The following is a 61,026-nucleotide window of genomic DNA, read 5'->3' as shown; positions in this document are numbered from 1 at the left end:
CGGGGCTAAGTGTGGTTCGGAAGGAGCCCGAGCTGAGCTGTGGAAGAGGCACCGGAGCGGGGTGTTGCCGAGGCGCACCGAGCGCCCCGCCCCGGCTAAGGCCCCTTCTCCCCGGCCGCGAGCCCCCTGCCCTCACCCCGCGGCGGTAGAACCGCGACACGAGGATTCCATCTCCCACCCCCCCACTTGTCAGCTTACCGGTGCCAGGCTGAGCCCTCTATCCCATTATTAGGGTCTCTGATGCCTTTTCCACCGAAGGTGCCGACTTCCCACTTTTTTTGGCGTTTCCCTGCTTGCATCCCCAAGGATTGCGTTTCCTGCATTATCCTATCGCTCTGTAACCAGCCCTTTGCGACCACTCCCAAGCCCTTTCCCTGACTAGTTGGTTTAAGACACAGGAGGATTGGAGTGCATCTCCATTCAAGCACTAGGGAGAAAGGCAGACTAATTTCATACATTGAGACAAACTTCCAGCTTTCCTCACCAATGTCACGTGCAACTGTTTGCTTTGGTGCCGCTACAGCATACTCGGATGCCATGTTATCTGTAACCTGAATCCCGTGCACACAAAAATCCTCAAAACCCTCACTTTGGGGCATTTTTAACTCTCATTCACTTCTCGCGCATAGCCTGTGCCACTCAACAGGTCAGGGCACTGGCATACAAACACCAACGGATTTGGTAGGAAGCCATGTATGAGAGTCATAGAATCACAGAATGGTTTGGGCTGGAAGGGACCTTAAAGATCACCTAGTTCCAACCCCCCTGCCATGGGCAGGGACACCTTCCACTAGACCAGGTTGCTCAAAGCCACATCCAGCCTGGCCTTGAAGACACCCAGGGATGGGGCATCCACAACATCTCTGGGCAACCTGTCCTTCACCCTGGTGCTGCCCAGTTCCTTGGATAGGTCCTATCACCCTTTTGAAGGGTGCAGATGGGAGTGGACTCGCATCTCCCCATCACGTTCTCAGCCTGGGCTGCTCCTTGGACATCTTTACATGCCATTTCCACAACAAGATGCTAACCTATAGCCCAGTGAGGAGATGGGAACCGGTCTGCAGCTAGAGGCCATACATCGGAACATACATACCACCACTCGGTCACGTTCTTGTACGGCACAGCGTCTCTCAGTCACATTAGTTCAAGTAACCTGCGTCTGCTGCGAAGTTTGCTTAATTTAGCCCAAAAATTTGATCATGAGAACTAAAGTGTATAGTAAAAAAACCCGCAGCTCTCCAATACTTCTGCATTTAAAGTGACTTGAGATCCAGTTCACTTTCAGAGCAGGTAAGTGAGGACACAAATAGCACCTGAAAACAGGCCCCTAGAAGTTTCTTTGATTTTTCACTTGCACTTTTTCCACTCTGTGGTGATGGGAGTACATCTGCACCAACAAGAGGTGGAACTCCACATACTGGATCTCATTCCTGCAGAGTACAGCTATCACACACAGGTCCTTGTTCCCATATCCCTACTAAGCAAGAGAGCCATAACACTACCAGTACCCTAAATGCTGTGAAAAGAGGTTCAAAGGGGGAAAAAAGCGCAAGTTTTTGTAGGGAAGGGTGATACAGCTTTGAGTTACTTTTCATGCAATAGCACACTGTCTAGTTTGCAATTTTTTGTTTTTCTTTTTAATTAAAGCAAGCACAGATGTTGTATGCTTTCTGGAACTGTTACAGCTGAAAATAAAATGGTTTTGTTTGCTGGAAACACTTCTCCAATTTTGCCATTGTTCATGAAAACTTTAAGTGGCTGACTTTCACCATTTCAGTCCAAATACTACCTAAACATTTACCTTGGGTTTTTGTTGTCGTTTTTTTATTTTTAGCATCCTCAGGATGACTCAGTGGTATCAGCTACAGCAACTTGATTCCAAGTTTTTGGAGCAAGTTCACCAGCTGTACGATGACAGCTTTCCTATGGAAATCAGGCAGTACCTGGCACAGTGGCTGGAAAACCAGGATTGGTAAGCATAGAAACTTACCTTCAGGTTGCGTGCTAAGTGGTGTTCTCATACAGACAGCAGAAAAATACTGGGGAAGCAAGCTGCTAGGTGAACCTTTGCTGGTAGGATGCTTCAGTAGCCCTGTGGGTGCTATAGCCTGTGTTCCTGCCCCTCAGGGTCTTCTGAGTGGGGGGCTGATCCCTAGAGTAACAAGTGTGCTACCTCATATCTCCCTCAGTTGGACTGTAACAAAAGCGGCTGGTTTAAAACAGATCAGTTCCTACCTTGGCAGCTCAGTCTCTTGCTGTTCGCAGACTGAATTTTTGCCAGGATTTCTATGGAGTGCCATCTTTTAGAAGAGTGGTACACAGCATGCACGTGCATTGGGTTCATGTCTAGCTTCTTGGTGCGTGTGGAATGAGTAGATGAAGTTGCACAGTGTGGCAAGAACGATACAGAGAAAAACAAACGTTTCTGTATCAAGTAAAGTCAAAGTTGAGAGAATGAAACTGGCTTATGTTTGAAGGTAATTCCTACTGCTTGCATATACTACATCTGGAGTTGGGGATTAAAGATAAACTAATCCTGTATATGTTTGTTGAATGCTGTATTGAAAGTGCATTTAACACAAGCATGCCTTAAATTATTCTAGGGAACATGCAGCCAACAACGTATCTTTTGCTACCGTGTTGTTCCATGACCTGCTGTCACAGCTCGATGATCAGTTTAGTAGATTCTTGATAGAAAACAACTTTTTGCTGCAACACAACATAAGGAAAAGCAAGCGTAATCTTCAGGTACGCCTGGGGTATATGCCTGTACATTTGCTTGAATTGCTTCAGTAGTGCAGTGGGGTGCTGCTAAGCAAACCACCCTGCAGTCAGGGATTTACACGGAGAATGTGTGAAAATCCTAATTTGAAAGTTGGAATTCCACGTTACACCTGTTTTGTTTTAATTGGCTACAGTTAGAAAGTTACAGTTTCACTGCCAGTACAGATTCAAGTTCTGAGAACTCTAGAAAGGAGTAAAGTTGAAGTTCTTATGGTATTTACTATTTGGAACACTTACTCGAAAGTAGTTTCATTTACCCCACCCCTTCCCCAGCCAGTTTCCTCAGTGTCCTGCTAAGTTTCTGGTGCAGAAGAAACACAGGGAAAGAAATCACAGTTAATAGCAAAGAATTTGTCCTTAGACAGCACGTCTGTGCCTCACATCGTGCTGTCAGAGAAAAGGACCAAAGCAGTTGGTAGTGAGTGGCAGTGCAGAACTTACCCTTAGGGGACCTCACGATTTCTGTTAGCCAGTCCTCCCCTCCTCCCTGCAGCGCTCTATGCCAGAGGATCTCCCATAGGATCACCTTCCCCACAGTCTATTTACCACACGCCTAGCTTCTCCTCACCACAGGTCGGTGACTGAGGGAGCGATTTCTGAGGAGGGAGAACATGCCCAGGCTGTGCTTACCCGGTACTAGCGATAGGGTCAGCAGTGAAAGGTCAGTCGAGAAGGCTGGGACAGCTCAGTGACCCCCTGGGGCAGCACCATCCTGGGCAGAGCGGGCCATACTCAACCCAGAGCACATTTCAACTGCATATGCATGTAAAACAATAAGGCTGAATTTATACCCAGCCTTGTCTGCGTGTTGGTAAAGGGCAGCTAACATCTCCTTTACATCACCAAGAAGAGCTGTACCTATCAAACTGGAACAGCCACCCTTCACAACCAGCAGCTATACTTCAAAGGGTGAGAGAGGATGAGCTCTCTAAGACTGTAGTATCTCACTTCTCCCAGTAAAGTCTCTGGCCCTTCCCTGCTGTTTTCTGCGAGTCCCATCTCTTCATACACTAATGAACTAAAACAGAAGCTCAACTCCTTGGAGGTGCTTGCAGCTGTCACCCTATGGCAAATGCTCACACACAGTCAGCACTGATCTCTTTGCCAATCAGTTTACTGAAGAACAATACATTATGGGTATGAACTTTAACAACAGACCATTTCTAATGGCAGGATAACTTCCAAGAAGACCCAATACACATGGCAATGATCATCTACAACTGTCTGAAAGAGGAGAGGAAGATACTGAACAGTGCCCAGTTATTAAATCAGGTAACTTAGTCTTTGAATATCTGCTGCAGTTGTATCTGCTCTTTTCTGTTACTTGGGATAGAAAGAGTGGAAGAAGACTGAAAGAGGAATTGGGCTGTGCTCTCTCTGCCCAACAACGGGTTTCTTAAAGACAGAAGAGTGAACACTGATACAGACCATCTGGACAGCGTGTCTTGTTTGTGCCATGCAAAGCATTTGGAGGCGAAATGGCCAGGAAGTAATTTTTATTCCTTGAGTGATGTAAAAGCTACACTTCTTTTAATGTTTCTGTAGCATAGCCTGATGTGCTCATCAGATTTTATTATAATTTAATAACTAGTGCCTGCCTTATTTCTTCAACAAGATTTTATCTTTATTCTGCATTTTACTCCTGAATTTACTCTGTATTAAGCAGCTGAGCCATGGTGCTTATTTGGACTTGTCTCTCTGGGAAAATGCTGCATTATTCTCCTTCCCAGGCACACCTAAATATTTCTTAAAAAAAAAAAGCGCCCATTTCTTTCCTCTGAACCGTAGGTAAAGCTATATTCTTCTCCTTTCTCATTTGTTCTCTGACTTTTCATCTTTTTTGCGTGGGTTTTTTCCCCCCCCCCCTGCAAGGAGAACTGTTGTGCAATAAAAAGAAATCCACAGTTAGAAAAAAATCTGCTATATGCAAACTATGCAGCTAGATGTAATCTACTTATGTAGTAATAAAGTGGTGACTGACCAAGCACTTCGAGTTTGGTACTTAAGTACTTCCCTTTAGGGCAGGTTTTTCAATGAGTGTTGGTAGAGTGGGAAGAGCACTCGGACACAGGCTTTCAACAGGGACCTAATGCAACCATGTCCAAAACAACTCCTCTGGAAATGTGACTCTGACAGAGCCCTTGTAGCTGCAGTGCAGCTGTTCAGTTTCTGTTCTGGCTTATGACAAAGCACTCACAACTGCCTTTCCAGCATGCAATATATTTGGGTCATCAAAGAGGGAAATAAGTCCTCCTATATTTCCTGTGGGCACTGAGTACAACAGCATGCCCTACCTCTGCTTTCTGATGAACCTTCTCGTCTCCCAGAGCTGAGAAAATGAAACACAAAGCATGCACAAGCATCGTAAAAACCAAAGGAGAATCCTGGGTGTTAGAGTATGCTCAGATTGTCTTAATGTTCTGGCTCAAGTCTGTAATGGGGGACCTTTGGCAGGTTACCAAAATAAACACTTTAGACGACCTTGCCTTAAGTCAAGGCATTAATCAGAGCAACAGTGCATACCTGACTGTCCCACATTGGAAGACCAGCAACTTTCTAACACCAGCACTGCTGTTAACGTGGAACAAGAAGCCTGTCTTCCCTCAGGGAAAGCTGCAGTGATTTGGATGTCATGCAGTAAGCTTTCTGCATGAAACTGAGGTCAGCTCTCAGAGAAACTGCACAGAGATCTAAAACTTGCTTGAATGCCTTGTAGGAAAGAAGTTGTGTACGAGGTTACCCCGACTGCCCGTACACAGACCTGTCTTGGTTCTTGCTCTTAGCCCGTTTCTCCCCAAGTCCTGCGTGAATGAATCTAATACTTGCTGTAGATGTCATCCAGCCTTCAACATTGTTGTTTTCTTGAAATACATTTAGAAGATATGTGAAGATAAGCAAACAGAAGAATGGAGTTGTGCAGAGAGAAAACAATATGTTTATAGCCTTATATTGCTATGATGAAAAAAATGCAGCATCCCCACAAAACAGGCTTTTTTAATCCTCCCTTGTTTCTCACAAATTTATCTGAACTCAGCTTTATATTCTAAAACCTTACTATGATTTGTCAGAACAAGCCATGCTTTACCAGACCATTTGCCAACTAAAGCCAGTAACTTACACAAATGAAAAAAAGTATTTGCTGTTATGGGTCACTGACTTCCGTTGTTGTTCTGCTTGCCTCCCTCAGATGGAAGTGGGGAGCATACAGAACACTGTGATTGGGATGCTGGACAAACAGAAGGAGTTTGATGCAAAAGTTAAGGCTGTAAAAAACAGTGTTATAGTAAGTATAGTATAACTATTTAACTTGGTGTTTGTTGAGTCACACATGTTGAAAGGCTTTCGGTACATAAAATAAGATTTTCTAAAAAATCACAAATGAAAATAAGGAAATGGCTTGGTTTTCAACTCTATCACCAGTGACTATTTGAAAATAGAAAGTAATTATATGTCAATAGGACCATGATACAGATCTGAGTTTTCTAAATCAGTCAAATGCCAGTTTCTTGTGCTTAAATTTTAGCAAAACACTTCACCCATCTGAAGTGCTAGCAATTGAGGAAAAACTTAAGAAGTCATATACTGACCATTTTGTTGTTAACTACCAGATAGATTTTTCAGCTACCATATAGATGTTTGTTGTCTTAGATACTGTCACGACAGAAAGCTTTTCTCCAAGCAACACCTAAGAATTTGAAAGTTTGTTTAAAATGCTGCATGCTGTTCCAGGTTTTCACACTGTAGCCTAGGTCCTCCTAAATTCTGTGGACTTATATGGCTAGCCAATGAGAGCTTTTCCATATTTCATGTTTGCTGCATTCTAGTTAGCGGAGAAGATGGAGGGAGGGTGGACACAAGGTGGTTTAGTCATATTTCCTGTGAGGGAGTTCCAGGAAAAGGCATTGCTGTAAAACTGGACTTCATCTCTGTAGATGGCTGGTGCCAGGCAGTTCCTAATCAGAAGTCCTGCATTACATGAAAGTATTGAATACTTGTGGCCACTTTTATTTGTGTTTTATAGGACGTGGAGCAAGACATCAAGACATTAGAGGATATGCAAGATGAATACGACTTTAAATGTAAAACCTTGCAGAACAGAGGTGAGCAGTTTATAAACTATATGCAATAGGGTATGTCCTTGATGAGAGTAAACTCTGCTGTCTTATGTCAAGAAGCAAAACCTAATGATTTGTAGTCAAACTTTCTGATAACATCCCTCCTTTATTAATTCTGCTTTATGCTGAAACAAGTTCCTGAAAATGCATTCTCTGCATAGTCTGTTCTTACAGGAAGCAAGAGTGTCTTTCTTAGCACAGTGTTCCTTTGTCCCGTTCAGCCATATATCTAAATAGTTAATTTTATGCTTCTCTGCCACCTTGTATTCCACGAATGCCTTCACTTTTTCAAGCTTTTCAGGCCCTCGTGTACCAAGGGAAGCACATGCACACTGGTTTCATTATGTAGAACAGTCTCTCCTTTTGACTGCTTTGTTCTAGAAAAAGCTTAAAAGCTCCATTTTCCAACACAAATTGGCAGTTGACTGTCCCTCATAAGAAGGAGATGTTCAGAAGATACTAAGGGGAGCTCTGAGCCACTGTCTTGCTCTTTGTACCTGGGGGAGGTAGCGCTGCTGTGAGGCAGATGGGAAGCTCTAACTTAAGGTCAGTAGGCAGCAGAGGTAGTAGCTAGGGTGACTAGGTAGGATCTGTCTGCCTGGGCTACCCTCAGGAGGCTGTAAACATCCTCCCTTGAAATAACTTAACCTGGCAACAGAAGTTAACTGTAATAAGAGTGATTCGTGTCTGAAGTCAGCATGAGAACCATTTGCTCTGTGTGTATCTTTACACAGTATAATCACCACTTTAAATCAGGTAAAAAGCAAGCAAACTTATGTCTCAGTTACTTCACTGGGGTAGTGGCTCTTTCTTGGATCAGTGCTTTAAGTGTAGACTTCCCTTTCAGAACAGGGAAAGGAGAAATCACAGAAAGAGTCTAGGAGGCAGTAAATGTTTCCTCCCTTAAGCTTTAAGGATGCACTTCACTTGACATTAGCCAGGCAGGTCCCCTTTTGCCCCAGCATTCCCAACCCTCCCTCCCCCCGGGTACTTCCCTGTTCTCACAAGAGCACGACCTGTTGCACTCCTTCAGCCTCACCTTCCCAATTTGGATTCTTTTACAGAGCACGAGTCCAACGGTGTGTCACAGGAGGAGTACAAGAAAGAACAGATGAATCTCAAGAAGATGTTTTTATCGCTTGACCTCAAGAGAAAGGTAGCACTCTAGTTTTCTTTCAGAAGGCAACAGCACTTCATTTTGAACACTTTTTTTTTTAATGTCAACCCAATGAAAATTACATTAAAAAAAAAAAAAACCCAAAACTTTTCTACTGTCAGTTGAACTGAGATTTCATTCTTCCCATCCTGGCTGAAAATCTAGAATCTCTGTAAGCATTTCTCTTCTAGCAACCTTGATTGAATTCTGTCAGTACAAGTTAAAAGAACAGTAAGAGGGGAAAAAGTATCATATCAATAATCATGTTCTTGAGGAAAAACTGATTAAAAAGTTGGCAGCAATGTTATATTTGAATGTGCTCACTCTCGTTGCAGTGCTCAAGTCTCAAGCAAGCACTGGGCGATCCCAGGTACACACCTGGGACATGTGAACGTGAGACACTAGCTCTTCAGAATTCAGCAATACCAAATAGGCTTTGTTTCTCCACTGAATTTAGCAAATACTCCAGCTAAAAAGAAGCAGGTGTTTTAGGAAACATCCTCTGTTGACACACTATTACTTTGATGTGCTTGCCAAGTTTTGCAAGACAGATAGTGCTGTTCTAGCAAATACTTAGTTTTCCTGTATATAGTATTTTTAATAAACTGTAATTTAATATTCTGTGTAGGAAGTGGTGAACAAGATAGTACAGCTGCTGAACACCACTGAGCACACACAGAGTGGTCTTATTAACGAGGAGCTGGTGGAGTGGAAACACAGACAACAGACTGCATGTATTGGTGGCCCACCCAATGCCTGTCTTGACCAGCTACAGAACTGGTAAGTCTCCAGTCAAGGACTGCATTGGCCAGGAACTTGATTTGTGTTATAAAGGAACACCAGATCTGTGAAAAGTACTGATTGTTTATATTAACACATTTTCAGTCTGTCACAGCATAACTACATTTCATTGATCGTATTATCTCACCACATTTCTAGTTAGCAAGAAGTGATCTCTCTGCACTGCCTAGTCTGTAGGGACAGTCACCTGGCTGGTGTCTCAGTACTATTGCAATACAAAAAACATGCTAAAAGTAATAAGACTCTGTAATTGTAGGTTCACCATTGTTGCTGAAAGTCTACAGCAAGTTCGTCAGCAGCTCAAAAAGCTTGAGGAACTTGAACAGAAGTTTACCTACGACCCTGATCCCATCACAAAAAATAAACAAGTTCTGCAGGACCGAACATACAGTCTCTTCAAACAACTCATCCAGAGGTAACAGACAAGAAGGGTCTTCTCGTGTTTACATGAAATGGACAGAGAGCACCTTTCCTTCCATTTCATCAATATTTCCTACATGCTAGCTTTGCATTTTCTGAGGTTTTCTTAAGTTTGTCACTAACATTAAACACACAAATGACCATTTTTGAGATTTAGCCTATTTAGGGTTTCCACAGGTTTAGGCCCACAGAAAGGGTTTGTGGTCAGTCATCGTTTAAGTTAGCAGGAGCTACACTGCAATATGCCTGGGTTACAGAATCAAACTCAGTCTGTTAGTCCATTGCTTGCTTTAAGCTTCCACCCTGCAAAGCTCAGGTAAATGGAGAGAAAACATCCACACCAAGTTATGCCCAAAATACAAACTAGATTTCTCAATGCTTTGTCTCTGGATGCATCCTCTTTGTCTCCAGGACAGAGAGGCCAACCGTATCACTATACCATCCCTATGATGCGAGTGACTGTAACTGGTAGTTGCCCCACATAGGATCAGTGTCCCAGTTTGTAGATGTACAGTAGACAAGAATTCATGCTGCAGAAGACTTGAAACAAGCAGATCTGAGGAGGGGCTTAAATACAGTAGATAATACCCTGTTATGGGGGCTAGAACCCAGCTTTCCAGATCCCTTTCAGGTGCTTTGACCACTGATCTTCAATTGGAAAACACAGGTACTGCTTTTCAATGAAGTGAAGGCAATGAGGAAGACCTGTAGAAGTCTAGCTGCTGTTCAGTTATCTTCCTGGGAGTATAGCGGAAGGAAAAGTCTCCGCAGTTCTAAGACTTGAGAACAGTAGAAACACTTTAGAAGTATTCAGGGGTTTGCTAGCCCTCATCAAATCCCTAGCTAGCTTATCTGGCTCTTGGGCACGTGTTGTTACATGGCACTGCCTCACAGCGCCGTGAGAATTCAGCAAGCACTGGGAAGTGGCAAACAGAGCAACACTCCTCGCTCAGGTTACGCTAGTTACATCAGTGTTTACATGCCATTTGGTTGCAGGGAGGTTTGAGGGAGCACTCTCCCTCCTCCAGCCAGCAGTGTATTTAGGAAAAGCCAACCCTTACTAAGTGACTTTATACTTGCAATGTTTCTAGCACTGTTGGTGCACGTGAAAAAAACCCAGACACAGACCTCTGTGTAGACTGAGCCTGAATGAATAAAATGTGTAGTACTACTGGTAAATCACCATTCTTTTAAAAGTTTATTTTTTACGTCATTCCTAATTCCTTGAGGACAACACCGATTTAATCACACTGCCTTTAATCTGTTCTTTCCATAGCTCCTTTGTGGTAGAGAGGCAGCCGTGCATGCCAACACATCCTCAGAGGCCGTTAGTTCTGAAGACGGGAGTGCAGTTTACTGTAAAGCTGAGGTATGTTTTCCCCTTCCCCGTCTTGGTTTATGTAAGCGTTTCCTGCCCTTGGCTTCCTACAGCAGAGCTGATGGCATGTCTTGCATTGTAACCTCGGCGCTAGGTTCGGGAGGAGGGAAGTGCCGTGTGACAGCAGGATGTCTTCCACCAACGCTTAATTTGCATTTAGCATTGACCCTCTGCCAGAAAACGGGGGTACCGAGTGTAGAAGAAACACAACGAAACAGCAGAACAGACACATGCAGACCGCTTTGTCATGCAGAAGAATAACTCATTTGCCCATCTAGTCTCCTCTCTAAATCAGGGCCTGAGATGAGTGCCTAGAGACCTTGCTACTTTATCCTGTCACTGCAAACAGGATATCATGTATGGGGCAAGCTTGGAGCCTGTATGTGGCCCCGAGTTGTGCAGCTGAAATATAAAAAGACAACCTGTCTTTAACAATTGCAGTCATTACAAAATAATTTCTTTTTCCAGATTGCTGGTGAAATTGCAGGAACTGAACTACAACTTGAAAGTGAAAGTTTTATTTGATAAGTACGTTGCATTTTTCTCATCCTTCTGTACATTAATGGTAAGCAGTCCCCCTGTTCAGAAATCCAAAAGGCAGTTGTATTTTAAGTGTCAAGTTGGCCAGGAGCAGGTGGGTTCTCCATGGCAGCAGGTACATCCTCCCTTTTTCTTACCCACGCCCTCACTCTAGATCTCCCTCTGCCATGAGAGACACGTCACAAGGTACGGAAGGCCTCAGCACTGGCTTTAAGGGCAGGGAAAGAAATGTAACAGGCTCTCCAAGATAACAGCAGTGCCTGTAAGGTCATGAAAGAGGGCTGTGCTTTTAAGAAAGCAGGTGGGTTATCAGGTGGGTTATCATCTTCACATTCAAGTCTGCAAGGGCCATCCTGTTCTTTTGAAACCGGTCTGGGGTCCAGAAACCTGCACGAAAGGTGGTGAAAGGAAAAGAAATCCTTATGTGGATGTGGGAGCTGATGTTTTGAGAAATGCACCAGAGACAATGGAGCTCAGTAGAATCCTGAGTGGTGGGAAAACCAGTTCAATGAGATGTAAGCTTTGAAAGCAGATTTAGAATGACAGTACTATAGAACTTTTTTCCTCAGAGCAAGAGTTAAAGCCTGTGTAGTAAAAGAAAGGACTTGCAGTGATTATAAAGCCCCCACAACAAAACTTAAGTGTCAGTAAAAGATAGCCTACTTGGCACAATATTTCTTTTGACTGCTTGAGCCAATCCTCTACACCCTGCACACAACATTTCACAGAAGTGTTTTACCAGTTCAGTCAGCTACTAAAACACCCACATTTTCAGTGTCTGTGGTAGAATCTTTACAAGGTTTTTACTTTGTCATTTATCCTTTTTTTTTTTTACAGAGATGTAAGTGAGAAGAACTCAGTCAAAGGGTACGTGGCATTACAGTTTAGTATATTAATATTGGGTTCTTTCAATGAATGAGACACTTCATTCTTTTCTCTCTTTGTGAAGGTTCAGGAAATTTAATATTTTGGGAACAAACACAAAAGTAATGAACATGGAAGAATCTACTAATGGAAGTCTAGCAGCAGAATTCAGGCACTTGGTAGGGGATTTTTTTTTCTTCTACTGATGCATGCATTTAATTGTGGGATAGAGGGTGTGGTAGGAAGGAGACAAATTGCTTTTGTTATTGAAGTCACTGTTTAATATAAGAGGAACTGTGAACATCTATCCATTTCCTTTGTTCTTCCCTTTTTGAAATCTTTGGAGTGTTTCAAAGCAATAGCATTTCAATTTGTCACTGAAATGGGGGCAGAAAGGCAAGCCAGACTACTTGCTGCCATACAGCTTATGTTGCAATGAGTTCTTCGGAGGAGAACGAAAAAGCAGCCTAGAAGTGCTACTTTGGGCCTTTCAGAGGAAGGCTCATAGGTAGGAAGGCTTAGAGTTATTTAAAGAGCATTGAAACTGGAAGAGCAAAATTGTCTAGGAGGGGTCAGCTACAAGAAATTCAGAGCCTTCAGCAGACTATAGAATACTTGGTCTGCAGATGGCAAGATCAACCAGATGGGTTCCATTGCTGTAACAGGAAAGGAAAAATGCAAGTCCTGAACCAGTGAACGTGGAATTCTTCTTTCCTTCCTCCATTGTCCAGAATGGACCCTGTCTGTAGTTTTGTCCAGTTACTTGGTGAAATACTATGATAAACCAGTATTTCATCTGATCCTTCCCGATTTCACACTTCTGCTTTTCTTAGAAGGCCTCTTACATAAAGGCATTACACCGAAGTGGTGCAGTATCTGTATTTACAGATGAACAGTTTGTAAAACAGTAATAGTTACCTATAGTTTAATTTTTCGGCTTCCACAGCTTAGATTGAAATAGGCTCAAACACTAGCACAGCAGGTTTACATAGTTGAGCAACTAGAGCGTGCAATCATTTGCATCCCTTACTACTTTCTTTTGTGGCTGAGGTAAACGAGTGACAGAGATTTCTGTTCATTTGCAGCAACTGAAAGAACAGAAAAATGCAGGAAGCAGAACAAATGAGGTAAGCAGCACTAACAAAAGCTTTTGCATAACCCTAAAAAGGCAGTCAAGACAATGCTCTGCTCCGTGCCATGAAGAAACACACAGGCTGACAGATTGAGAGGGGGTCAGCATTTTTGGGAAACGATCCACATAAGAGTTGTCTACAAATGAGACCTACTGCCAGAACGGTGTGCCTCTGGTCTCTCCTTCACTAGCACCTAGCTTTAACAGGACTTTCTGCAAGGACACATTTTTCTGTGGCTTTGGGGTAGGAGCCAGGAAAAAAAAAAAAAGGCACCTAAAAAGTAGCCATTCTAACAGGCAGTTTTAGGAAGTTATCACTGTCACTTGACTTGGACCTATAAACTGTTTCTGAGGTCCAGAGCAAGTAACCTTGGGCAGAAGAGGTTTTTCCCTATGATAAAATGCTTTCCTTCCCCACCCCCCAAGCAATTTTCAGTCCCCAAAAGGTTTTCTTTTTTCTTGCCTTTAAAGGGTCCTCTCATTGTAACAGAAGAGCTTCACTCCCTGAGTTTTGAGACGCAGCTGTGCCAGCCTGGCTTGGTAATAGACCTAGAGGTATGTCTTGGATGAAACTGAGGTGGATGTAGGTTTCTGTACGTCACTCATGCTGACGGTCTGAGCTTTTATTTTTTTAAAGGACTTGGATATCAAACACCAAGTTACTTCAAAATACACAGCTGACACTTCACATCATCTCTGTGTACACACATACAGTGAGAATGCTGTCACATCTCTGGGTAAAGCAGATTAGATGTGCTTTGCACAGCATCTGATAACCAACCCTGTGTTTTAAGCTCTCGGTATCCGTTTCCATTTATTTCAGAAGCCACGTGCTAAGAACTCTGTTACTATCAGTGCTACCGTAACTGACACCAAGTAGAAGTCCTTATCAGACAAAAAAAATCACCAGTGTCTCTCTAATCATACTGACACTTTCTCCCCTGTGTACAAACTGCAAGCGAAGGAGTCAAGACTGTGCAAGCAGGGAATTACAGTGTAAATGTGTTTGAGGGTGATCTAGAGGAGGGCTGCAGACGGGGTACAAGAAAGCGTGACGTGTTTCCTTTTGTGTCCCTTTCAGACCACATCCCTTCCCATTGTGGTGATCTCAAATGTGAGCCAGCTTCCAAGCGGATGGGCTTCCATCTTATGGTTCAACATGCTGTCTACTGATCCCAAGGTATTTGGAAAACAAACCAACACACACACTTCTACCTCTTTATGTGCAAGAAGAGGAGCCTCCACAGGTCCCAAAATTGTATCAGAAGTACTATGATTTTCCAGCATTGTCTGTATACAAGTGGCTGCAGCGTTTTTTCCATGCAGACGACTCCACCGAGTAAGGCAGTGAGCTCCTTACCAGTCCTAAACAGGACAATGCTTGAAACCCACATAAGGGCATTGTACACTGTATCCAGTGTATACAGTACACAGTGAGAAGCCAAATAAACATTCAGGGGTTCAGATACAGTGCCCTTGAGCAATCTACGAATTCTGCCCACTGGAAGAAGACACATTCAAAGCAAAGTCCCAGAGACTGCTTTTCGTGGTAGGGAGTGCCTGTCAGAATTGCAGCCACCTATTCCAGAGTTGTCTCAAGCTGACATTCATTTGTAAACCTGCATTTTGTTTTGGCAATACACTTTTGTGAATTCAAGTGGCATTCCAGAATTAACATTTATTAACTGTAGATCCTATTTTTCCTTTCTATTCTAGAACTTGTCCTTCTTTCTGAATCCACCTTATGCAAAGTGGTCCAAACTTTCTGAAGTTCTGAGCTGGCAGTTTTCTTCTGTAACAAAGAGAGGACTTAACGCAGATCAACTGAGCATGCTGGGAGAGAAGCTACTAGGTATGGTCTGCTTCCATCGCTCTCAACCTTTTTCTTCCTGTTTGAAGTTTTCATTTCCTCTCACACCTTTTGCCATCATACTGCCTCACTTTACAGCAATGGAATGTTTTCCAGTTCTCAGTACAGTAGCATTTTTAAACAGCCAGGTCATGAAAAATCTGCAGTTTACCTTAGGGGTTCTGTGCATTAGGGCAGTGCAGACTGGGGCTACCCCTGCCTTTTAATGAACTACTGAAGCAGTGGATCTGTTCAGTCAACCTTTGAGGTAGCTGTTTCTTGGCATTGTAGGGGGTCTGTTTTTAAAGTCATCTCTGTTCATTCTACCTTCATGCATGCCCCCAGCTGCAGCAGGGGGTGGGTGCTCTACCTGCATGAACACAGTTGCAATATCAAAGTGCAGATGCTATGAAACTATGAAAGGATATCAAATTGAACATCTCCCAGGTCACAGGTCCTTAGGAAAAGCCTGCTCAGCCAGGAGTTGTGTTTTTCAAACTCCTTGTCAATTCCCCAGACAGCCACGGCACTTGACACTGCTGCTAAGTTTGCACAGTGGACTCTAGATAAAAAAACTGTTGACTGAGTGTATTCCACTAATCCTTAAGTTTCAGGAAGCGCTTATATTTAACGGGATTTGGCATTAGTGGATCTGGGTGGCAAGTACAGCATTCCAGCCTCTAACTCACTTCCTTTCCCCAGGTCATAAGATCTGGCAAAAAGCTTACTGATTTAGAAGATTACTTTTCAGAATTCTGCAAGGAGAGTAATTTTTTTATTCTAATTAACCATCATGAAGACAAGGTGACCACTGACATTTCTGGTGTCAACTTGCATTTGAGAATTTCAGAGATTCTTTGTCAATCTCTGGTAACAGGAAGGATGCTATTTAAATCTTCTCCACAGCTAAAAGTATTTCCCTACTGGAAAAATCCAGGTAGCCAAAACACTATGTTTTCAGGATCCCTTAATGCAAGAGGGCACTTGGGAAGTACAAGGGAATTTAACAGGGTGCCTGGATACAACCCTGCTGGTTTTATGATGAGAAGGTGAACGGAATCCTGTTCTCTAGCACTAGCAGCATCAGAAACAAGCTCCCTAACCCAGTTTACTTTTAGAGAGAGGGGGGTAAACAGAAGGTTATTTCTGACTCCATTGAAATCCATAGCATGATCTGTAACGGAAAGAATTTGGCTCTGAATACAGTCAGGGTCTGCATAGCTGTAGCTTTGTAGTCAGAGCATAGGATTTTCTTTGTGGTTTTGATGTGGTTATGAAATGCTGTTGGCATAAAAAACAAGGCTGGGGGAAATGATTGCAACAGGAATGAGAGGAGTCTGTGGTGGGGGCAGACTTAGGAGCCCAGAGTTTCTGGGGCAAAAACCTACAAGTCACCAGAACTGAAGCAGGAAAGTGCTTAATCTTGGAACGATGATGTAGGGTCTGCTGCGGTCCTACAGAAAAGCTTCCAGGTTGCAGTTCTCTTGTTTTGCTGGAGAAGAGATGTGCAAGATTTCAGACCCCTCCCTGGCAGTGTTTTGAAACCAGCAAGTGTTAGGTGTAGCACACGCTTGGAAAGGGTCAGAATTAGTACCCATTACACAAGGTCTGTTTAAATAGATTTGGTCATTCCCATGCAGCGACCTTCTCCAGGGGGAACCCTGCAAGCTCTCCCTGTACTAGCCATGAAGATACTGTAGTCTTGCATTTCTTTCTCAGTCCAACAGCTCAGAGCTGTAAATAAACACTCAGCACTCGGTGCTGTAAGTACTTTCATTTCAGCCTTACTTGCTTATGGAACGTGACTGAAATCAATTTATTCTATTTAGGGCCAACAAATGGAGGATCTCACGATGGGCTTATTCCTTGGACAAGATTCTGCAAGGTATGAACTCTGTTTATAAACTGAGATGGAAGAGTGAGCTTTGTCTGGGGGATTTTTGGTTGGTTTGTTTTTCAGGGTGCTTTCTTTTGTAGAGCTTACATAGTTGTGGGAGGTTTTGGTGGTGTGGTTAAAGTAGCAGCAGAAGGAGGAAAAAGGGCTTAGAATCATAGAATGGTTTGGGTTGGAAGGGACCCTAAAGACCATCCAGTTCCAACCCCCCTGCCATGGGCAGGGACACCTTCCACTAGACCAGGTTGCTCACAGCCTCATCCAGCCTGGCCTTGAACACTTTAGGGGATGGGGCATCCACAGCTTCTCTGGGCAACCTGTGCCAGTGCCTCACCACACTCTCCATGAAGAATTTCTTCCCTATATCTAATCTAAACCTCCCCGCTTTCAATTTAAACCCATTACCCCTTGTCCTGTCACTACAGGCCCTTGTAAAAAGTCCCCCCCAGCTTCCTTGTGGGCCCTATGTAGTCACAAGTAGTAGATGATTTTGAGATTGCTTTTGAGCCATGTAAACTGTATAGCAAAATGCGTCTTTCAAACACAGTGTCTTCGTTATGATTAATGCAATTGCTATTAACAGACTAATTCTCCATTTTAACCGTTACGGAAAGTGTCAAAAAACCCAGCAAGATGAGCGGTTCTTCTCTGTCACAGCAAGGGACACTTCCCAGACTGGAGCGACTGGGTTAGAATTAGCACAGGGCTGTCAGGAGGGCCAGCATGACAGCAGAAAGGAGATCTCGCAGCCCTGGCGGCTGCAGCTGGACAGGGCGACTCTTCACACTCGGCCCTTAGACCCTGAGGCAGTGCAGATAAGCAGGACAGGACAGCTGACAGGAGCAGACTGCAGGGGACGCGCCAAGCTCTGGTGACCTACAGGCACTCCAATACTATGGGTGTCTCATGAGGGACTGAAGTCCGAGTCTGAACAGAAAGTGTCTCTAAGCTGCCTGGTTGAAGGTCCCATGGGATAGTTTAGATGTCCAAGAGCTCCAAGCAGGAACCAAAGCCTTCTCTCTACTCTTAGGGCAGTGTCACTCTGCGAGAGGCGATGGATCACGCGTTTGTGGGTACTGTAGGCCCAAGCAGGTGTTTGTCACACTGCCTTTTGTCTTAAGATTCAGTACATGCTTCATTGCCAATAGTTTCTGTCCATTTGGAGTAGAGAAACAGGGGAGAAAAAAAACCAAAACACAAACATAAGAGAACATGGGGTGGTGGGAAAGAAGAAAAAGGGGACAAAAATGCAAGAACAAGTAGATGCTGGCAGGACTGAGACCTCGCTTCCTCTCCATTTACCAAAAATTCATACTTCATTTTCCCTATTTTCCCCCTCTACTTTTCAGGAAAATATAAATGATAAAAATTTCCCCTTTTGGCTGTGGATTGAAGGAATCCTGGAGCTTATTAAGAAACACCTCCTGTGTCTCTGGAATGATGGGTAAGACCTGAGTGAAGTTACAAAAAAGATGGGTCTGGTCTGCAACCAGAAAAAAATCAGAGGCAAATGAATTCTAGTAGTGAGGAATCTGTAGAGAGACAGTTGCTTGCAGCAAAGCCGTCAGATGACCAAGCTGTCCTATTTCGGTCACTGAGCAGGGCTCTGAACATTAGGTTGTGACCTTTTTTGCCTCTGCTTCTACCCTAAGTAGGTTCTTCCCACACCCTAGAGCAGAGCCTCTTCTGCGTTTCACAGGAAAGACTAAAGTACAACACGGTACAAGCCAGAGTGACCATCCATCTCGAGAGAACCGAAGGAGGAGCCTGCCCCAAGCAGGCACTGCTGTGAGCCTCCTCCAGACAGCAGCAGTGGACCCTGAGGTCTGCATCCGCTGCACAAGCCCAGAGAGCAGTCTCTGCCGGTTGTAGTGGAGTGTTAAGTAGTGAGGCTCTGCCAGATGGAAAACCAGTTCCATTTGCCATTCTATACTGGTTTAGCAAACTTTTAACCCTAGTATTGCTAATTTCTCAAGTAATTGCTGCCACAAACCTGTTCTGCCAAGGTCACAGTCCTGTTAGGTTTAGCTGCATTATGAAACCCTGCCAGCGACACGCTCACAGTGGAACGCCCTCATATCTCACAAGCCATAGAGCAGCAGGATTGCTCTGCCTTGCTGAATTCAGCAGCAGGCATCCAATTATTGCCCCCTAACTCCAGATGGGTTCTGTTAGAGCCCTTCATAGTATGAACCTTGTTTCAATGCCTAAAGGCTACAGATTTTTTTGGTAAGTGGAGCCCAGTGGGACCTTTTGCCAACACTGTTGAAGCTGAGTGGCAGCTCTCTCCCATCCGGTGGTCTGCCTCAGTGTGGCTGCGTGCCTGCAGGACTGGTTTTGACAGTACAGAGCCTTGGATAGCATTGCACTTGTAACAGAGAGCCATCCCCTATTTAGGGCTTAACAGAGAGAGAGAAGTGCAAGTTAATTCCTAAATATAACCAACACAAGATTTAGCACTGTTAGTTTTTCCTGTCTAAGCTGGCTTTTTAGATAGTCACAGATCTTTGCTTCCTACAAAGTCAAAAAAGAAACTGAAGGGAAAGCTCTCGCAAACTGCAAAGACATTTGGGTGGAAAGAGATAAATCTGTAATACTCATTAGGATAGAGACTCCCCTTGTACACAAAGGAGTAGGTATTACAGCCTCAGGGAACACTTGCCTTTCTTGAGACCTGAGGGGTGGGAAGGCTAAAGACACCATTACACACAGTACATTTGCTACTGAACACATTTGTTACCTAAAGCATGCCATTTAAAACAAACAAACCAACCAACCCATGCCCACAAAACAGGACAGCTTACAGCACCTCAGATTTCTAAGCAAAATCACGGTCACGCAGTAGTTTTTGCACAAAAAGCACTTTCCCTAACTTAATGCACAGGACGCCAGTAGCAGTACTCAAAACATTATCAATAGAGTATTTTGAGGAATAAACAAACAGCTCATCTAGCAAGCATGCACAAGGAATAAAATAAGCCCCACACCTACACAACACAACCTAGTAGCTGGCAAACTTTGTCTCTTCAGCCAAAGAGGAGAAACAAGCCTTCCTCGGTACACTTCAGAGGTTAAACCAGCTAGCTGGAATCTGATTGCGCTGCACACACACAGCTTCACTCCTGCATCCACAACCTAGTTTTGACAGCAAAAGACAAGTCTCTTATTCTGAGCTCAGAAAAATGAACTGATAAGCCACCAAAGTTTTTTCTTTTCGACATTACAGCTGCATCATGGGTTTCATCAGCAAAGAGAAGGAACGTGCATTATTGAAGGACCAGAGCCCAGGAACATTTTTACTAAGATTCAGTGAAAGCAGCAGAGAGGGAGCAATCACATTTACTTGGGTAGAAGGATCTCAGATTGGTAAGTCAGTAACAGAGAACATCTTTGTCTTCAAACAAGACGCTTACCTCAGAACAGGAAGTCTCAATCCTCTTCTCTTTCACTCGGAGAACCACCACAGTGCACCACCCCCGCAGCTCCCACTCCTGCAAGCAAGGAGCCACAAGCTATAGCAGACACACGCCTTACTCAGTGTAGTTTGAAGCCACACAGTGATTGTTCAGGGTTGCAGCTACCACAGTAACACTTCCCAAGTGCTGCGTGTGGCCTGGAATCTGTTGAGGACAAACCACCTGCGCCATCTCTCTGCCTCCTTAGGGTCTCTCTTAGCAAGAGACCGTTAGCACACGCACACCTGCACCTCCCTGCAAACCCTCGTTACCTTCCCTATCAGGGATTTTTTTTACCAGGAAAAGTTCACTACAGCCACATTCCACCCTCTGTATTGCTGTTCTCTCCCACTACTTCACCTTGTGTGCAACACCCCTTTCTCAAACAGCTTTCTTTAACTCACAGTCCAGCACATTCGTTCCCTCCTGCCCGCATGCTCCTGAGGTAAACCACACAATCACCTGATTTTCTGCGCAGTTCTCCCTCCTCCCGTTTCCAGAAGAAACCGTTCTTGATCAAGGTTCTTCCCTTATCATACTGCCTAAATTGGGCCCACCTGCCAGGATGCTGCAGCTGTTGTCACTTCACCTGGATGAGCCCAAGACCTACAACAGCTGGAAGAGAAACTGCTGAATGTTCTTGAATGACTTCTTTCCCTTTCTGCCTTCATAGCTGAGACAGACAAAAATGATGACACAAAGGGTGATGGTATTTGGAGCATTCAGGGGGGCTTTATCTGTCTCGGTAAGAGCTCCAAGTGGTGTGTTAGGATCAAACTTCCTAATAGGCAAGAGAGTTTGAATGACATCATTTGGGAGAAGGCTGAAAAAGCAGCACAACTTAAATTAGTTAATGAAATATTGCAGTTAATTTCCACGGACAGGTCACCCCAATCCTTCTGAATACAAAATACCCCCAGAACCATCTCTTACGCTGTGTCCCCCACCGTGACTTCCTACCCCACACAACGATTGTGCTCCCTTTGGCAGTCGTTAAATATTTACCTGTAGCACAGTGGTGTCATCCAGGTAAGGCTTTTGATCAAGTGGCTTCCGAATTTGTGGAAGTGGTTGCAGCTTTTCTGGAAAGTTTTAGAAACAAGTGTTGAAAGCACCTTTAAGAGTTGCTGCTTCTCTCATCCGCAGAGCCCCAGTTCCATTCGGTAGAGCCATACACCAAGAAGGAGCTCTCTGCTGTTACCTTCCCCGACATCATTCGCAACTACAAAGTGATGGCAGCTGAAAACATTCCTGAAAACCCGCTGAGATTTCTGTACCCCAACATACCCAAAGACAATGCCTTTGGCAAATACTACTCCCGGCCGAAGGAGGGTGAGTGCTGTAACTGGCTCGTACGGCTGAAGCGTGGTGTGTGTCCTTGAGCTGCTCGGGCACTGCGTGGTTCCTGTGGCGCAGAAAGAAGGGGGGGCAGTTGGACTGAACGTCTCGGCAGCCTCCCCCCTGCCCGAGTGCTGCCTGGCTTAGAGGCGAGAGCAGGCCCCTGAGCGCTACCCGGTGCGGAAAAGGCCTGGGTTTGCAGATGGCAGGATGTGTTGCTACAGCTACGTCAGACTTTCGGGGAGGTGGTGTTCCCCATTTTCTACAGGGGGAAAAAGCAAAAAGGAAAATCTGACTGAAAAATGGAGTAAATTAACTGTAGTGCTGTAAAATGCATGAGAGAGACTTGCACGTTATCTGGGTCACAAGCTTTACTTTTGGTACAATGGAGATGGCAGTGTGAACTGACTGAAAACAACCCACTTCTTTTTTTTCTCCTTGAAGCACCGGAGCCTATGGATTTGGATGGTCCCAAGGGAAATGGCTACATCAAGACTGAGCTAATCTCTGTATCTGAAGTGTAAGTTTCCACAGAAATGCTGGATTTCTAGGGACAGATCGTAACGTTTTAGCTGGAGTTCATGTCCCTTCACAATATTTAAGGTGTAGGTGCCCCTGTCAAATCCTTTCTGTCCTTCTCTTTGAGGATCTGATCACATTTGTGCAGTGCTGTGTTTGAAACACCATTTTTAGGTAAAAACTCTAGAAACTTGCAGGCAACTGTACTGGCAAATAATTTCTTGAAGAGTGAGTTCTTACAGACTTGCTGGACTCGCTGGATTAGAATACGGATCGCTGACTAGGCCCAGTTTAGAGCCATGCTGGCTTTGCACGGCATGGTGTATCGCTCGCAGCCTTGCTTGTCTTCACAAGAGACCTCCTGAGCGGCCTTCTGGCCTCGGGGCGGGACGCGGTAGCCTTGCTGTGCCTCGCTGCTTTAGTGAAGGTTTGTCCCTGCTCTTCTCCTTCCATCAGCCACCCTTCCAGGCTCCAGTCTCCAGAAAATCTGCTCCCCATGTCTCCTGAAGAGTTTGACGAGGTGTCTCGGATGGTGGGCCCGGCAGAGATTGATACTGTAGTACGTATCACCAACCAGCCTTTTGCGGGCGGGCGGTGAGCCAGAACTTGCTTCTTCCCTTGTTTTTCCCTTCAGACATCCACCAGGCACTTCACACGAGCCAGCACCTCAGAACATGTCTCTTTGAACGCGCAGGAAAAGCTGGGAGTCCAGAGTTAGCCTGGGATTGCTATCAGTCGTTGTTTCCACTTGTTTGTGGGGATAGGGGTGAAGAACGGGAGAGCAAAGCTTCCCGTCTGCATCTTGCAGGGGGAGGGAAGACGGGGATGAAGGAATAATACTGTCATCCTTCCTGTGGGGCCTGGCTGGGAGGGAAGCTGGAGCAGGTAGGCAGCCTGGGCGTGCTGCCCTGCCAGCGCTGGCGAGGTGCTGCCGGTAACGGAGCGGTGTCACCCCTTCGGGGTGTGCTTCAAATTCCACATTAAAGCACAGCTCCCCACTCCACGGTCGTCTGCTCAGCTGTGGTGGTGCTATTTGGGGAGGACTGGGTTGTGCTCGGTGGTTAGCAAAGGCCTGAGTATTAGGGCTTAATTGGCCTGTTTAATTGACATTTGCTTCTCTTGTTGCAGATGTGTTCAGCATATTCAACCTAAAGGTTGAGCTTTTCCCTGCATCGTTAACGCAGCTGATCAGCTTATGCATCCTGCTCTGCAGCCAGTGACTTGGTGACACGCTTCACTTCGATTCTTTGGTTTCTCAGCCTGAAGGCTCCATAGCAATTCCAAGCCAGCGGGAATACGAACAGCAGTGAGCCGCCTCCTCACCTGCGGTTTGTTGAGTTCTTTGTTAAAGGATTTCCAGCTAGCGGGATGCCGTGCCGCAGCGGAGGAAGGGAGGAGGATAGGAAGGAGAGGTCCTTAGCAAGAGCGATGGGAGAAACATGCCTTATTTTGCTTAAGGGAATTAAATTTAACGTTTTAAACAGTTGGCTGTACATAGGCGGCTTCACAGGCACGCGCGTTCTTTTTGCAGAGGTCATGTTCGAAAGCTTACGCCTTCTGCCCATCTTCTGAAGAGCTTTCACAGCTTTGAATTCTCATCTGCATCACAGCCAGGAGGCGAGAAACTCCGCAGGTACCCGCCATGCTGCGTCCGTGCGGTGCTGCTGAGGCCTCTCCCGGTTTTACCTTTTCTGAGGGCAGGGCCTGCTGAGAGAACATAAACCTGAAGCGCCACCTGCCTTTCATTTTTGCTTGTTTCTTAACGCCAGGTCGCCTGTAGGATGCCTCACAGCATCCTTCTCAAAGAGCACTCCCTGGGACACCACCTCAGAGCTGTGTCGGCACGGGCTGGGCTTGCAGCTGTGCGCGATGGGGGCTGAAGCCTGTACAAGCTGCAGTCGTGCTGCCTGGCAGCAGCGTGGGACCGCGGGGACCTACTCTTGGAACGCACAAGGGGTTGGAGTAGGGTTTTGTTCACTGTGCTTAATCTAGCACGTGTGTGAGGAGCTGGTCGGTTGTATCTTGTACAGTAGTACGTGCCCCATTAGGTTACAACAGGTGGGATGGAGCTTCATTTCCTCATGCACTAAGAACCAGGGCATTTATTTACCGGTTGGTCTGAACGGCTGGAGGACCCTGCGAGCTTTGCTAACAAAGTGGTTTTGGGATGAGGTGCAGGAAAGCGGGGAAGTTATACTGAGCAATAGCTGCAGGATATGTGAGCGTTAGTACTTAAAGGACGGAGTTGTGCTTCCTCCAGCAAGGAACAGGCTGGTTTCTCCGCATGCTGGAAGGTGACTAACAGCTCACCGTTGAGAGGCAAGGTTGTCTGAGCGGCCGGTCGGTAGGAGGAGGGCAGGCACCAGCGCAGACTGCGGGTGAGCAGGCAGCGGGACTGCAGCCCCTCCTGCTGGTCCCAGTCTCTGAGCAAAAGCTCGAGGGAGAAGATTTCAAGGGCCTAGAGCACGTGACATACATATTTACACGGAAAGCACTGCTCCACAGACTGACTGCGGTGCCCCGGGTTACTGAGGTTAACAACCGAGTGCTACGGAACATCGCTACAGTTAGCTTTAATGCTTTTAACTTCTTAGAACTCCCTGAACGCGTATCTGTGTTGTAACACAAAAACGGGGTGTGTTTCGTAAGCTACACGCTGTACCCACGGTCCATTGTTGGTTTTCATTACTTCTGGATGTCAATTTTATCATCCAGGATGAAATATTGTGAGAATATTTAAAGCAAGGGCCTTATTCATGGCTTTGTTTTTACACAGCCAGGAGTGGAGAAGCAATGTTTGTTCCCCCATGGCACAGTCTTCCGCCATTTCAAACAGTTGGAACTGTCAGTTGACACTTTAGTCCCTTCTCTCGTGTTTTGGCTACCTGTGTTGTAAAGGTGATGTGTCTGCCAGGGGTTTAACTGTACATCCCAGCTCAAACTGTTTCTGCAACTCAACACTTACAGCTCTGCAGCCTAAGGCAGCACAGACACCCCCCCGTCGCCGCATTGTGGCAGGTCAGTCCGCAGTAGAGAGTTCCTAGAAGGTGGCTGTTAGAATATATTTCTAATATTCTTGCCTGTATCACGTCGCTGATTTTTCTCCCCCAGCCAGACTTCAATAAACTCATCCTGAATTTCTGTTTTGGTTGATCAGTGGGGTAACTGCGCTGTAGCTAAACAGGGAGCTGCCAAGCGGGCCAGCTGCTGCATCCGTTTGCTCCCGGGCCTCACACCTGTCAGGCTTTGGCACACACAGCCAGAGAGGAGAAGGAAAGAAAGCGCTGGTGAGGTAGGACAGCAGGAGTGAGGAGTAGGCACGAGTGAGTTAGAGCCGCTGAGGGCACTGGGCCTGTCCACTCAGGAATCCCAACATGAGCAAAGAGCAACCAAAGGAGACAGCTCGAGCCGTGTAGGTTAAAAAAATAAAAGGCAGAGCTCGATCAGATAAACTCATTCAGATTTCCTTCAAGCTTTGCACAATGGAAGTGACCAAAGCAAGCTTTCCTGGACAGCATTCCCCACGCCCGATGGCTTATTTCAACATCAGTCAGGGAGATAACCAATAAAACCCACCACCACCATCTGGGTATTTCCGTTTATTATGCTGTAAAAAGCAACACTATCTGGATTTTATTTCTTAAAATAAATAACTTTCATTTTCAGAACCAGTACAGCTCAAGTTTAGAATCATTCATGGGAAACTGCTAGAAATACATTCATCACTGTCTCTTCCCAACACGGAATCTCGAAGTCAAGATCAGCCCGGTCAGCTAGAACGACCAGAAGGGCACTGCCAGTAGGTGTCATCACTGGCAGTCCAGCCCCAAAGCAGCCCGGTACAACGCCTTTTGTTCACACAGACAGGCTAATTAATGCTAAGACTACCACAATATTTCTGAGTACAAAGCATTAAGTTAGCGTAACGATTTTGGGTTGTGATACAGAACACGTATGACATAAAAACAAAAGAGTGGAGGGATCCTCTCTGGAGCATAAGGAAGAGAAGACAACCAAAAGCTATTCACGGGAAAATCTACGCGTCAGTGTCATGAATGATAAACAGCCAAACCAATGTACTGCATATATTAATATTGACCAATAACGCCATGTCTAAGCAGCTGTGTCGCCGGAGTGGACGTTACAAAACGACGCGTCTTCTCGCGCCGAGAAAATACTAGAACTACCCAGCAAAAATGCACGGAAGCTAAGGCCAGCCACGAGCACTCTGCATCACTCAGGAAAGCGTCAACATTAAAGATCACGGCTGTCCCGAAACTGAACTCGGTTAAAATGCTGCCTTCTGGGTTTTTTTGGTATGTATGTGCATTACCTAGTATGCTTATCTTTTTAAAATGCCAGTTTGAGCAATGCAAATTTCAGTTAAATAAAGCTAAATCAGGTATTTTTCTGAGAAGCTGAAGGATATAGTTTACTAGGGGAAAAAAAAACAGGGAAGCAGCCAGATCGGCACAGAGATACGGCATAAACTAAACGAGTCCATCTGACAACATTCCTCTGCGCTGAAGTTGACAGACGTGTTGTTAGAGAAAGCGTTGGAACTGAGGGGAGACGAGGCCTTGTGCTCCTCAGTGACCGACGGGGCTCAACGAAGAGCCAGAGGCCGGTTTGTTTAGTTCTCGGTGAGAACCAAGGTGGCTGTGACACGGGATGCGGAAAGAACAGGTTAAAAGCCTTCAGAAAAACAGCCGATCTTCAGGAAAAGGGGGAAAAAAACCACAACAAGCAGCTGTAGAACAGTAAGATTCTTCAGAAAAAGTGTTTGATAACCACAGCTTCGAAATGCGATTCCAGGGCTTGAGACTTCAGACTCTTCCAAGATCTCACCCTCACCAAGACAGTCCCTGCTCGTGATGAGTATCAAGCACTCCTCCCTGTGGTTTGTCCCCCCGGGAGGGGGGCAGTATGGCAGCGTATCGACGAGAGACTGTACAGGAACCCGAGGGGATTTCTTCTCAGCTATCCTGACCTGCCGGGTCACTCCGGAGAAGCTCCTTCTCCCTAAGCCTTAGTGCACCCATTCGCAAAAGGAGGATAACGTGGTTCAGATCGCCTTTATATAAAGTGCTTGGGCCATTCTAGAAACAATTTGCGCGTTATTTCAGGAGGATTTTGGCGCCTGAAGTGAAAATTTGACCTTTGCTATCTACCACGGACTTGCGCGCTACGCGCTAGGATAAAATCAGCCCTATACACAGCTCTCGATCTCCTCTTCGTGTGCGAAACGACTCTGGCCCACAGTTCTTGTGCTAAAACTCTTGCCTACGTCTGTGGTGCATCGTGAGTATCGAACCCTTACCTTCGCCTGACTGCCCACCTCTCAGGTTTTACGCCACAGCGTTGGCAGAAGCGATTGCACGGGGGGGAGGGAGCTGTCGTCAGCTTGTACTCCCGCAAACAACAGATCCCTGCATCTCCCACGGCGGGGCGCGCGCCAAGCTGGCTTCCGTGGCAAGACAAGAAGTGCCAGCGTTCACCACGGAAGGCATCGCCTACTTGTGCTCCCGCTGCCGAACTCCCGTCCTCCACCAGTGAGCCCCCGCCGATGCAATATCCTGCTCCCTGGTTGGCGGCAGTGCAAGAAGAGAACGTACCTGAAAAATCTGGCTTACCTCCTGCTCTGCTCGTGCTTTGACTGGCTCTGTGCTCCTTAAAGCTCTTTCACTCCACCCGTGTTCCTTACTACAAGCCTAAAGTCAGTCAGATCCACAGGTACTATTTGGTTTAGTTCGCTGCCTTTCACGTTTCCATTCCCTCGCTGGTTCCTGTGTCCCCCCCAGGAACACACACGGGAGCCCAGGAGGGGGTTTTACCCCTAAGCACGCACAGGGGAGCCCAGGAGGGAGGTTTCTGCAGCTTGCCAAGGCTTGCCGTAGTGCAAATACACCTGCGAGGAACGTGACCGCACAGGGTGGAAGCACCCGCTTGCCCCGCTTAGGGGGAAAGTACTTGAGCAGCTGAACACGGAGAGAGGTCAGACAAAGGCAGTGGAAAGAAACACTTCCAAAACAAAACCAGAAAACCCACTACACGCTGTTAGATGTTACAAGTGACATTCCCCTGTGCCATTTGGTCAAACAAACCTTAAAACAGATTCCCTGACAAGACTATCTCTAAGGACAAGCCTAGACCACTGACAACTGTCACCTATATGCTCTCTTGATACTTCCATTATGTAAACAAGGTTGTGTGGAATTTTTTTTTTCCTTTTTTTCATCATTTTTTCCCCTAAGATAAGTGCAGATCCTTACTTAACACACCCAGCCTAAATCTACATCAGCATCCTCAGCTTTTGAAAAACCTCACTGACGCTCATACCCGACAGTACTCTGGCTCATCCTGGCCATACTGGAAACAGAGGGCTATAGGAACAAAAACTCGGCAGAAGAATTCCTGACCACAGACGAGAGTTCACATAGAACACAAAAATAAATTAGAGTAGTGCACAGTAAAGCCAACAACAGCTAAATATTTTTATACATCAATTATATGCAGCATGAGGTAATATTGCTCACATTATGGAGGGAGATTCTTAGTTGGTTTTGTTTGTTTTGAGAGAGATTGGATTTGTCCTGTGCGTATAGAAACTCCTGTAACATAACACTGAAGTAACAGAGACTTCTGTAAAATATATACCACTATCAGATAGAAACACACACGCTCTTCATTACTTATGTATACCACAATTAAATAGGTAAGTGATTGGGTTCTTAGGATCTAGCTGAACATGATTATAGTAAGCCGTCTAGATTTTTATGGACCGTTCGGTTCTCCTTGCCGTTGTTGGAATCCTCTGACGGCGTATACTGGACCTGATATTCTTGAAGAATTTTAAAGACATCGTGGTGTCCAAAATGTAAAGCTTCGTCCATGGGAGTGTTATTCCACCTGCAGGAAGGAGCACGGTATTTCTAAGATTGGCACGTATGCACAGAGCCAAAAGCACCAAAACCCTAGTTCTCGATGTTCTGCGACAATAATTAAGCCCAGAGGCCACACTAAGCTCAGCAGCCATGAAAACACTTCCTGAGCTGAGCATAACTTTTAATTAGTGGTTTTAATCACCACTTTTTATTCCCGTTTGCAGAACCTACAGAAAACCAGGAGGATCCCGCTCCCTCTGCTTCCGTGTACAAGCTCCACGCCTTCCCCTCTTACTGGACAGACACCCCTCCCCACAGGGGCTGGAGGGGTGCAGTCAGAGCACGTCTCCTCCAGCCTGCCCATAAACCCACTCACCTGTCTTTGGGGAAAGGATTCACTTTGCATGCTTCCAGCAGAAATTTAACAACCTCCACGTGTCCTGTAAAAAAGCAGGGCTGTGAGTGTATGCATTTAACACGGATCGACGTCCCTATGCGTAGAGACAAGAAATCCTGGGGAGCAGGTACGTGTGTATGCAGAGCGACGATGCTCGTTAACAGCAAGCCGCGTGCGAGGAGCCGTTACCTTCTGCAGCGGCCACGTGCAGGGCTGTTCGTGAGTCATAGTCTCTCTGCTCCATATCCATTCCTGACAGAGCAAACCTAAAAAAAAAACCAACCCAAAAGCGATTACAGAGAAGTCTTACATAAGTAAAACACGTTACAAAGCTAGCGTGGGACATTCACCCTGTGCTGAAGGGATGACACATCCGCTGCCGAAGGAGAGGAACGGTATCGAGCACGCTGTACCTTCAGCTGCAACAGAAGGGGCCCCCGCTGCTTCGGCCTTAAAAATAAGGGGCTCAGCTCTACTCCTGCTCTCTAGTTGTTACAAAGGAATATAACAGGTCTTTGCAGGAATCCCAACAGTGAACACATCCAATTTACTATCCAACAGGGACAAGCTAAGTCATAAAGGCACAGTAAATTTACGCCAGCGGAGGACATCCAGCAAGGACTCCCAACTCAGAAACTCTTGGACAGCAGTATGGTACTGGGAGAGACCCTCCGTCACACCACGGTGTGCTGGGACAGAAGAGCTGGACTCTACAAGTTTTTCTACCCCTAACTGTATTCAGGTACATCTGAGCCAAATTAGTACCTTTATTTAGTCTCCTACAACTATGACTGTAAATGCTGCCGGATTCTACTCCGGATTAGAAAGCAAAGCTGGACTTCCTAACCTCTCCAACAACAATGTGCGTTTTCCACCCTGCACTTTGGTGGCAGTTTCAGAACTGAACCGTAAGGCAGGTGAGTACAGCCCCGACCTTCTGCCACCACTATAAAAAATGGTTGAGGAATTTGATTTCCGTACAGTCCAAAGAAACAGAAAAGAACGGGGTTAACAGGATAGTGTGAGGGTTAATTTTTTGATGCTTAGGTGGGGGTTGTTGGCTGTATTTCGGGTTGGTTGGTTTGTTTTTTTCAAGATACATACTTCTCTATGCATAGGTAGGGTTTTTCAAGCATTTCTTTCCAAATGCATTCAACCAGAGAAGTCAGGCAAAACCTGAGCTATTAAAATACAGTAATTTGGAGTGTGCAAACACAACACATTGAACCTCCAGTGCAGCTCGGATGTCCCTAGCACGGGCACAGTACACACTCGCAAGTAAACAACAACAGCAGGTACCAAACCAGCAGCTCTCCTACTGCCAACCCCTCACGGATGTTTACCTCCGGAGCGCAGACACATCCCCCGTGTAGGCAGCGAACAGCAGATTTATCACAGACTTCACCTACAGAGAGAGATGAAGGCCACTTTATTTAGCTTCTTTCCTCAAAACGAAAACAAACAGAAAACCCAAAAGAGCCCAGTGTGGTCAGGCAGTCCAGTGTTTACAAACCTCTTAATTTTACCCTCTTCCCTGGCCACGTTTTGCGGTACAGGGTAAAACACTGTAAGAATTCAGTCCAGCCTGATTTGCCACCACTACTTTTCTGTCTGTCTTTCCAAGGTTGAAATTGTAAGGACAGTAATAGAACCAGAAAGCATGCATTTCTGATCTATTATAAAAAAAGATGATCCTTGCTGCATGGACAAATCATAATTTGTCAGAGGAGACTCAATGCTAAGGGAAATCTATGTTAGCAGAAGAGATGATACTGGGGTTGTTTTGCATTACAGATTTTCATTGCAAACATCTAACACAGAGGCTTTCTTGAAATCAACTCCTTTATGCAATTCTATCACATAACGAACCACTACGAGAAAAGCAAGGTTTAGAGACAGAAGTAGGATCTTTTGATATAACATCAAATAACCTCAGTGAAGCCCCAGACAAGTAGTGATTTTCTCAGCTGTATTAATTACTCTAGTAAGAAACATCACTGTTAGTCTACAAACCTGGCCCCACACACATTTTCAACACGTCTCAGCTGTAAGAACTGTGCAAGTTTTAATGAGGGACAAAATCAACAAGATAGACAGCTTTGAGCATCTCGTATCACAAACAGATTTAGCTGCTTCGGGGCACTGCTGCACAGAATTTTCCAGAAAACTTTAAACACTGCATTGCTTTTTATGTTGCGTCTACAAAGTTCTGTCACTGCCACCAGCCAAGTAACAGAGAGGAGAAAACTGATGCTGCACTGACCTTCCACAACAAGGAGAGACAAACCAAAAAAAAAATCACCTCCCTCAAGCCAGTCTCCCACAGGTTTCTGCAAAAACACTGGCCTATTTCCACAGGGCCACAGGTGAGCAGACATCTGCGCCTCTTAGAAACCGAACATCCAGGCGGTGAAAGCAGCAAGGAGAGGTTTCTCAGGGATACTTGTGTCCCCCAGCATTAAAAGAAGTCCCAGACCACCTTGTATTTTCACCTTCAGGTTAAAATCATGGAATGGTTTGGATTGGAAGGAACCTTAAAGACCATCTAGTTCCAACCCCCCTGCCATGGGCAGGGACACCTTCCACTAGACCAGGTTGCTCAAAGCCTCATCCAGCCTGGTCTTGGACACTTCCAGGGATGGGGCATCCACAGTTTCTCTGGGCAACCTGTCCCAGTGCTTGGCACAGGTTAGCAGGTCTCCGAGGCCTCAGGCACAGCCAGAGGAATCTACAGCCAACTCAGCTGAGTGCTGGTAAGTCCTGTTTCTCCTCGGGGATGGCCCAGTGACCGCAACCTCCCGAGTCCAACTGCCTGTTCTGCAAGCCTGTGCGTAAGAGCTGGAGCAGCACAAGAAAGAAAGATCAAGACCGCTGCCGCTGAAGAACTCTGCCGAGGTCAAGTTAAAGGAAGGAAACACTCAGAGTTTGGAGCAGCAGGAAGTCACACCACTGCGACAGACATTTCACATAAACACAGGGAGCCTACAGCAAAAAAAACAGGGAAAACACACCAACCCCAAACCCCAAAAGCACAAACTGAGGGAGATGGAGGACTGGAAGTTACAAAGGAAAACTAGGCTTTGAAGTGACTCCTAGTCCAAAGCTCCATACTGCAGTTACTGTAAACGCCTCCCAAGCCCGTCCGTGCTCAGTGCTTTGGGCAGCGGGGCTCAGATGGGGAACTGGCTGCAGGCCGACGGAGGAAGCGCAGCGAAACGCGAGGGCTGCCGCGGCGTTTTGGGACACACACCCAGCACATACACAGCTGTCCCCACCTCCCCATAACACCCATCAAGTACGGTGGTACGACGGGATGGCTTTTGTTTGGGTTTTCAATTTCTCTGTGTACCAGCCTGAAAAACCTCACAAAAACCCAAGTTTAACTTCAGTATGAATATGGTGAAGTTGCTTGCCACAAGTGAGATTTCAGCACATCTGACTGATCTGGGAGGCTTGACCGGTACGTGCAACAGCCTTGGGGGACTGCGTGTAACGAGTCTTTCCCGGTGGAGCCGCACGCCCACAGAAGGAGACTTGGCTAAATAGTCTCATGATGGCCAACAGCAAATCCCCATGCAGGGCTGAGGTGAGAACCGCTCCTCTCAACACAGGCCCGCTCAGAGGGTTTATTTCTAAAGGCAGAAGAAGAGCGTGCGTGTTGCTGCCTAGCTGTAATCAGCAGATCTCCCCGAACACCTCACCGAGAGCAGACCGCTACCCTGATCGGCACCCAGATGGGAAATGGAGGCCCAGAGATGGAAACGAACCGCTTTGGTTTCGCAGCGAGCAGAGAGCGACCTGGCGCCTTCTGCCTGCTGCCTCGCACGCTTCAGCGTTGTTAGAGATGAACCCAGCCCCAGGCAGGAACCAACCCCAAGCAGGTGGCCACGCTGGCCCCCTGGCCACGCCGGGCCCGTGTGGCTGCCCGCTCTGCTACTGCTGCCATGGCTCCAGCACAGCAGCGTGAGCTTGGCGCGGGAGAGAAAAGCCAAACAGCTGCGCACGCAAGGAAAACAAATCCTTTGGAAAAAATTAATTTAGCTCAGAGCTGGATTAATTCCATGAGAAGCTCTTAGCTAAAAAGGTCACTGAATCCGGATTTTAATTTCCTACTGTGTCCTGCTTCCTGAGAGCATCGTGCCCCCCCCCCCCAAATGTCTTTGAAAACATTACAGAATGTACAGGCTAAAAAAATATTACTCCCAATTTCACTGTTTCCTCAGCTGGCTGAGGAATAGTCAAGCCCAGCAGTTTAAAATGTGCTGCTAAAGGCCACACAGACAAGGCTAAACAAACAAACCCCTCTGATCTTTCCAATGCTCTTTACGTGATACTCAGGGACAACGCTGCAGGTCAGCCTTCAAAAAAGGTGTTCGAAATACCGGGGGGAGAAAAGGTCGTTTGAGTGCACACTGTTTCTCAAGAACTCTGCCATATCTGAACTTCACCAGACCCAGCGTGGTGACAAGGGACGTCCAGATGCAGCAAGGGGGAAGAGGAGGGAGTAGAACTAGCTGAGAAAAAGGCCAGCACGCTCTTCTCACGTCTGGATTTTGGTGCTCCAAACAGGACACCTTGTTGCCATTAGGGAACCCTGCCCTCCTGGCCAACTGGCTCAAAGAATGCAGTTTTAAAGGCTTGCCTGCCCAGCACAGAGGTGTGGCAATAAACGGGGATACAAACTTCAGCTCAGGGCTCCCTTAATGACAAGTAACTGTCAGAGTGAGCCTCTGTCTCTGATGCATGGCCATCTTGGAGCAGATCCCGCGTAAACGCGACACTCCTGGGGCATAACAGCACCCAGGCTCCTGACAAATGCTCCTGGCTGTGGGAGAGCTGCGCTGGTGGGACCAGAGCTCTGTGGCTCTTCAGCGCTGCAGAACACACCGGAGAAATTACGCCATCTCGCCTGGAAGCGTCTCCGAGGCGCAGTTCTCCACACCACTCAAACCTCCTGACGCTGCAGCACAGTTCATCTGCATTTACGACACCTTGGCTGTCTTCCCTTGGCACCTGCGCCAACAGCCGAGGGTGATGCAGCTCAATTCCCCGATTTACACAGAACGCCTGACAGACGGTCTTCTGAAACTGCGGATCCCGGCAACACATTGTTACCAGCAGGAGAAAGACGAGTGCGCAAAGTCCTCGGTAATATCTCTTGTAGTCTCTCCTCACCTGGCTGAAAGCCACCCCTGCTTGGTAGCCAGGTCAGACCGACGTACTGGACACAGGAGCAAAGGCCCCGCTTGCCAAGAGACGCTGCATGCGCCTCCGCGCCCCGTGCCGGAAGGGCTGCGGCAGCCGCTGCTGTACGTGCTGGGCTTTCGCACCCATTGTTAACAGCACACGGCATCGCTAATCCGGCTCAGCGCTGGATTAACTCTGAAATTCAAAAAATAGATTTTTAAGCTGTCTAAGGTGAGTGTTTGTCTAGTGAACCAGGATTAACGTTTCATACTGGGAAGAGACCGATGACTACAGACCTTCACAAACGGCCACATACTGATGAGTAACGCAGGAGCAGAGAGTTTACGTGAGCCAAGTGGGACTGCACAAGGTAATAAAAAGCTCCCAAGTCAACACAAGTTTGACATCACAGTACCGCTGTTCTGCTACTTTTCCTAAAGCTGATTCCATGACGAGGGTCAGAGCATGTAGCAAAACATTATTCCTGCTCTCCAGAAAAATTACAGATTTTTAGATACTTATTTTATCAGTGGAAAAAACCAAACCCTGAAATCTAAAAGTTGCCAACACAAATTCTGAAACAGCAACGGTAACCTATTTAAAAAACCCCAGACACACGAAACAGAAAACTCAACAATGAAGAACAGCAGAAAATGTGAATCCAGAGCACAAATTAAACAACCCGGTCACCCAGTTTTTACACACTGACTGGTAATCCAACTACGCTGAAGCACAGCCTATAGATGAACTTTCTCCCTGCAAATAAGGTTTCTAAATAAAATTCAGGAAAAAAAAGCCTGCTCAAAATTAATTTTGAAGCTTTAACTCCAAAATTAAACCTAAAATGCAAGTAGTCCCCAAAAGGACAAAAATAAACCCAAGACTGATCTGAAAGATGAATGCACGTGCCTCTCCATTCAGACTCCAGACAGGGCTGCTTATCTTTACAACTGGCCATTTTTATATTTACAACTAACTTGCAATAAACCGGAATCTGCTCTCCAGGGCCCACTGACAGGCTGGTGTGGAAAAATCACTGTTCAGGTCTAAAAGACAGCCACAGGTTTCCTTAAAAACATCGTTTTTCAATATGAAATTAAGCTGGTTGTTGTACAGAAAGGAATCTTGATTGAAAGTCAGTATCTTTGCAACCGAGCTTCTGCATTGTTTCCCCTGAAACAAAGTGAAAGTTATTACCTAAGGGTAAGTAAAACGTTTCCTTTTAAAAACTAAACCTGAACTGTAAACAAACACCCAACTCCAACAACAGGGGTTTGTCAAAAGCACTGAACTCGCGCTCTGCCCTCCCACTGCAGTTTCTCACAGCTTTTAAAACTGCCAGTGTGGGTCTGGCACAAGCAGAGCTCTCGCATCCCGCGTGCCCCAAGGACTCAGAGGTATGTAGACGTGCACCGTGCCAGTGGCACACGGACACCTCTGGCACACTCGGAGCTCGCCACACTCAGCTCGGCATCACCTCCACGTCACAGCCAGGATGCGAGCGTCTGTGCCCACCCGCGTGCCCCGCTCCGGCACAAGCAGCCTGCCGGGGTACAACACCCGTCTCGGCCCGGTGTTTTACGCACCACATCCCAGGCTAGTTCAGGTGCCGCCCGGGTGAGGGGGAGTATTTCTATGGATGGACAGTCCACAAAGACACCCTAAGCAGCCTCCAGATCAAGCCACAACGTCACCTTATTCTACAGAAAACTAACAGGTACGTAAGAAAAGATAATTTCTCTAAAAAACTCAAGCATGCAAAAATAAGTCTTCCCCCATGAGTGAGAGCGTTCAACAGGCCACACTGACCTCTAGCGCAACCCAACGCCTCTAACAGAGCCTCCTGCCCAACCTCACATCAACACAAGGCTCACAAGGAGTTATGAAGTCAGAATTCCTAGGGAGAGTCTTCGTTCTCATTACACTAGAAGTAATAAGAGGATGGGTGAATGCATTAATGCATACACGTAGTGGCGTACAGAAATATCTGAAAATACAAGCATGGCCAGCTGTTCCATAAAACTGTAGTTTCTCCTTCAGGACTTTTTCTGCCACCTCTTCAGCCTATTTTCTGCACTACTGAGCCTCATTTCCTCATGTAATTAAAATAAAGTGCAGAAAACTCTAGAATCTGCAAATATTTACCATTCTGTGTTTTGAAACCAACACAGGAAACAAGACTTTGTCACTATTTGCCTCTGGTCCCTCCCTAACGCACCAGCTCTCAGGTCTTCTCCTCTAGATGGTGCGAGCTCCCCTGCAGCTCGGGACGGACGGCGACACCCGGCCCCGTTAGTTTTACGAGCTGCGGGTGCAGCATTTATTTTTGGAGTCGAAGCTGCACCACTACCTTTCAAAGCTGCTACCACCAAGTTTATTTTTGGAGCCTCCCCGGTGGAATTAACTCGAAATGCCACTTGCACAGTGATTATTCACACAGCCTGGGCTGTGGGTACAAAACGATCTGGCTCTCAGAACACTTGTTTATTCCTCAGTGACTGCCTCAGTTTTAGCAGCCGTGTTGAAACACAATTCGTGTCTATACTGAAAGCTGCTTCTCCCATGAGTTATGTCTAGGCTGCAGCCACAAAGGAGGCTGTATTTTTATGTATAAATACCCAGAGCAGCTTTAAACCAACTGTACCTCAGGCAAGCCAGTGATTTATTTACCCAGGTCCACAGAGGAGGTTCTCAAGTCTCCCCGTGGCTGTATCACACGGCAGCGCAGTACGGACAGCTGTCAGTCTGGCATCGTTTCGAGGAGTTAACCACATTCAGGACTGTGACCAAGACCTGTTCCAGCGCTCTGCAGCCTACATACAGACCCTTACTGCACCTGCAGAGTTGAGCTGATCCCACGGAAACATAAGGAATAGGTTATTTTAGGTAATATTACTGCTTAGTCACGAATTTGTGATTCATTAAAAACAGTCAAACGTGCTGGTCAACTCTGTATGTTGAAAGGGTTTTCTGAACTTTGAATTACCCACCCAGCTACAGAGGAGGCTGGCAGCCAGCAGGAAAAGTTATGCAGTCCTGAGATGTATTTTTTTTTTAATTGTCAAGCTGTTCAAAATCCTAGTATGCTTTTAAACGTCCTCTTGTTGCAATTCAACCTTTAAAACGGTTTCAAATCCAAATCCAATCTTTTAGAATAAAGCTGGTCGTTTTCTTCTTCTGACTAACCACGTTTTTCCACTGGCAGGTAGGTATCTGACAGGAAAAGTTATGCAGTCCTGAGATGTATTTTTTTTTTAATTGTCAAGCTGTTCAAAATCCTAGTATGCTTTTAAACGTCCTCTTGTTGCAATTCAACCTTTAAAACGGTTTCAAATCCAAATCCAATCTTTTAGAATAAAGCTGGTCGTTTTCTTCTTCTGACTAACCACGTTTTTCCACTGGCAGGTAGGTATCTGACAGTACAACTCTATGGTCCTAGGTGTGTCCCTCCACAAGTCTGAAAACAAAGCCAAGAATTTTGACTCGGTTCATTTCAGACTCAGAAGCACCAAAAGACATCCCTGTACTGGTAGCTCAGTCTCAGCACCTGCCACAGACGCTGTGCCTGTAGCTGAACACACAAAACCTTTAATTAAACCAAATATATACACTGAAGATCTCTTGACACCAGGAGAAGAATTAAAAAAACCCCAAACCACACAATAAACCCCTTCCTTCATCCTAAGGACAACTGTCAATCTCCCTTACTGGGCAATGGATGGGCTACAGTCGCACAGGGAAAAGGGCAGCTCTCCTGCAGGTGAAGGTTGAGCAGAAATGGTTTTTCTCTCTCTCTCCCTACTCAGCTACTGTTTCAAATACATTTCTCACTCACATTTCCTTCAGATTCAAACCTTCTAGAGATAGGTCAAAGTATCAAGTACTAGACTACGCCTACCTGAAATTGCAAATTACAGAGTATCAATAATGCATTTAACAGTAAACTGATTTTCTTCACCCATCTCTGCCCAAAGACTTTTTTTTCATCAGAATACTTAAAAATAATCTTGATATTTAAAAGCATGTAAAAATGATACTTGCTACAAGCTAGCACAATGCTGTAACTGTTTCTCCATCTCTTCTGCTCTATTATTTTGCATAAAATTCTAACACCCTAAAAAGGACACAGGAAGCAGAAATCAGGAGCAGAAGGTTACCTTGTCCTTCAATCACATTTGGGGCTATGAAAGACAGACAAAACCAGAATTCACCTCTTCCAATGCCAAACTCTTGCTCGTAAGATGATCCTCAAGTGGACATAAAGTTCTGGAAAAAGCCCGTCTCACCGGTATCCCTCAAAATGTCATCTCCCTACCCGTTAATTTGTACTAGCAGGCAGGAGGCGCAAGCTCTTCAGGGAGTTAAAAAACAGAAAGAAATCCTTTAACGCATCTGGAGAAAAAGCAAGAGTCAGATAGGGCTGAGCTCAGTTCTATAAAACAGCCTCTGGATGCTCAGATGATTGAATTTCATTCCTCTGTTTTTTAAATAAAGGAGATGTAGCATCTTGTAAATGAAATTTGAAGTACTATATATTTCCAATATACTCTGTGAATCCTTAAGCAATGGTTCACTTCATGCTATGGGGTTTTTTTGTTCAGGTGCCTGAAAGACAGCAACAACGGCACTGGCTGAGCTGTCCTCGCAGAAGGTGGGCTACAGAAGCAGAGACCTGGTTTCCTGACAACAGACACCGAGACTTCGCAATGACTTAATATTTACAGTTCCTGCTATTGATTAATTCTAAAGTATTAGTAAACTGACTGTTTAAATTACAGATAAGACTGTTTAATTAAAATTCATTGAGTTAAATAATCAAACAAAATGTTTACCATATTAAGGGAAACATCTACTTACCTTCAATGACTGATTCTTTCAGAAAGCCCACGCCCATCTACTCCACTCCGAGATGTGTAAACCCCAGGGGCCAGCCGGGGCTGTTTTGGCCAGCCATGTTTCTCGATCCCACCACTGCCTCCCCCAGTGGAGGCAGAAGAATCCGTCCTTCACCAATACTGACTCCAGAACTTGAGCTCCAGATGTGGAGAGCAGGACTCACAAACTGAAATGGAGTTGAGCCCCTGCATGCAAGCCTCCTCCCCCCTCAAAACCAGGGCATCCAAACTCATTTTTGTCTACAAAAAAAAGTACACCATGAACATGCCCAGGGTGCATGGATGGGGCAGTTTCACCTTCCCCAGGCCATCACTAGGGGCAAGAAGGACTCTGTATGCCATCAGGAAGTGTTGTGGGAGGAACAGTGACTAAGTGACCGAGTCTTTCCCCTTCCAGCTGATAAAACTACCATCAAAGATGAACTGGTTCAAGGGGTACACAGAAAAAAGAACACGCAAGTCAGAGCACAAGAGTCAAAGGCAGTGACTCCATCAGTATTAGATTTCAAGATCCCAGGAACAGAAGCTTCTCCAGTTGGAGGACAAATCCTGCAAGAAGGCCTTAATATTCCCTTATACACAATGACACTGGGCAATATTAAAAGCGGGCACTAGGATGAACACAGGCCATATCACTCTGCCATGGATTCCTCTGAGCAACTCACAGGTGGCCCTGATTTGTTCAACAGCAACAGGAGGCAGTCAGTAATGAATGCCAAAGCTTCCCCGGGCCTTCCATGATGATGCAGCCAGTGCCTAGAGCTTCCCTCCCCACGCACACGCACGCTTGGCCAACGACACGCCTGGTAGAAGAGCAGCTGATCTCCAGTGCCACTCACTAACAGCAACTTGCGGATGTCTTATGCTCTGCTTCACACGTCATTTTGGGGATGACTGTGTTCACTTGAAAAGGTAAGAACAATGAGAGAAACTTGATTACCGAAACTGCCTTGACCAGATTACGGTGAGCATGGTCATGCTTGGCTCTACCTGCTGTTTCTGTCTTCTTCAGGTATCAACGAATTAGTACACTTTTTACCTCTGGAGACAACTCAGAATTAAGCCTATCACTCAAAAAACTCCTAAAATGGGAAGTAAAAAATTTAATTGTCTTTCACTAGACTTAATACCTAAAGTTGGCTGATTCCACATACTGACAGGGTATTTAAAAAACCCTTCACGGACATTCGTAAACTCATAAATTGTGCCAGCAAGCAAATTTTTTTAAGCCCTAATACGTAAAACCAAAGTAGAAGAACTATAGTGAATCAGGCAATGACAAAGAACTGTGACTTAACAAGAGGGAATAATAGAAAAATCCAACCTGGCTCCTGTCCTGATGACGTAAGTTGTTACTGCTGTGTTCTTTGCCATGAACCACATGACAAAGGAATAGTAGGTAGACAAATTGTTTCAACAAAAAGTTTACTAGATCAAGTGAAATGTTTAAGGCATAAAGACTTTCACCCTTCAAGACAGAAGATGAATACCAGGCAAATTTTCAGTTTTAAGTCGTATTCATTTGCCATCAGTATTTTGGATGGAAATACTTAAATGTTGGTGCCATGTCCAAAGCATCAGTTATGGGGAAAAAAATTAATGACCCTCTCAAAGGCTTTAAGTTTGCTGTCAAACTTTTTCAGCATTTCTTACCAGCATTTCTTACCAATTAATGTTTTGTCAATTAATTATGATGACTGGAAGTTCAAAAAAGGTAAAATAGTTAATTCTCACAGAAAACTATCACAGGAATCTTAGGGTCATCATCTCATGGTATGACCTTTGGTAGCTCCTGTTCAGCCCTTTCATAGGCTAACCCCTGCGAACACTTCACACAAAAAACCATACGGACTGTATACAGAAAACTTCCCAAGGGGAACGAACACTGACCAGCTAACTCTGGATGCAGGGGAAAAAAAAAAAACCCCAACAAAAAAACCCACCAAAAACGAAGAGCCTTTGAAGTAGTGGATACAGACATGACTAACACTGCAAGATTTGGGACCAAAGGACTGGGATCAACAGTAGTCACAGGAATAAAGCAGACTGCTGATGGGTGCTTTGGTGACGCTGGCTGTATTGAGCAGATGGGACAAAAGAACGTCTGCCCTTTCAAGGACCTATTGACTATGACCGATATTCACACAACCCAGTAGAGTAATGCTCCCGCTTTTTTTTCTTTTTTTTTTTTTTTTCAGACAACAGTTTGCTCTTAACTACAGGACTCGAAGCTGGAATTATTCCCAAAATAAGAGGATGTTCTCAGAATATATTTACTGAAACTTCACAACTAAGAGACTGCTGACACCCTACAGGCTAAAAGCAGAATAGGGCAAGTCTTGACAGAAACTCTACCCTTGTTGGGAGGGTTGTTTCTAAACTACCAGGAACCACTTTCTAGAAATCCTCTTCTAATTTCTAGACTATTTAATAGCTGTCTTTCTTCCACTGGAAATATTAAACAGACCTTCCACCTCCAGTTTCATCTCCAAACCTGGGGAACAGTCCTATTATTCCCCATCAGCCTTTGGTACATGGGGCAAAACACACTCAGCTGTTCTATTCAGCTTCTCCACGTCCTCAGTCATAATTCTTAATCCTTTTCTGCAATGGGGGGTTTTGGTGGTTTTTTTGGTTTTGTATTTTTTTGGGTTTTTTTAAGCAGATTTGATCACAACAGTTTATTCTCCAACTGAAATGACATTTTAACTAGTTGTCCTGAAACAATTACAGGTTGGAGAACTTCAAAAGATAAGTCCTTTAAAAAGAAGCATGAAATGCACTTACCACACAGAAAGCCAAAGCTACTCATATAACCAAATCCAGGTCTACCAGTCCAAAAAAAAATGATACTGAATGAGTAATTCCTGAACAAACAATAAAGTTGCCTGCCTCAAGGAAAAAGCTGGGCTAATGAATGACATCAACAGGAAACAAGCAACACTATCTCTTCCTATCACCCCACTTGTGTTCCGAGTTCATTGTTGTGGTAAGCGCTCGGATCACAAGGGGTCTGAATAGTAACATGCTGTCCCTCAGCAAATAAAATACTTCCACATCTGCACTTCGCCTGTTACGCTTTAACAGAAAAGGAGAGGAATGCAAAGTTTTCAAATCCTGAAATCACTTTATTTTCAATGATATAATTTAAAAAATAATTGGGATCCAGCAGGAAAATACAGCAGGAGGTGAAATATTAGTTAGAGCTGACCAAAAGCCATTTTCACCTATGCACTTCTAGGACTTTCCTAAAGGCCGGAAGAACTCCACGTGCTGGTAAGCTCATCACGCACGGTGAAAAGACAGGAGTCACCATCACAAGCTGCAAAAAGGGAAACTTTCCACTGGAGGTTAGAAACAAATTCCTCACGATGGAAGCGGTAAAGCACGAGGACAAGTTCCCCAGTGAGATTACAGAAACCCCATCCTTAAAGGTGTTCAGCGCTTGACCAGCAAAGTCCCTGAGCACCAGGATCCAACTGATGTTAGAGCCTGCTCAGAGCAGGAGGTTGGACTAGATGAACTCCAGAGACCCCTTCCAAGCTCTACGACCTTATGGTTTCACTCTTAGGTTGCTTACACTCACTAGAACTTCCTACACTTCATACCAGCGGGTTACGATAACTACAGAAAACTGACCCAATTTAGGAAAAGATAGAGTATGAACAGAAATTCCCGATTTACAGCGTGCACAAGAGTTTTCTACCACCACATGAATATGTCAAATTCTGCATACCAGCTGTTTGTCAGCTCAAGCGAAAAGCCTACATAACTGCAATACTTAGCTGTTAAAGAACCTTGCAAAGAAAATAACAGATATTTGTTGACTGTATTACCTACCAAAACAATTACTTCAAATTTTCAGAATATTGAGCAGTTGAAAAGTAAGAACCAAATTCAAACAACATCACTGAAAAATCATGATGCCAAACAGATAAACACAAGTGCAAATATGGGGAGGGGAGAAGTCAGACTTTAATCCAAGTCTGACCAAAAAATAACAAAATTAATGGAGAGTGATCTCTAACAGAAGCACTACCAACTGCCCATCACTTACAAAATAGTAAGTGCTGCTTAACCAGAGAAGACCTGCTGTTAACAGGTGTCAGAGGAAATCTGGAAAGAAGAGACACAGCAGACAGCTTTTGCCTTCAGGAAGAACAACTGGTATGGAGAATGCGTGCAGATGACACTACAGAAGGCACCAGCTACATGCCAGCTGGGTCACAATCCGCGCAGCAGAAACAGGAAGCGCTACCATGCAACAGACACGCTCCCCAGTGTGCCCGCCGCGTGAACTAAATACACGCACGTATGGTTGGCTGGAACGTTTTGGGTGTAGAACAGCATTCTGGTCCTTCCTTCAACCCTGTTTCCTCATCAGCCTTAGGGCTGAAGTGTCAAAATATGTATTATTCACCTGCCTCTCCCTTTTAAAACACCTGCATGGTCCAGTTAACTCTAACAGCTTTACTCTAGGTTGTGCACCCGTGTCAGCTTCATTAAATTAAGTTGTTTAAACTACCTAAACTGGTGGGGAAAAAAAAGAAGTAAGAAAAGAACAAGGTTACATCCCTTAGGTAAGGCCCTGCTGCGCACAGAAGCATACGTGCATCTTCAGAATTAACCGAGCTGTGTTCAGAGCTGTGCCACTCAAGTCTTGCAGAAACTCTTAAATGCCAATTGTCCAAGTGATACCAAAAGTCTGCATAAAGCAGTATTGAAAGCCAATAATAAAATTAACTTCTGCTTGCATGAAAAGCAAAAGGGAAGAGGACATCTCTGTTTTGCACACAATGTTCTCCGGAAGGAACAAATAGTAGAGCAGAAACCACACTTGATTCTAAGTCGCTTAATAATTTAGACTGCAAGAAACTACTCAAAACACCAGGACACAAATTCCCAAAAGAAAACGGGGCTGTGCATGACCTATCCTTCAGAAGTACGTCACCACACACGCTGCTCAGTCACGAGTTTTCTAGATGTGACAAGCGTGGAACACAGATACTAGCACGATGAAAAAATAATTAAGTCTTCGTTAGACTGCCACCTGATTTAAAGCCTCTTGCCAGCCCTGCAACTGCTATAGACATTAAGGATATTCAAATTCCTCCAGAGACTCTGCACTGAAGATAATTTATTAGGTCTACGTAATCATCCCAGTTCAGAACTCTGCTGAAAATGCCTGTTATTCTTTCACTGGAATAACCGCTTCCGAACACGCACCAGAAAACAGCAGCAATATTAAACACAATTGAAAAAATAAAACAGTAAAAGCCTATAAACAATGTTTAGGATACTAAAACATTACATATAAATTATGAAGCTCATTATTAACTACTTTGCTCACAGCATCAATGACATGTATGTATCAAGACCAAGAGAAACAAGAACAATAAACCCAACATACTCTCTGCTCCCCCCGCCCGCCCTCTTCTGACTCCGTTGCCTTTTTATTCATCTACTCACCCACCGGTCTTTTGACACAAGCGCACAATGAAAACCAAAATTCAAGAGCCAAAATAACCCTACAGTAAAGAACCTGTGGGTCTCTATTACTCTTCTACCTTCCCTCGCCTTTATGACATTTAGAGGTTAAACTCTTTTGATATGTGGTATTTTATGTAGAATGAACATACTGATTTTAAAAACTAGTACAAGTAACTGCAGTTTATAAACTAATCTATGGAAAAACTGAATTAGTAATTATTGCCATCCTCTGTCTCTGGTAACAAAATCTTGCCTCGGAATCACCACATTATAAACACATCTTCTATTTAGTATCTTGGATAAATTTTCCTGAGAGGAAAAAAAAAAAAAGCAACCCTATGACAAAGAGCAAATGCTTTACCAGGAACCCGGATCCAACTAATCCTTGCTCAGACCCCACTGCTGCTTCCACAAGGATGTGGATTTTGGACCAACTCCCATGCTACGCATGATTTGTTAGAGGCTGTATTTTTCACTTCACAATGCTCGGGATCAACAGTTACTACCCTGGCACGGTTACCATTAACCACATATTTTCCAACTGACCAAATTGGTATCTTCAAAACCACACAAATACACAGGGATGCGAACATCCCACTGTGCCACGACGTTTTTATTAGTAAAGTCACGGCGAGAGTTTCACTACTTCGATTTTTGCTTTCAGCTTTCTAAGACAATAGTTCGATGAGAAAAAATAATTAGATTAGGGTATGAAAAGACTTAAGAAATCTTACAGAGGTTTTCAATGACTGGTTTAACTACATCTGCTTATTCCACCTACTTTTCCACAACATGACCTTTTTTTAGAACGGAGTGCTCACTGTCTCAAAAATGTGTTTGAATAAATCTGTCCTCCATTGAGAGAAAAAAAAATACAATAAAAATCAGCTTAAAATAAATTTATTAAACAATACAAAAATAAGCATGCTGGAAATCAAGATACATAAATAACATACAAGGCAAATGAAAAATGGAAAACGAGACAGGTAACTTAACAACTAAGCCAAAAAGTACAACACAAATGCTAAAATAAAATTTTAAAAAGCATTTACATTTCTAATGAAATGTTAATGATGCTGACAAAGAAAAAACAAACAAACAGCTAAAATGCTTGAATATCAAGAATTGCTATTACTGTAGCACAGATGAACACTAAAACCGTTGCAGACCCCACACGTTCAATGGCTAGCCTCTACGGCTGCGTCCTTTCAGACCCGCTCGCCAAACACGGGCTTCGGAAAGCCGCCGCGGCAGACCCACCTGCGGTCCCAGCTGCCTCTGCACCCTGCCACGCTGGCACGGCTGGCCAGACCAGGATGCTGGGAGGGTGGGCAAGTTACACATAGTTGGTCCAAAGGAGTCTCCTCCTGACCCCCTCACTAGAGGCTGCCTTAAATTCTGAGACAGGCTTCAAAAGCATATATTACACAACTGTAATATATATCTACCTAAAGTAAAGATTGTGTAAGCTGTACCCTAAATATTCTTATTATGCATATTAAAGATCTAGTCGTTTCCTTAATTTGGTATTTCCCATGCAGGACTTGCCTCTACCACAAGTTTTGTACATAACTGACTAACATAAACCCGGTGAGGATTTTTATTTTCAAGTTCAAGCCCAGATGGAACAATTTCCCATCTCAACCACCTTTTTAGAAAAAGCTTCAAATACTACTAAAAATCAGAAAATAATGTGTGTAGATCAGATCAAGCAAGACCTGCACCATACATTTTCCTTTTTGAATTACACCAGTAATTTCACCAGCAACATGTCATCACGGTAAATACCTTTCATTAGCAGCACAGACACGTTATGTATGCTCCCTCTTGCAATTGAGGGTATAGCAGGTGAAGACATGTAGTTTGGCAAGATCTGAATACCTGTTAGGTCTCTGTAACTACTAGCTTACTGTAAAATCCTCAAACAGGTAAGATATTTTTATAACTCAAGACTCTGCCTTTACTGGTTTTATTTTCCAGATAAGCACTGACAAACCTAACCTTATCATCAGCGATAATCCTAATAAGCACTGACAAACCTAACCTTATGATCAGCGATAAGATTATTAAACAGCTAATATTCACCAATTTACAACTGACATTTATTAATGACATCTGCACCACAGATATACCTCTTCATCCCAGTAGGACTTCAAATTCACTTAAAATTGATGTTCTGTATCGTTTTGGTTAAACATTTTAATCCAAGGCTTCAAAGACAGGAAGCCCATCCTTTTACAACACTGCTAGACAAAGGTTATTGAAGGTTTAGTCAGAGCTTGTTTTGAAGTGTTTATACAAAACTAACAATACCTAAACAGAGTAATTAAGAACGGCTTGCTTTCTCAGAGAACATCAGCTTTGCTTTAGGCATCTTCCTTAATTCACAAACATCCAGATGGGACAGAAGGGGGCGGGAAAAACCTAACCCTCCCCTGAGGCAAAACTCACGTATGAATGCATTTTGGAGTTTTAGATAAACTAAAAGGAGAGGGAACAGGGGAGGGCGCAGGGAGAAGGGGTGGAGGTGTTACTAAGGAGTTATCCTCACTGTCTCTCCAAACACTCAACCAGCTAATACCACTGACCATTACTTGGGCAAGTTGACAGATCTACAAACGGGATTCTGCCTGACGCGTACAGGGGGTGGGATACATCAAGTTATCTGCAAGCTTTTGAAGGGGAAAAATCTTATCAAAATACAGATTAACTTTCTGAGATTTTTAGCATCATTAAGAATCCGATGGCTACAAGCATCAAGAATTTAGCAAGTCTGTGCCCTCTGTCCAGCACTGCCCACTGAGCCTACTCGAGGCTTACACACACCACTTCAAGACACTCAAAATGATCAAATTATGCTGATGAACAGAGGCAGTTGCCTGTACAAGAATGCAAGTCCTGTTTCTCAGCAAGCTGGTAGAGGTGCAAACTCACTATCATTTTAAAACGTAGCAACTATTGATAACTTTAAAAAATTTTGCTCATGTGTAAGCAGAAGAAACCTCTGATCCTGCATATGAACATGCACACACAATAGCGGTTGAAGAATAAGTTAACTGTAAACAGTTTTAATAAAATCTACCTATCTGCTTTGCTCTGAAAATACTTCCTGCTCACTGCTGGGCTGGTTACCACCCTAAACCCAAGATTGCTTACATTCCTCTCCAGGGTGGAGCACAGCAGCATTAGTAAAGCAGACTTCTGAGTCATAACTACCAGCTGGCAGTACAAGCAGCTAGCAAGACGCTCAAAATAGTCTGGTAAGAAATCCTGCTGCTGCTTCAGTTAACTTGCAAACAAGGCAGGGGTTTTTCCCCTCCTTCTCCCAGCCCTCCCCAACCCTTTTGCTCGTTTTATTTAAATGTTAGCATGGCATATCCAAAGGATCCACCTCTGTTCAAAGCCGTTTGAAAGCTCGTATTAAAAAAAGAGGATACAGTAATAGCATGACTCAGAACCTATCTCCACTTAATACACAATTTAGACTGATGAATTTGCTGTATTTTTCTGACACCATTTTGCTTCATATTTTAATTTAAATGCTTCTATCTTTATGTGCTGACCCTCATCAGAGGAAACATCAAGTTCTTGCTTAGCTCTAATTTACTTCAAATTCTCAGATATAAACAAAGATAAACAGATATACACAAAAGTGGTATATCTTTGAAAACATTCAGATTTACCTTTTTTTTTTTTAAAGTAAATGTGTTTTATGTAAATACAAAAGTCAGTTAACAATTTTTTTCTGTTGTTTGCGTGTCCTTCCCCCCCTTGAGCTTTGACAGTCTTTTTGGTATAGCATACAGAATTCACACAAAACGCATATATATAAATGAAACACCAGGCAAACAATAGTCAAATCGAAGTTAAATCTAGAGATGCTTGAGGGTTTTTAAAATGAAGAACTGAATGAAACTAGAACCCATGTGCTTAGTTCTGCTCTCCCCGACCTTCCATTCTATACACTACGGTTCTGGAGATGTCCTCGTTTGATTCAGGTGACACTTTTTTCCATACTGTTTCTTTTAAAGCAAGTTCTTGCTGGAGATTCTCATAGTCCATTGGTCCAAAGGAATGCTAGTTGTTCAAGCAACATACATGATTTATTAGTGTTTTTGAAGGGAAAAAAAATCCATACTTGCAGTCAATACTAACAGACTCGAGCTTTTCACCTCTTCACATTAACTGTTACTTACTCTTTTCCAGTTACAAAAAATCCAAATTCCAAATTAGGTAGTTTTTAGATGCGTACATGCAAACAGAAGCACTTTAAAAAAAACAGTCAATGCCTCAGCCAAAACATTTAATGGTAATAAAAGCAAAGAGGGTTTTCCCTATCTCAAGTGCTCTCGCACTTTCATCTTTTGTACATGTGGCTGGACCGGATTCAGTTCATTCTCAGGTTGCTTATTCCACTTCCTTAGTAACAGGCACTCGCCTACCGCACTGTAACACCTCAATTCACTGCCTGTGCAGCTCTCAGCAAGTCACATGGTCTCAGACCTATCGCTGTGAAAAAATGCTACACACACGGTCTCACACTGCGGCACAGAAGAGAAAGGCTAAGCCCACCAGCTGGTCAAATCTTTATTAAAGGCAACCAGAACAGTACCACTCTTGGCAACTTTTAGCAGATACCATATACTCGTTCTCGCAAGGGAGATGAACTGCATGAAATGGAGTTATGGATCTAGTATGAAATTCCAGTACACACGCCCCTGTGATAGCGTGGTCCACCCAGGTAGGTGTCCACTGGTAACGTAACCTAACGAGTTTACCTGAGAGCTTTGATGCAATACATGTCATTGAGCAGTTCTGCATTTAGAGAAGAACTTCCCGTGTTTTGTCTGCTGCCTACAAACAACACCCCCACTAAGCACACATATTAACTTACCCGCTGATCACCGCCTTCTCTGCGAGGATCAAGCTTTTTTGCAAAGTGTCTCAAATTATCGTAGTTATGGAAATTGCACAAAGAAACCAGATCCTGCAAATATTTAAGGAACACACATTATTATTTGCGTATGACAGTCACATGCACGAGATTTATTGTACTACTACCATTCATAATTTACATCTTACCTGAGTAACTTAAACCAGTCGTAGGAGAAACCTATTTAATAAATCAATACCAATGTCTTTAAGGCCCTTTGAACATAATACAGTAATACCATTAAGTTCTACTAACAGCTTTAAACTCCTTTTTCAGGGCACAAAAAACAGGTAGCAATTTACAAAATACCTATCTTAATGTATTTCTAATCCAGCTGTATCAAACACTTCAGGCACAGGGACAATAGTCTGGCCTAGTCTGGTACATAAAAATCCAAAGGTCAATTGAAAGGATAAAACAAGAAAATGTGTGACATAAATGATTTGAATTCAGTTTGATTTATAACATGAAAGTTTTTAACACAGAAGTTTGCTATGCTGTTGTATTCTTAAAAGTGTTACATTACTGTTACTTGCATGCCATGATCATCTATCTTTTTTAGGTAACACAGAATAAATGCAGTAAAATCTTCACCTACTTTCTGTTCTATGATTTTATGTTTAAATTACCAAGAACCCACGAAACTTTAAATATTTAAACTAGAATTAGTAACTTCCGAGTACTCTTCATCTAGAGCTGTACAGATGTTGGATAAATAGAAGTATGAAAAGTTTTAACTGCTGCTCATCCACATAAACTAAGCCCTTGAGTAGTGTAAAACTGATGCTGTTGTGGATAAGCTAAGTGAAGATAAGCTGTGGATAAGCTAGTCATCCAAGTCTTCACCCCAGGAAGAGTTCATCAAAACTAACATCTCTGCAGCTCTACTGTTAGCACAACTTAAAGAGAAGGAAGGAGTGGGGAGGGGGGGAAAAGGAGGCTGCGGGGAGGGAAAAAGCCTGGTTATGCCCTCAGCTTCCAAAACATTACCAACGTCACATTTCCTATGGGGCTGTAGATGGATTAATACTCTTTAGGACTTCCCCTCTCCCTCCATTTGTAATTACTTAATTGGTATTACAAGGTGATTTTACAGGGAAAATACAAAGGATGACAACATTTGTACAGTTCACATTCTCCCACAAAACATCCTAACAATTACAAGCTACTCTACAAAATCCCTCCTGCTCCTAGTGCTGCTATCAACAGACTGTCCAGAGCCCTTTCAAAAGCAAGAGACAAAGCTAGGGATTCACGTATAAAGACACTTTTTATGTCAGATTATTTACAAAAATCTCTTTAAAAAATACATCAGAACAGCAGACTATTTAATGAGAAATTTTTTCTTTTATTGTAATGAAACAGGAGTTGCATTTCCAATGTTTTGAAAGCTGTTTACTTTATGACTGGAGAGGAAAAGAAGCCTATAAATAAAGCTCTACAGCTCCTAATGCAGCACACAGAAAACTGCTCCTTCACTACTTCATGAAATGTTCCTTTTCAAACCTTTTCCACAATCCATTTCCCCAGTGTTTTGGCACTGTATTTTCTCACTGCTCACCGAATTTAAGTGTTATTAATTACTAAAATGCCAACATCTCTTCCTGGCCTTTCACCCTTGGATCAGATGAATCCTGCTAGGTATGGAAAAGTAAAGACTCACTGTTTAATTCACTTAGATCTCAGCTGTACCTAACTGAAGCTCAGCAAGCACCAGCTGCAAAAGACAAAAAACCAAGCCAAACACTAAAGGACATGCTGCTTACATGACAGAAGTGAATTCCTTTAACACTGTTGCCCATCTTGTCCAAAGGAGGCGACCAGCACATCAAGCCCATGACATTAGGAACAACCAGAAGAATTCCACCAGCAACTCCAGATTTTGCAGGAAGACCAACCTGTAGAATAAAACAACAGTGAAAAATGCTTGCAGAGGACAGGAACTATTGCAACACAACACATTAGCATTTTACTGAACGTTATTATGCAGCACTTGTAAAATGTAGATCTGGGAAGTAATTTAAGCTGGGAAAGAATTATTACGTATTATTACGTAATTATTAAGTATTATTACGTATCTCTTTTTAGACAGACAATAGCTCGCGGCAATCTGAGGTATGCCATCTTAGTTATTTGCTCTCAACAACATAGAGTCAGTAATACAGTGACAAAGATGACTTGCAATCTACTATAAAAAAGCAATTATGACTCAGCAGTAGTACACAAGAGCATCTGTCACAAACAGCTTGCAACACGGGAGTATTACAAAGCCATATACATTGAAAAACCTTGACTTGGAAAAGGTACAAAACAAAACCCAAGACAAGAGTCTGTCCATAAAGCTGTAAAATAACCTACTTATTTATGGTCTGGATAAAGGTGTTGCTTTTTTCCAATAGAAACTAACATGTCATATATCCCTACAGCTAACGAGGCAGTAACTTTTAGGTCATACAAAGCATCATAAGAAATTTTACATGTAAGCAAAGAGGAAAAACCAAAAACACTCAAAACAAATGCTGAACACAGATAAGGTGCAGTACATCTTGAAATACTTGCATATGAGAAACATACTGCTGGAAAACAGAAGCATGGTACGTATGCTGCGTACAACAGCTGCTTTTACAACACGTGAGAACAACTCATGAAACAGCCCAAGTCAACGAAGAAAAAGCAACTGTCTGCAAAACTTTTCTGCTGTCCTTTACTCTCACATAGCAGGATTTCTCCAGTTCAGCTGTTTCCAGTTACATCTGCATCAATCACCTGTTTCTTCCATGAACAGCCTCCCTTAAAGGGCAGTATTTATGTTTCAACATGACAAGGATTCCCAAACAAATAGTAACTTACACTTAACCTAATACAGAATAGTAACTACGGCAAGGTAGGTACTGTGTACTAGTCGTGCCATAAATTCTAGGTGAGACTTTCCCACATGGTTTGTTCAATTTCGCAGCAATCCATGTGACCCCCCTACCCCTTACCTCAGAAGCAAGTCGGCCCTGGAACATGGAAACCAACAGCACAGATTAATCTTGTTGGTCAGCTATGATTAGCATCTGAAAACCACTTACATGGAAGGCAAACTGCCCTGAGAAGTCATACATGCCACAGGAATGCATTAAGCTCAAGGTATTCCGGACCGCTTCAGGACTCAGGACTCTTTCACCAGTGATAGGGCAAAAGCCACCATTAGCCAAGGTTGCTGCCATCACGCTTGCCGATTCACACGTTACTTCGATTGAGCAAAGCTTATGAAAAAGAAATGGAGATTATAAGAACTGATATTTCTGGCACAACAAGGCCAACTACAGAGGGTCAACAACATGTCTCTACAGAAATAACATTTGTTACAGGTGACGCTAGTAGCATCAGTTAATATGGTCTGAATCTCCCTACTACACAGATCTCAGCAACTGTGTGCTAAGCCCTCTCAATCGGTTGGGATAGTATTTTACATGGGTTAGTGTCTCCACTTGATTCCTCCCGCCGCCCCCCCCCGGTGTTCCTTTGAGAGGAAGAGGTCTAGGAAACAATATCAGTATTTTGCATCTGCTTAGATGGCAAAGCCACAGAACGACAGTTTTTTTCAATTTGAGTTTGTTTTGTGTGGCTTTTTGTTAAGCTTTAGAAGACCACACACACACACATATCTTAAAAGTACATTTTAAAGCTGCAAACTCTATCACATGCAAGTTGCTGATGCAGCCTTATTTCACCTTTCTCTCGTATATGCTTTTTTGATACGTTAATGCTACGACCACACGATAGTTCCTCCCAGGATCCCTGCTTCAGTACAGACTATACATACTTTGGTGACACATCAGGAAATGTGATAAGATGCCATCACCTGATGCTGCCTCATTTCTGCAGAAACCAAAAGATAAGCTGGTTTCAACCTGAAGCTGAAATGCTACTCTGAAAAGTAAACAAACTAGTGCTTGTATTCTTGCTTTTGCCAAACAGTCATTACATGATACTTCATGAAGTTACCTAAGCCAAGTTTGCATGAGTAGTTACTACCTGGAATTCTTATTTTCCGGGTGCCAAACTCAATACATCCTAGTCCAATCAACTGGAGTTGCAAATCAAGAGATTGTCAGAGACGCATCTAAAATGGCAACTGTGTTTTAAACATATGAAGTATTACATAATATCACCTACTTTGAGAAAAAAGTGTTTCTAGGTTGTCAATTTAAGCACCTGCATTTTGCACTTCGGTTCTCTAAAATGAGAATAATCCATCCTCACTTTACAGAGACAATAGGAAAATAAGTTTATTCCTGCTCAGAAAGTTCCCAACTACATAAGGAAGGAAGGAGCATTACAGAAACGCAAAGAAAAGAAATAACTAGCCTTTCAAGGAGAATCCGAGTACGGTGTTGGAAAGTAAGCGTTGTACAGTGACAAGAAAAGAAAAACAGAATTGCTGCTCGTGTATGAGCTGCCCTTTTTCTGAGTATGGAGTAAAAAGGGGATTTTGCAAGGGGGGAAAAAAAAAAAGGACACACAGTCATGAAATTAGAGACCGTAACGCACGAAAATGAGGCCAAATTAAGATACATCAGAAAAGTTAGTTTTGGCATTTCTTATGAGTATCTGTGCACTCAGAAGCATATCAGGACTTGAGGCAGTGGGATAGGAAGCATTTAATAAGCATGTTTAAACAGTAAATTCAAATAAATTACCGGTTTTATCTGGTAGTAACAGAAGTTCAGCGTAGACTATTAGCTTGTACCTAGTTTCTAACTCAACAAGAGGTCAACTAAGGCTAATGACTTACACTTTACTTATAAACAGTCAATTTACAGGTTAGAGCAGGTGCATTCCAATACAAAAAACTGATATAATTTGCATTTTAAAAATACATTGTTTATAATTTGCATAATAAGAGTAAATCTCATGAATCAAAACCAGATTAATTTTGAGAACTAAACTCTGGATTTTTTTTTTTTTTAAACTATCCCAGATGGAATGAATCAGTAACACAACTTCAACTGCCTCTTGAGAGCTACATACCACAGAGCTGAGTTGTGAACGTTTTAACATTAGGAAACCCTGTCTGAGGAAATGCCTCAAACTTGCCAAGTTCTCATTTTGTGACAGTTGCAAATAAATTGCTGAAAATCAAAAAGAAAAAAAAAAAGGTGGGAGGGGCGACCTTGTTTTACTCCTAAGCATTGATTTAAACAAAAAGGAGGAGATACTTGTATTATTTCATTTGTTAACACTACCCTTGAGCTTATAACAGAGCATGCATATACTATATCTTCGTTAAACATGGAGATCAAAGTACTCCAGAGTACAATAAAGAGCAGCAACCCAATGAAGCAGAAGTAGTTTGTCAAACTCACTGATCATACATTCTAGGATTCTGACTACTAGTGTTTTAAATACTACTGTTAGTCTGCATTAGCAATGAAGACACCCAAGTACATCCCCTAAACAAAAGCAAGTCTGGATACATCATTCATTTCCAAACGGAATTTAACAGAGTTGACAAGTTTAACTATAAGCCATTAAAACCTTCATATCTATAAAGAAATCAGCTTCTACTGCTTATAATAGTAATACTAAGTCTATAATCAGTCTCAATTTTTAAGTGAGTTACCTGAAAATAGAAGTCTAGTATAGCAACCATATCCGTGCCTTCAGGGAAGCACTAAGAAAGAAAAATAACAGTCTAAGTAAAATTGTAATTTTTTTTAAATATAGCTTTTAGAGTGACATATATTAAACTATAATTCTGTCAACTTAAGCATTAGGCAGGCTTATATTTAAATCAATATTTAATTTTAACAAGTAGAAATATTAGATGATGTCAGATTTCAAAACAGCAGCGCAGTGAGGTCAAGAAGCGAGGTATCAAGAGTATTTTTCCATACGGCTTTCAATGTCTTTAGATGAGCCAACTGCAAAATGCATCCAGGAGATTTTTAAAGTCACCTGTGCAGCACAGATTATGCTTTTTATGACAAACGAACCAAATTATCATGGCTACGATACAGAAAAGAGGTTACAGGTTATTAGAATGACAGGAGTATCACACTTCCTAAATGACAGCATTCCGAGTAAAGAGTATGAAAGCAAACACCGTATTAGAATAATTTAGGTCATACTGTACACCAAATGAATGAAAAATCTTCACAGAGATTACCCCAACACACAGCCTTCAAAGCACAATAAACAAGAGATCAACCTTTTTTTCTTTCAAGTAGTAGCCGATTGCAAAGTTTCTATCTCCACTCTCTCTCTCAGACTGGAACCTTGAAATAAAAAATAGTAATTATAAAAAAAAAAAGACAACACATCAAACTTTCAAAGAATGCTGAACTTCAGACACGTCAATTCAATAAAGCTGCATGTAAAGGAGACCTCACTTCTAAACATAACCATTCTACTAATAGGCCAGAAATAGCCATAGCAGCTCACCCCAGTACACCCGGTTGGACAGTACTGGTTTCCCTAAACATACGTATGCTGACTTGGAAATAAGGCAAAGAAATGTAAGATCCTGCTCTCAGGAGTGTTTCTAAGGCGGCAATAGTGTGATGAAACATGCCACAAGGGGCTGTAGCGAAAGGGACGTTCACTGACCACACCGACCTAACCAGAGAGGAACCTGAGGACCAGGCCGCAGGTCAAACAGAGACCAGACTGACGGCTGCACAGCTTATCGTGATGGCTGAGTTCAGGGTGAAACCCAGAGGAGGGCTCCGTATGGATACAGGGGCAGGTAGTGCTCGCCTGTCTGGGTCCTTCCACGGCAAACACTTCGACATTAACAAAGCTCAGGAAAATCACCAGGGACTTCATTCTGCTTCTCCGCGTGTGCACGCCAACTCACAGCCTGGAGGCAACTCTGCTATATGGAATCTTTATGGTTTTTCCAGTGCTGCCTCCAAACGCTCAGACTTTCTGGAATGCTATACAATGAGGTAATGTGGGAGGAATTGTTTTAGACAAAAAGTTAAATATGCAAAATAAAAAATAGCGTAGAGTCCCAACTGTACACAGTATGCCGTCTAAACATTTGATATGCAGCAATTAACATGCAGAATTTAATTCTTATTACGAATGCCGGGAAGGTAAGATTTGCACTTACAGCTCTCACTGCCATAGCACCAGAAGGCAGCATCATGACATTTCAAAGAGGTAACCAACACTTCTGTGAGGCTCAGCCACACGTCGGACACACAACTTCACTTCTTATGAATTTTGAGCCAGACGTCCTCTCACATTAGGGATTCAGTGGTGTTTTCAATGTAGATAACTACATTTTGCCATAAGCTCAATAAGCCAACTATCAGTTGAGGCATTTTCCACCTAACGTCATGAAGTACGTAAAACATACTTACGTAGCATTGCTGAATCCCACATACTCATTACCAGCCATCTTATTCATGAACTGCATCACCTGTTAAGAGACAGAGAGGAGGGGGGAAAGGCATGCTAACATTTTCAGACAAAGAAGTTATAACTGATACACTTTCAACCCAGCCTTACCCTAAACCTGACCACAACTGTACAAATGCGATCCAAATCACTAAACGTTTAAACCACCAGGTAAGGATAACAAGACAAAACATTTGAAATCCCTGAAATTTCACTTGCACTTCCCTTGCCATCTTGAGACTTTCACCACTGAATTTAGTTAAAAGAGGAATGTTGTAACGTTAACTTACATAGTCAAATTTTTCTGCATTATTTGCTCCTTGCTGCAAGAAAAGAAAAAATAATTTACAAAAATTGTTAACGTAAGAAAAAAAGTTAGTTCACTTAACAGTATTAGGATTTTTAATACATATAACTAAGGTATGAGACTAAGAATAAGATACTACAATCATTTCGTATATTAATGAAAAAATTAAAGTGTTAGATAAATATTTAATTATCATTTAATTTAAATAGTCCTATAAGAGACTTTTAAAACACCTGTATGTTGGAAATAACTGAAAATGGTATGCTTTATTTTAAGTATTTTCTATTAAACTTTACATGTTTAGCGTAAGTAAATGTAGTAGTTAAAGCAAAACATACAAAAGTAACCACAATCAGGATAATTATAAAACAAAAACACTAACTTTTTATAGATTAGTAACCCAAAGGTATGCTTATATTACCAAGAGAGCTGAGCATAGGAAAGTTCAGGCTGCTGAAGTTAAAATATTTCCATGGCTACCACCCACACTAAGAATTTAGATTGAAGTCTTAAAATAAAGTGTTACCCCTTACTATGAAAATAATTACATTTAATCAAAAATATCTGATTTAATTAATATCTGATTAGTGTCCTACTTATTAAAAATTAAACAGAAAAGTAGAATTCCACATCACAGAGTACATCATGGTGCTAACAACGTAAGGAAAAATCCAAATCCAACCTAATAATGATGTAATTTTTAGGGTTGCTTGGTTTGTTTTTTTAGGGAGGACAAAGGGTGTTATTTTGGGGACCTTTCTTTTTTTCCTCTCCCATTTAAGACCGTTCTCAAATTTAGTAGCTGCCAGTTAAATGTATGAATTCTTTACAGGTCTCTGACAGGCGACCTTTCACATAAGAGGGGTGGGAGGTAAAAAAATAGCACATGGTCTACCGGGAGGAGTTTTTAATTCTTTTGAAGCAGCCAAGCAGATTTTTTTACGGAAGTTTAAAAGACAATGGCATCACATGCATAAGTGGAAACAATGTATCTGGAGGAGATGTTTTTTGTCAATAATTTTAGTATTAAAGATAGTCTATTCAGATAACAATACTGAAACATATCTCAAACAACTCAAGACACTACTTGCACTGCATTGACTATGGGAACAGGGAAGGAAGTGGAAAAAATTGAAGCTTTGTATCAACCTGTATTTTACTTAATGAAATGTGTAAAGCCAGTCTCATTTCCCACTCTGCATGTGGATTAGGGTGTTGCAGATAATCTCTGAAGCCCATGCATCAGCTCATCTACAAGAGGATGTGCAGTCATACACGTACGATCACTAGCTGAAAGGAACACCACACTGTTTCATCAAAATTATGCGCCAGTGGTTACCTTACGCTTAAAAGCTAATAAACTTACTCTTAAAAGCGATAATCTCTAGCTAATTTGCAATAAGATTAAAAAAAAATCATGATACATTTCATCAAAATGTTCCTGTATAACATACCAGAACACAAGTCTTAAAAATTTAACTCCAAATCTGTTCAATGAAAAATAATTAAAAGAAGAAATTACCAACTTCATTGAACTGTTGCAGTTGTCAAAATATTCCATAGATCCTAATGCTGTAAAATATGTAACAACATTTAAACCACAAAAACCTTGTCAACCTTTCAAATGCACAATGAACATCTTTTTCTGGGAAAGTGGGTCAGCATTAGTTATGGGATGCTGCATTGATAATCGTATGGTTAGACATGTATAATAAATTGAAACAAGTTCCTTTGTTAAAAAAAAGAAAGAGGGAGAAAGGGATCATGCTTTCTGCAAAAATAAAATACACAATACTTCACTTTTTTATTTTGCCCAGTTGAAAAAAATCCCTAGCCCTTCAACAAAAACCTGCCTTTACCAGCAGCATGTAAAATTGACGGGCAAAAGACTCAACGCAAACTTTTTCCACATCAACTTGTTACTGAAAAAGGTTTCTTTTTAAAATTTACATCTAATCTCATATTTAGGGAAGAAAGTTTTCTGGATACTAACTCGGATGATGCTGGTTTACTCCTTGATGTTTCACACACTTGCACAGGTACTTGATATCAGACACAAAAGCATCGTTACTGAAATTAGAGTGCTCACATACCTAAACTATTTGCCTAAGTAATCACATGACCAAGAACTCAGTATGGATTTATAACATCGCGCGTAACTAAACCAGCAAACTTTTGCTTCATGCACAAGACGACGGCTAAAAAAACCCAACATATTAGTTTCTCTCTTTCAGCAGCTGACAGAGGTATGCTGCTCCTCCTAAAAAGCTAAAGAGACACAGAGGCAACACACATTCTATGATTAAAATCCAATTGCAAATGCAAAATCCTAACATTAAGATTGCTGAGCAACTTTTCCCTAATAATTTAAACAAATCTAAGAGGCAAGAAAATTCTGTTCTTGCACCAGTGCTGCTATCTTTAGCTTGACTGTGTAAGCTTACAAGGCTGGGGGCCCTGCGACAGCTTTCTTAAAAAGCACTTTTCAGTTCAGATGCAGTTCATCTTTGTAGAACATCAAAGGAAACGTTCCATGCACTAACCCCACAAACACTTGGCACATTTACATATGTTCATATACACACGTACAGTATACATGTTTGTGTGTATAGACATATGAGAAAACACTTCTAAATGAATACAAAATGAAATTGAAGATGTTGATAGGCAGAAAATTCAAACTTGCAGAAGACAGCTCAGTACAATTTTGTAAACACTCAAAATCACAATCGACACTATGGCTGTCAATCGTAAATTTGAATTTTTTACTGTGTCTGGTTTTAGTGATCTTCCCTTTTTTTAAAAAAAAAAAAAAAAGGTACTTTCATTATTTGTATTTCTTCTAGAAAAAAGATAAACAGTTGCATGCCTACATGTACAAAGCAGAGACCCATGGATACTTACCAGAGCTTGCAACAACAAAATGAAGCAATATTTATCAGAAACGTAGTTAATATTAGCCACTTCTCATTCATCAGCATTCTGTGTTTATGCAATTAGACCACATAAGCTCTTACCATGTGTCTCTTGTTACAATAATTTTTCAGTTTTGAATCTAAGCCAAGCTAGTAAAAACAACTGGATCATTATGAATTTATACTCTAATAATAAAAGATGATTTAAAAATTATTTTCTGGAATTTCTTTAAGCCAAATTTATAACCTAACACTATACTGTGATGAAAACATCCAGGACAAAAAATCGTAACACTACATCAACTATACTGTGATGAAAACATCCAGGAAAAAATATCATAACACTATGTCAGAATACAAGAAAACTGTTTTTTTGTA

At 43.3% G+C, this 61,026-nt stretch overlaps 2 protein-coding genes across 3 annotated transcripts; one reads left to right on the top strand and one right to left on the bottom strand.

Annotated features, from left to right (window-relative positions):
• Positions 1-1,844: 1,844 nt before the first annotated feature.
• On the top strand, positions 1,845-23,457 carry STAT1 (signal transducer and activator of transcription 1, 91kDa). 2 transcript variants are annotated; one of them, XM_010149883.1, is made up of 23 exons: positions 1,845-1,972; positions 2,604-2,748; positions 3,958-4,056; positions 5,972-6,067; positions 6,806-6,884; positions 7,964-8,055; positions 8,684-8,835; positions 9,113-9,271; positions 10,553-10,645; positions 11,123-11,182; positions 12,032-12,061; positions 12,144-12,237; positions 13,144-13,185; positions 13,662-13,745; positions 14,272-14,370; positions 14,907-15,042; positions 16,869-16,924; positions 18,283-18,377; positions 20,160-20,299; positions 21,535-21,720; positions 22,171-22,246; positions 22,702-22,804; positions 23,374-23,457. In XM_010149883.1, exons 1-23 carry the CDS (start codon positions 1,845-1,847, stop codon positions 23,395-23,397), a joined length of 2,268 nt encoding a protein of 755 aa, XP_010148185.1. In that variant the 3' UTR covers positions 23,398-23,457. The 2 variants fall into 2 exon arrangements, with proteins under 2 accessions (XP_010148185.1, XP_010148186.1); XM_010149884.1 differs by lacking the exons at positions 22,702-22,804; positions 23,374-23,457 and having other exon boundaries at positions 20,160-20,307; positions 21,537-21,720; positions 22,171-22,250.
• Positions 23,458-28,819: 5,362 nt separating this feature from the next.
• LOC104508310 (glutaminase kidney isoform, mitochondrial) lies at positions 28,820-57,755 on the bottom strand (the record flags this gene model as incomplete). The annotated part of the gene is made up of 11 exons (XM_010149882.1): positions 28,820-29,154; positions 29,506-29,569; positions 29,716-29,792; positions 30,870-30,931; positions 49,993-50,085; positions 51,798-51,929; positions 53,106-53,282; positions 55,643-55,693; positions 56,231-56,297; positions 57,390-57,448; positions 57,717-57,755. Coding segments are annotated over 11 exons (978 nt in total), but the record flags the coding sequence as incomplete, so codon positions are not given.
• Between the last annotated feature and the right edge of the window lie 3,271 nt (positions 57,756-61,026).

The sequence above is a fragment of the Eurypyga helias genome, unplaced genomic scaffold, assembly GCF_000690775.1.
Source record: "Eurypyga helias isolate BGI_N326 unplaced genomic scaffold, ASM69077v1 scaffold26244, whole genome shotgun sequence".
In the NCBI taxonomy this organism is placed as follows: domain Eukaryota; kingdom Metazoa; phylum Chordata; class Aves; order Eurypygiformes; family Eurypygidae; genus Eurypyga; species Eurypyga helias.
This window is presented reverse-complemented; position numbering and strand designations above follow the sequence as displayed.

Excerpts from the sequence above, each read along its gene's own strand:
- STAT1 (XM_010149883.1), top strand. The coding sequence starts at position 1,845 with ATGACTCAGTGGTATCAGCTACAGCAACTTGATTCCAAGTTTTTGGAG. Across the intron at positions 8,056-8,683 it reads CGCTTGACCTCAAGAGAAAG|GAAGTGGTGAACAAGATAGT; the intron begins GTAGCACTCTAG and ends TATTCTGTGTAG. Across the intron at positions 22,247-22,701 it reads CTAATCTCTGTATCTGAAGT|CCACCCTTCCAGGCTCCAGT; the intron begins GTAAGTTTCCAC and ends TCCTTCCATCAG.